This window comes from Phalangium opilio, unplaced genomic scaffold (assembly GCF_054372755.1).
Source record: "Phalangium opilio isolate 3A_F unplaced genomic scaffold, DU_Popi_V2 ptg000246l_1, whole genome shotgun sequence".
In the NCBI taxonomy this organism is placed as follows: Eukaryota; Metazoa; Arthropoda; class Arachnida; order Opiliones; family Phalangiidae; genus Phalangium; species Phalangium opilio.
The window spans coordinates 5,875,327-5,947,415 of NW_028324225.1; the positions used below are offsets into that span (position 1 = coordinate 5,875,327).

Sequence of the window (72,089 nt, forward strand, 5' to 3'; positions counted from 1 at the left end):
CGAAACTCCTCAGAAAAGACGAAAAATGGGTCTGGACCCCAGACCAAGAAGCCGCTTTCCGAACCTTACAGCTCAGGCTCCTAACCAGCCCAATACTTGGACACTTCGACGATGACGATGTGATAGAGCTCCATACCGATGCGAGTGGTGTAGGGCTTGGCGCGGTACTTGTACAAAAGAAGGACGGAAAAGAGAGAGTGATCTGTTATGCCAGCCATCGCTTAGATCGTTCGGAAGAAAAGGCCCACTCTAGCGAGCTAGAGTGCGTGGCTGTCGTTTTTGCGTTACGCGAATTTCGACCTTACATATACGGCCGTCCTTTTACCGTAATCTCCGACAACAATGCTCTACAATGGCTCCAGACAAAGAAGAATCCCAGCCATAAACTTACTCGGTGGGCCCTAACTCTCCAGGAATACGGTAGCTTCATGACCACGCTACATAGGAGGGGCAAGAGTCATCAAAACGCTGACGCCCTTTCAAGGGCACCCGTGTCACCACGCGAGGGTTGTATGGGCTTTGACGACCTCCCTCTATGCTCTACCCAGCCGATGAGCGCCAAGGAAGTCTTTCTTGCCCAAAAAACACTCCCCCAGTTTCGTCACATTATCGATTCGCTCGAAAGAGAAGATGACATTCCGTTGGCCCAACTCCGAAAAACGTGCCACCAAGTGAACGATTACGTGTTAAAAGATGGCTTACTATACCGTCGAAACCCTTTCAAAGCCCGTGGACGTCGACTGTTACTCGCAATTTCACCATCGCTACGTCGAGACGTGCTTTTCGCGGCCCACGACTCTCCAACTTCCGGCCATTTCGGTATTGAGAAAACGCAAGACAAGATACTGGAGAGGTATTGGTGGCCAGGACTAAGAGAAACAGTAAAACGCTACGTCTCATCGTGCATGAAATGTCAGTTACGCAAAATACCACCGCGCAAACCCGCCGGGCTCATGCAGCCGATCTCACCTCCTGACGCCCCCTTTGCAACGGTGGGTGTGGTCCACCTCGGTCCTTTCCCAACTTCTCGAAAAGGTAACAAACACCTATTGGTTGCTGTAGACCATCTGACCAAATGGGTCGAGACTAAAGCTGTTCCCACCACCGAGTCACGACACGTCGTGGACTTCATTTTGGAAGACCTGGTACTGCGCCACGGAACCCCCAAACGCCTCATTAGTGATCGCGGAACCGCTTTCCTATCCCATCAAACCGAACAAGCTCTCAACGAACTGAAAGTTCGACACGGTGTGACAGCTAGCTACCATCCCCAAGCTAATGGTCTCGTGGAGCGTGCGAACCGAACTTTGGCGGACGTAATCTCTGCATACGTGAGTCCCGACCATCGCGATTGGGACGAAACTGTTCCCTATGCAACGTTTGCCATCAACACCTCGAAGCAAGAGACCACCCAAGCGACTCCGTTTGAATTGGTCCACGGGCGGCTACCAGTCCTTCCGGAAGAGACCCTTCTGCCTTCCCCGCCTAACCCAGGCTCCTCCACGCCATCGGACATGAAAGACCGCCTAGAAAAGATTCGTTCCCTTACACGTACTGCGATAATTCGCGAACAGGCCCGCCAGAAACGAGTCTACGACAGTCACCGCGTTCTCGGTCCTTTGTACCGTCCCGGGGACCTTGTCTTAGTCCGGAACTTTACCCGACAGGTCGGAAAGTCCGAAAAACCTTTGGCCAAATACAAAGGCCCGTACCAGGTAGTGCGACTAGTTGGCTCCACCACGCTACAAGTAGAAGACCCGCCAGCATTCCGGACGCGGCGGACACACCGCATCTTTCCCGTTCACCTGTCCAACGTGAAACCTTTCGCCGGCCGTCATTACGACGACCTTGAAGACCTTGCCAATATTAGTGACGACGACGAACCTGCCAAGACTAGCGATGACGCATGAGGACATGCTTTTTCCTAGGGGGCCGGAATTGCAGGCATCTTCCTAGCCGCATCCCCTCCCCACACACACTCACCTTTACACTACCTTGCTACCTTTCTAACCCTAAGAAGACCACCGGGCCTCCGTTATTTTTCCATCACGTCACTCCCTTCGACAAACACGTTTTATCCACAATAACAACCCTTTTCCTCTCCCTCTTTTTTTGTGGACTCTCGACGGGCAGTTCGCCCTCGACTAGGATTTCCTCCAGTCCTTTCTCGCGCCTACTAAGTTCACCGTATATTTTTTCACTCTTATTTTTATTTTGTGTATCAATTATGTATTCCGTTATACAACAACATTAAAATTAGTTATTAATCGAAACTCTCCCCGTCTCGTACATACTTCCAACCGTTACGCGTTGCAATATATAGGCGCTAGCCCACTTGCGAGAAGGTTCAAGGTAGTTTGACCATAAAGGATAGATTTGACTAAATTGACTCTGCGAGACATCAAAATTCCAATCGTGCCGAGACTGCCGACTGCCGCGTAGTTTTAAATCTAACTTAATACCACTACCAAAACCTGGTTCCCCTAGGCAAGCCCTTCATTTGGGTCTAAACTCTAGAGTGATGCGGTTTATTGTGTTTGAAAGAGAAAAGTTAAGAGTAGAAATTGGAAGAAAGCTTGAATTTTTAAACTGGTCCCGCCTCAATTCCCATCAAAAAACTTAATTTTAATTTTTTCAATTAAAAAAACTGGTCCAAGCAATTAATAAACTGGTTTTGGACCAGTGGACGTGTGCTATTTCTAAGTCTGGTAATGTTAAAATTGTAACAATACTGTTAAAAAGGCACAAATACTGTAACATCCCCCCCCCCAAACTCTAAGTTTCGCTCCTTTTCAATGGCTCTCTTTCAATATGGGAAAAATACTTTTAAATGACAATTTATTTAAGTGTAAGAATTAAACAGGAAAGTGGAGGCTGAGTGTAAGATAAGTGTAGTTTTAATTATAATTTGTTAGTTTAATTATAAGGTATCCATGAATTTCCCAATAACATTCGTGTTTTGGGTTGATTTCACATTAATTATACTTGATTAAGTTTAATTTAACGGTTTATCTAGTGTGGATACAAGTTTCGATAAAATATTAAATTTAATTGCAATTACCCTAAAATATGTAAGAGCTTTCGATGTATTTTAATGATGAATTAAATTAATTTGAAAGTGAAATAGGAAACATCTGTGGTTGTGCGAAAAACTTGTGATGTTTTAATATTAATTTGAGCGCGGTTCGGGAGAGTGGATTAAGCTTAAAAGTATAATTTATTGGATTTTTTTACCCTAATTGCAAACGTTTAGTGAAGTTTAACATTTTTGTCAGTCATTATTTTACCCAAAACTTTGGAATTTTACGCCAATTTATGTACTTTAAGATAGTTTGAATTTCGCGCCAATTAATGTACTTTAAAGATAGTTAAAATTAACTTAAGTGTTAAACAGAAAACATTGGGATTTACCAATGGCTTGGGTAGTTTTAAGTAAGATTAAAGGTCATTTGAGTTTTTATCCAAAAAATTAATATACTTAGTTTAATTTCACGTTAATTATATTTAATTTAGTGACAATTAACGTAGGATTGTGTTTTGGCAGTGTACATTTAGGTTATAAAATGACTTTCAATATATACTTCACGTTAATAGCAATTTTTAGTGTAGTTTTTGAATCTTATTTTACCCTACACTTTCGAGATTCGCGCCTATTAATGTACTTCAAAGATAATTTAAATTAACTTAAGTGTAAAATAGAAAACATGGGCTATACCAACAGCTTGTCCAGTTTTAATCTTAGGTAATTTATTTAAAATTTACTCGAGTTCTCATCCAAAATATGTGCATTTCATCTTTAAATTCACGCTAATTATACTTAAATAAGTTTAAATTTATGAAGGATTGAGGTTTGGCAGTGTTAATTTAGCTTATAAAATGAGTTTCAAATTACCTTAATAGTAAAGTTCAGAAGAGTTTTTCATTCTTACCAACACATTAAGTTCAATTTTTTATCACACTCCGTGCTAAATTTGCGGTAACATAAAGATCATCTATAACATATGTTAATGAATGATGTGATTCTATAAAATGTGGCTTAACCAATATAATGTTTCGTTCAGATAAAGTCCAAGGTATTTGTAAGCTGTCACTCTCGCGATACCAACACCAGAGAGTTCAGCCACATTTTGTGCTTCAAGTCTTTTTAATTTGTTTGGAGCGAAGATCACGAGTGCTGACTTTTTAATATTAAGTGCAAGCCCTTTAGAGTCCAGTGCTGCCATCAAGGACCTGATATATATATTCAGATTGTTTAGGAGTGAGCTAAGATTTTCATGTGCAGTCAGGAGAGCGACGTCATCGGCGTATTCCATTCAGGGTTGGCACGCTGGTATCCAGTCCGGTTTTATCCATCTGGATTAAACCGGTTTAAAACAACCACGTTCAAAAATCCAGTGGATTTTTCCAAAAAAAATGATAATATAGGCACCATAAAGTGAGATGGAAGAAACGGTTTGACCCACACCTCTTTAGTTCATCGAAATGGTCGATTCCCATATATTGTGGGTTAGTTTGACGCGCCCTCCTCTCACTGCCCCACCCGAAACTCGTGAGACTGAGTTGAATTTTTCGCAACGCTAAATTGTTGTGTCGGACCGCGCATTTAGAAAAATATTTATCAGACCCTGCCCTATTGAAGATCATAAAAAAGCCTAAACGGGCCCGACCCTGCCCTATTGAAGATAATAAAAGTGTATACCCGGGCCCAACCCTGCCCTATTGAAGGTATTAAAATGTATACCCGGACCCGACCCTGCCCTATTGAAGGTAATAAAAATGTCTACCTTGGCCCAACCCTGCCCTATCGAAGGTAATAAAAATGTCTACCCGGGCCCGACCCTGCCCTATTGAAGGTAATAAAAATGTCTACCCGGGCCCGACCCTGCCCTATTGAAGGTAATAAAAATATCTACCCGGGCCAAACCCTGCCCTATCGAAGGTAATAAAAATGTCTACCCGGGCCCGACCCTGCCCTATTGAAGGTAATAAAAATGTCTACCCGGGCCCGACCCTGCCCTATTGAAGGTAATAAAAATGTCTACCCGGGCCCGACCCTGCCATATTGAAGGTAATAAAAATGTCTACCCGGGCCCGACCCTGCCATATTGAAGATAATAAAAATGTCTACGCGGGCCTGACCCTGCCCTATTGAAGGTAATAAAAATGTCTACCCGGGCCCGACCCTGCCCTATTGAAGGTAATAAAAATGTCTACCCGGGCCCGACCCTCCCCTATTGAAGGTAATAAAAATATCTACCCGGGCAAGACCCTGCCCTATTGAAGGTAATAAAAAATGTCTACCCGGGCAAAACCCTGCCCTATTGAAGGTAATAAAAAATGTCTACCCGGGCCCGACCCTGCTCTATTGAAGATAATAAAGATGTCTACCCGGGTAGATGAATGATAACCCTGCCCGACCCGACCAGCAAAACGTTTTAAATAGTTTCGACCCGATATGGGTCGGGTTGGATTGAAAAATCCCGATTAAATCAGGGGCCCTACTCATCTCTAAGGGAAATGTCTATAGTTTTATCAACTTTATCAGACGGCCTAGCAAAAGACAACTAGAGCACTAAATGTAAATAGAAGTGCTAAAATTAGGCACTAGAGAGTAGTTTAAAAAAAGCTGGATAAATCCAATAAAATCCGGTTTAAACCAGCAAAAAACCATACCAGTGGATTTTTCAAGAAAAATCCGGATTTTTGCCAACCCTGCTTCAAAGAGGTTTCCCCGATGTTGAATTGTTCGAGTATACATAGAAGGATATCGTGATTTACGCTGTCAAATGCCTTAGACATATCTTGAAAGGCTACTTCCACAAACTTGCCAGTTTCTAGATGGTTTATTATTCTCTCATGTAGATTCAAGATACACGAAATAGTCGAGTGGCCTGGGAGGAACCCAGATTGCATGGCGTAGAAGAGATTGTTATCAAGCGCAAATTCTAGTACTTGCTTATGCGCACATCTTTCCAGAGTCTTTGAGAATGTTTGCAGAATAGAGATTCCTCTATAGTTGACCAATATACTCTAGTTTTTTTGGAGCTATTATCTAGTGACTCTAGCCTATCATGATGTTCTAAGTTATTTCGCAAAGCAAAATCTACTTGGGTGCATTGTCTTATATTAGGTCTAGTTATTTCGCAGCTTCGGCAAAACTTGAAAGCGCTTTCAACACCTTCTTTATAGCCAACAATTTCTTGGGCCGCTAGGGTGTCTCCTAGCACTTATGCTAATTTACCCTTTACTATCTTCTCACTTAATAACCCAATTTAAATTCGCACATCTCTTTCAGAAAATCATGGAGCACACCATCCAGTCCAAATTCTTTAAGGTCTTTTTGTTTCCCAACAGCAAGCAGCTGTATAGAAGTTAATTTTGATCTTAAATGAGGAGGTAAATTTAGTATTTGCCAGTAAAAAACAGTAACTTTATGTTTCTTTGCATGAGTACCAATCGGATTAGCTATTTCCAAATCATCTAAGTATAATGTAATTTAAAAGTTTATGATATTAAGTTCAGGTCTACCGCTATTCTTAATAGGACACTTAATTTTTATTTCTTCCCCACTAAATATATCTGACATCATGTCACTTTCCTGTTCTAGCGGAACATTGGATAAATATTCCTCAAGTTCTGGCATTTGCAGAAGATTTTTTAGTGTTTTAAGAAATGGAACATAATAAGACAAGTTGGGAAAACCAAAATATTACCTCTCCGTGTCGAGAAGATTATATAACCTTAAGTATCCAATGAAAACGTCGACCTTTTTGCCCTCATCCTTTCCCGCGCTTTGCGCTTCCGCATTTCATCTTTACTCTCAACATTATCTTCCTCCATTTTACATACAAAAATCAAATACTCACAAAAAGAAGCGGAAAAAACCTGCTGGCTGTTTACAACCACTTAATTTGACTTAATATCCAACTTCCAAACACAAATATTTACTGGTAGATAAATTGACAACCTACAAGCAAAGAAAAATTCTCAAGAATAGTTCCCGCAAATTTAAAAGGTCTATTTTCAACTAGGTCGGCGTATCTGATTAGATTTAAAAAAATATATATTTTTAGAATTTTTGGTCTAACTGTTATCTACACCTAGGTGGTTTTCAGTCAAACAAACAAGGAGCATAAACACAATAGTGGAAGCTTCAGTCTAATTTAAAACATGTAAAACAATTATCATCTCTGCAAATAGCTTACACATGTCTTTTTTACCAATGCCTAACCGTTTGGATTTTTCTAAAGCACTCTTATCACCAAAAAATATTTTTTGATACAAAATATTCATGTTTTTCTTATTAAGAATAAAACAAGAGGATAAAAAAGGTTTGTCTTCTCGTAATTTTTAAGCTTTTATCATGATTACTCTATACAACAGTAACAAGGAGTATTAACCCATTAGTGGAAGCAGTATTTTTTTACGAAACAATCTCGCTTATGTTGATCCTCTCTAGACTTATTACTCCTACGAACAATATTAATAGACAGGCAAGGATTCATACCATTAAAGAAGGAGCGCGATATTATCAATATTTTCATTTCATATAGGGAGCTAACAGTTCTGACCCTGAAACGTCACACCCTTCTATCTCTTACTGGAGTTTCATCACCCCTAACGGCTGGAAACGGTATTCTACGCGCAAAAATGCCAACCAGAGGGGGGCTGGGTGACGTCAGACTATCTCTTCCCCCTACCCAGTTGTTAGCTCCCTATACAGAGAAAAAAATTATTATGTTTCTGAGAGCAGATTCCCATTTTGGTTGTTGCTTTGAAAAATATATCGCAATGCACGGGCCTTGATAGATATAGGAGGCAATGAAGGAAATATCTCACAATGCACGGGCCTTGATATAGGAGGCAATGAAGGAAATATATAGCATGCACGGGCCTTGGTTGATATAGGAGGCAATGATAATCTCTCTCTTTGCACGAGAGGTTTATCTTTAATATTTGAATAAATATAATTATTTTTAATTATTTTAATCTTCAATAATTAACATTAATAATAGTTAAATCGTTTAAAATAAAGTTATACCTATTATCATCTCAAACTTTGCTAATATTGACGTTTAAAGTGAAGGGTACCCCTCTTGCCCGCTTTCTTCAAAATTTGGGGTATATATACGATTCGTTTCAATTGTTATAGTAAGGAAAAAGCGCAATTGCGAAAACCTTTGGTGGCCGATCCCACCTTAGGGAGGCTAGACGTTTCTCGTAACCCTAACTGATCGCCGCGTATATCCTAAAACCAAACGATGATAATGGAGTAGAAGCCAATGATACAGATTGGTGTCTATGTGGAATAGTCGGTCGACCAGTGGATGGTGGTGTTAGAAGCCAGTGTAGGTGCAGACTGGAGTCAATGTGGGATTGACAAAGAACAGTAGATGGTGGTGTTGGAAGCCAGAAAAGTACCAGACTGGTGTTCATGTGGGATGGACGAAGACCAAACATGGTGGTGTGAGAACTCTAATATAGAGTAGCCAACGGAGAGAAATACAATTTTCCAAATTTCTGTGAACTGTCAATGCGGTCCGGAAATTGGGAACACGTTTTCTCCGATACGCAAACTGCGAACGCGGTCACGTGGGTTTAACAACGGACAGACAGACAGACACACACCCAGACACACCCATACGTCCAGTGTAATACCTCTCCGTGACATACGTCACTCGGAGAGGTAAAAACAGTAACAGTTGACAAAAAAATGCACAGCTTGGCAACCCTGTTAATGCACGGCGTTTCGGTTATCGGTTTCGCGGCTAGGGTCCGGCTGCTTTTATGATTCTCGGTTGATTCGGCAAGCTTCGTTTTGAATCTTATTGTATTGGAAATTCAAATAATTGAACGAATTGCGTTCAGTGCACAAACGACATACATTGGTTTTGTACAGCTATTAGCTTGAACTTGTAATTTGCAGCACAGGGTCAACGCTTGGACCACGTAGAGCTCCCACAAAAATCTCAAAAATAAATAGGGGAAAAAGGGACTTTTCACGATAAAATTAGGGTAAAATAGGGACCTAAATTTTAAAAGTAGGAACCAAAAAGGGACCACTGGTAAAACAGAATGATATCTTTATTATATGAAAACTGCCCGCTTCCTCTGGTCCAAAACCAGTTAATTGCTTGGACTAGTTTTCAAATTCAAGAAGTGCATGGGGTTACTGGTCCTTTAGACCAGTTTATTAATTGCAAATCTATAGGAGAAAAAAGGTGGGGACCACTCCGGACACCAGTTTATTATTTAGGACACTAGGGGGGTCACTGGTCCCAAGGACTAGTTGAAAAAAAATATTTTTATTTCCCAGCGTAGGCAACGTTCCCAGACTGGTATTAAAGTTTTTCTCTCTCTGGTCATCCCTCCACCCCCTCACGATCGCTAAGGGAAAGATTGTATGGAATCAGTCAAATTCGCAGTGAATCAGGAGTATAACCAGGATAAGTCTGTAAAGTAACAAAAATCCTAAGAATAAATGGGAATCTTAGTACCGCGTGAACAGTTTTTCTTGGTATCTCTATTTTCCTGACTACTTAATATATACTTTTCTGAGGTTTATGAAAATAGGGCGATTTAAGGACCGAATACCAATTTTAGGGTAGATTAAGGACCTTGCAGGAAAATAGGGACTTTTAGGGACCACGTCGAACTAACCTGAATGGCACGACTCTATCCAGCCTTACTTTCGGGCCAAAAAATTTTGGAGTAAATAAATCCTTTATTGAATGAATTTTTGATGTGTCAGAGGTTTTTGGTCCGTTTCCGATCCGAGCCCGTTCGTTACATTCGGGTGGTGGTTCGTTGCTGCTACACCCTACCAATACGACCATTCCATCCACTCTATCGTAGACGACACAAATATCGACAACCATTATCATGGGTCAAGAGACTTCAATTTACACCACCTCACGCTACACTGTCACATAACGATGGTCCATGTTGACACAACGGAAGAATGGTACGAAACGATTTTCTTTGAGAATATACCAGTCCGGATGACGATTGATACTGGCTCTCAAGTCAATATCCTCCCCCAACACATATACGACGCCTTATCACGACCACCTCAGCAGGAACCACCAGTACACGTCGTACGTTCATACTCTAGACACCTGGTGGATATTAGGGGAGTCGTCTCTATTTCATGTGCCTCGGGCTTCAACTCCACCACCCTACGGTTCTTCATAACTCCACGCCAGACCATCCCTATCCTCGGTGCAGAGTCCTGAATGCGCCAAAGGACCCTCTCCAGAATGCCTCTGAGGCTTCTGAAGAAGAAGGCAATACTGCAGCCAGCGTGAGTGGGGAGCTGGCAGAAAATATTGCTGGCATTAATTTAGAGCCATCCTTTCCAGATGGCTCAGACATAGACCTCGGGACAGAGTCCGACTTTTTGAAAGACTCTGATACCGAGAGGACCTACGCTCCTGTTACTTGGATGGAGTTGGGGGCCGAGGGTGCTGCTGGTGGAGGCGAAGGAGATACCGGTCCTGGATCGGGACTCCGCGCTACCACCAAGCAAGTAGCCGGGACCGCCTCTCTTCCTAAGACATGAGCACCAAGGTGATCCAGATCAACCTACATCACTGCAAAGCAGCCTCGGCAGTTCTATGCCGGAGGTTTGCCTTAGAGGGCCTGGATGTGGCCCTCATTCGGGAACCTTGGATTCATAATGGTAAAATCCTTGGTTTAAAGAATGCAGGTAATATCTCTTATGACTTTACCTCACCCAACCCCAGGGCGTGTGTTCTGACCAGGAAGGGTCTTGACATCCTTCCGCTTCCGAACTACCTCACTAGGGATACTGCTGTGATTAAGTTAATGCCCTCCTCTTCTGGAGTGGAAACTGGCCATATCATGGCGTCTGCTTACTTTCCCCATGATGCCACGGGTTCCCCTCCACCACAGGAGGTTGCTGTTCTTGTCGACCGATGTGAGAGGCAGGGGGACAGGCTCATTTTGGGCTTCGTCCTTTTCCCATCCGGCCATCATAAGGTGAGATTTTTTGGTCGCGGGTCCGTAATTTGAGACAGTTTCGAAAAAAGACGTGAAGGCGTAGTTTTGAGCGGCTGAAGAAACTCGGGTATTGTTCAAGAAAACATCGCAAGTTCTCCACAATGCATGGCCAGCGTTGTTCACGAAAGCTACCACGGCGGCATCAGGAAGATCACTTCCATCTTCGTTGGTGATTTTGAGTTTGTTGTAATGCATGTTGTGGGCTACATCGATGTAGCTATCTCCATTGCCCGATATGAGGTATTCGAGAGCTATCACCAATGGCCGCCAAGGGTTTGGCCCATACACCTTGAGCATGTTCGACACTAGTTTGAATCGGCACAGGGGCAAAAATGTCCAATTCACTCTTAAGAGCTTGGAGAGAAAACATGATTTTTTCAGGAGCTAAATATATCGCGTGGCGTCTGCTTTGAATGACGGTGATAAACTGACAGGCGTTTAACTTTGCGTCTCTTTATCTTTAATCCTGAACCTTGCTGAGCAGCAGTCATGTTCTCATAAGTTTCCTGCAATCTCTTTTTCGCGGCACTTTTCACATTCTGACCTTGCATTACGGCACCAAGAATCTTTTGTCCCGTACCAATGGCTCTAGGTGCCAGATACTTTGCACCTCTAATTAATAAGGGGCGTGCCCATCTAAATAACCCTTTCAGGGCGCTCCCAATCCCGTGACCTTTTTGGTGGGGGGTCCCGACTAATACTTTTGACAACCCTCCACCCCCTACCTGATCTAAATAATACCTCCTATACTCGCAACGAGACTCTAATGTTTGGGGTTTTGGCATGGTCTAAAGTGTAGTTTACAGGTCGACGTTCCAAACTCGAATGACGCGGCTTGGCCTAAACTATTCCTTATATCAATGTCTATAGTATCAAAGTAGCGTTTAGCAACTTTAACGTAATGGGGAGAGTTAATTGATTAAGTTATAGTCGAACCGTGAGGTTTTTCGCTGTCTACGCCTACTATACGAAGTAGCGGGGCTACCGTATCGCCTATAAATTCATTACCTACTATATCTAAATAAATAAACAATTGGTCGGGAATATAATAATTTAATTTAGCGGGAACAGAGCTTCTGTATCCTTGTAATTGGGAATTTCGAAATTCGGTACCTTTATCCGTCTGTAGTTTTCTAGGAACCCTTTCTCTAAAGACAGACTTAAAAGCCTCAACCGTTTCAACACCGCTTTTTGATTTTAAAGGTACGGACCAAGCTCTTCTGCTAAAGCAATCTATTACGGTTAATATGTATTTGTACCCGTCGTTGTACTGACTCAAAGAACGCATGTCGTTCAAATCCGCCTGATATTGATCCCCTATGTTAGTTACAACCACCTTGTTTCTTTTAAACTTTCTAAAAACTCTTATGTAAAGTGTACGCGTCTTTTCCCTTTAACCAATCTAGTACCTGTTTCTTACTAATCCCCTTTAATTTTACTGCTAAATATAATTTTTTAGCACCCCCGAAACTGGCGGGGTGGGAAGGGTTAAAGTAGATACCTTCTATAATTTTGGAGATTTTACGTACGCTGCCCATTTCGGAGACTCGGTTTTAAGTTTTTTAGCTGCTGACTTGACACTAACTTTAGGAGCTCTAGTTCTTTTGATTTTAATTTGTTGGGGTATTGTATACGAGGTTAGAGGGGAAAAACTAGAAAGTAGGTTTGTAAATGCGTAAAAACCTCTAGGTTTTGGGTCATTGTTAGAGGAAGGCTTGACAAATTCTAAAGCTATATCTCTAATATTCGAGCCGGGTATTATTGCATCATTAACTATAACTTCCCCACTATCTGTCCACCTAAGCTTTTCAGGGGTAGTGGACAACTGATCAACGATACTTTGTACATGCCCTATATATTTAAGGGGGATATCGTCTAACCAAGCCAAGTTATAATAGTCGGATGTCGGTTGGGGGACCGTGGGTATAGGTTGCCTAGCGATAATGTGTAAATTATTATATCTTTGTAGAGTCTGTTCGTATAAGCCCCATTTTGAAGCTTCGTCTAAATCTTTACGAGCTAAAATAACATTCATTTCATTGTCCAATTCCGAAACTACTTGTTGTTGGGGGTGGGGAAAGGGGTCGTTTTTAAAGGTAGAGCTAGGGACAAGGACCATTTTCTGAGCGTACTGCATTTTTTTACTGAATACCTCCTGTTATGGCGCCGATGATGGAGGAAACGAGAGGGAAAAGGAAAGAAAAGAAACTACCGCCCTCCTGAACTAGTATATCACGTTTTGTTTTCCAAGATATTCTCTTATTAGCAATTTTTCTAAGTTTTGCGGAATGCCTAGCTAATCTAGCTTTTTGACTTTTATTTTATTTAACGTTACCGTGTAAAGTATTTTCAACACACTCTGAGATTGCGTCAATTAAGGGTTTCTTGGCGTTACGCAATATGATTCTGCGTTGTTAACGAGGGGATTTGGCAATAACGGAGAGCAAATTTCTTTGCGACCGAACGGCATAAGGCATAGTGACTAAATGAAGAGATGGCTATACACCCGTCTATTATTATTACAATTATTTGGGGAATGTAAACTTCACAAGGGTTGTCGGGAAATATTCCAGTCCTAAGTCTATGATTCTCGGGACATCTTTGGTGTAGATCGAATAATAAATATCCGAAAGGTAAACTAGTAGCGTCACGGTAGGCGTCGACAGCGAAACGCCATTTATCAGCAAACATTTAACTAGCTATTATTGAACTTTGCAATTTGTCTCTAGGAGATTTCATAAGAATAAGATAATGAGCGTTCAAAGAAACATCTCTAGAGTCTTTGGATCGATGGAATACGTTTTGGACGATATAAATTACACTCAAGTTGCGATGATGCGTTCCCTTGGTAAAAAGAGAACCAACTTCTCCTTGGTTCTCGGTCATCAAGTCATCAATGATTAAAAGGCAGGGCTTACCGCCTGTATATTCTGATAAATCTGGCATACCGTGTTTGAAAACCACAAATTTTCTCAAACTTTCGAAAAAAGGCTGCCATTCACCGTAGAACCAATGTATTTCGCTTATATTAGGGGAAAACATGGCTTCCCTGTTCTCTAATATTTTTAAAACTAATTGAGTTTTCCCGCTTTGAGACGGGCCTGCTATCACCATGTTAAAAGGATGGTAGAAATGATACATGACCTTACCCTTTGGCTTTCAACGAACGAATGAGATAATGATTGTAAAGTGTTTGTATATATATATATATATAGATGAGATCGACACGTAAAATGAACAATTGCAATTTCGAAAATACATGGGGTATTTAAGGAAGCATTGACGAAAAAGTTAGTTAATCACAGCCGCCGTATTCTGCAGGCTTAGCCTTCCGCGCCCACTTGGATTCTCATCGCTCATTGGTCCATAGAGAACTGGATTCTGGCTGTTGATTGGCGGCTTAGGTTTCGAGGCGAAATTGGATTCTGGGCTGAGATTGGATGTTCATGCAAGGCAAGCAAGGAAAGATAGTGGTTCAGTTCAGTTAACTTTTCAATTGACACTGAACGTACGGTGTAATGTCAGCATTTTGTGTCGGTTATCGTCAAAGGTCAGTGCAATAACCTTTAACCTCTATGTTTAGGTTCTTTACGCCATCTATTTCGTGAACCTTCAAATAGCAGACTATTTTCCCCAATTCCCACATGTTAAGGGTTAGTGTACAGTATCTCGGTAACATGACTCTGGAATGGAAGTTTATTCAAGTATTTAATGTGTAACGATAGTTTACTTTATGGTAGACGAAGTATAATTTTACATTTTAATAATATAACTTCACAATCTTTACTAAAATATAGCATTGTAACAGGGGTTAATTCTGGTCGTCAAAAACCTTGTAGCAGAGGTGTTTTATCATTGAAAGGGGCGTGTGTAGCTGAACCATGCAAGGCTATCTAAAATATATTGTGCGCAATACACTGGTTAGGCTTTGGAGAGCCTATTTGTCTTTATGAAAGAGAGATTCCAATGCACTGAAATTGAAGACGTAACTGTTCTGATATACCACTCCAGTTCACGGGTAGAATGTATCATGTCACCAAGTAATAAGCTGAGAAAAACGAGCATAAAAACGCTGCTGTAGGTTGAAGAAGCCTAAAACAATAGATTTTAGTTATAATTCCCTGGTTTCATTTTGGCATTTGTAATTTCTGTTAGTCCTGGATGAGTACTAATTGTTGGTATCGAGTACCTCGATCGAATATCAATACAAGTACTTGTACCAATAATAAGTGATACATATCGTGAAGATTATCAATTACAGGAATGACATTCGACATATAAATGCTCGAACGAAAGGACACCATTAAGACTTCACCCTGTTTCGATAGTGTCGCACACTCTATGGTATAATCTTGAATTAAACGTATCTTATTGATTGCGTTCAACTTATTTTGGCTTTTCAACTAACGATTTAACTGACGTTGTAGCTTCTCTAGTTTCACATATAAAGACGACACACTTCTATATTAGGCAAACTTACACTCTACTATCACTTAAATCTAAGATTTGCCTAAATGGTCAATTAGGCAAACGAAAAAGTCGAAACAGGAAGCTTCTTGTAATATGTCGGCTTCAATCAGTTTTATTCATACTTTCTACCAAAAATTTAATTTAAAATTATAATAAATTTATACAGAACGATATTTCAGAACATATAGCTTTATTTTGAACAGTTTATGAAGAAACGTTGTCGCTACTCTCATGACAAGAGAGCAAATTTTTGCCGTTGTCATATAATTGCTTATTTATAACATTTTACATCCAAATGTACTTTCAAACATTGTCTCTTATCTTTTACACAAGCAGGCTGATGTTACTTCATTTGAGGTGACATTAAGTAGCAGCAAATCCTGTATATAGATAGTTTACACAAATGGAGCATTAATGAAACTTACACCTGAAGGCCGGGCTGCATGGAGGACAAAAAGAGACGGGTTTCTGTCCTCCTGGTGTAAATGATATGATTCCTCCAGATGTGCAAATCCTGTATATTAAGATCAAACTTTTGTGAAGCCTTAAAACATTATTAAATTTTTGTAATATTTTCTAAATAAAGTGGTAAATACATGGTATTTGATGTTAATTATAACAATTTCAAGTTTGTATTATAGATTGAAGCGTGGACGTCATCAATATTGACTGTAGTAGCCCATTCGTGTGACACTGTCAATTAAACCACTGTTTTATTCCAAATCTTTAGCACAACAAAAACTCATTCACATTTATATTGTTAGACACTTCAGTAACCATATTTACCAGTTCAACGTACTGCAACATTTACTTTTAAACCCATCTATCATAATGTCTTTCTTTGATTTTATCACACGTACAGTCAATGGTACCCCATAGGGGTAGGATTGCATATGGGGCTGTGATACTTTGAATGTTTATACGGAATGACGTTTTTGTCTCATTACCCTTGAGTGAACCCACTTCAGCATATCAGTAGGATGTTATTATATACCATAATTAATATTCTATATTGCATTAATTATATAATTATTATGAGAATTGAATGGCTTTAATAATGGTCAGTTGGCTCATTCGATGCTCATGTTATCTACTAACGACGCAGGACGATAAATGAAGTCACATTAATGATTAAACTTACATAACACCTAAGCCTTGGTTGAAATAATTTTTGATCACGAGCTGAAACGTCTTACACTATAAATGAACGTTTACTTTTATTCAACTATATTGTCAAAGATAATTTGCAATTGATAAAATAAAAGCATACCCGTCCAATGCGACGATTCAAGTAAATAGCTCTTCTTCAAATAGGCATCCGTACTTAGCAAAATATTAACCGTACCGGTGTACCCAAGTCGCCTCTAACAATGATGAAGTGTAGTCTGCTTCGTTCAGCATCAGAAACTAAAGCAAAAGCACCGGTGAGTTAACCGGTTGATGACGCTGAACGATTTACCCATCGAAAAACCGTATTTCAAATTTGGTGGACATCCGCAATTCAATTTCGTCTTGAAAGTCGAAACCTAAGCCGCCAATAAGAAGCCAGAATCCAGTTCCTTTACGGACCATTGAGCGACGAGAATCCAAGTGGGCGCGGAAGGCTAAGCCTGCAGAATACGGCGGCAGGACATTTAACCGAGACGAAAATGACTAATTGACAATATTGATCAAAAAATAATATGGCTAGACTTTCTATAACGACTAAATACATGTTGACTAGATAAATATATAAATAAATAAATATCACCGGGACTGACTAGATAAATAAATAAATAAATAAATAAATAAATAAATAAATAAATAAATAAATAAAAAAGAAGAGACCCCTCACAGAAATAGATACTGTCGAATGTACTCAAACTCGGTAACCGTAAGGTAGCGTGCGGAAATCTTCAATTAACCTTACCTTATCCACCACAGTTCTATAAACCTTGGACTGGTCGACACTTATTACAGTGTGATCAGCCTTTGGCCTATTTGCTTGGGGATTGGTACTTGGATTGGTTCCGCCGGCGGTTCATATATGCCTATAAGCCCCATTAACCTATCCATGTTAACCAAATCTCTGGTGGTATGGTTAAGTCGGAACCCCTTAACCTTCATCTCGACGGCTGTCGATCCAGTATCAGGGTTCACAACTCGGTATGCGTAGTTCTTACATCCACCACTCGCATATTCTTCGATGTAGGCCTGGGGTCCGTACTTTTCAAGCTCATTGGTCATTTCACCTAGGAAATTCCCAGTTTCGATTTCGACGCCCCTGGTGTGTAAACGTACAGTATCGAATCAGTGTCTATATATAAAACAGACTCACCCAAGCGTTCTAAGTAGGAATAAAGCTTAATCCTAGCCATGGCAGTGGTGTACGCTGCGATCGGAACACTGACATTTTTATTAATTGGGTCAATCTCATTGATATAACACCACTTAGCAACGCAAATGTCGTCGCTAACTGGTATCAACGTCTTGACCTCAATTGCTGGGTCATAGAACAAGTTAAAGAACTTCTGTGGATCATCGAAGACTTCAACCTTGTCCAGCCGAGTCCTCTCACCAAATTTGCCCCAAAACGAATTCAAACACAGTTTGGCGATGGTACGCTTGCCAGCGTTCTTCTCGATACAGCTAGGATCAAGTTTTACCCCTTCCTTTTCGTAGTACTCGGCTACGTATTGATCTTTCTGCGCTTGGGTTACTACGTCAGAAGGCCAACCGCTACTTTCCTGTTTTAGCTTCAGAAAGCAGTTGACGTAATTGTTAAAAAGCCCGCCTGATTTAGTTACGGGGTCGTACTGAGATATTTTGTACGACCAGGCTTCGTGGATTTTAACAACCACGTAACCCTTTCTAACCGCTAAATGGACTTCATCCGCCACAAACGTCCCCCTAATAACTCTTTCCTCGTCGGAATGTGTTCAATCCCCTTGATATTTGTTTTCAGCGCGCAGCTGACACAGGGCAAAGCACAATTTCCCCCCCGATCTTTTGGGGCAAAACGGGGTGGAAGAGGTAAAGAGGGGGCAGGATATCCAGTTTAATAAAACCTTCAATCTCGTTAATGGGTGGGAAGTTGTCTGTCAAGATCGTAGGGTGGCCGTAAGGTAGTTTGCCGTATTTGTTACACCATGGATATAGACTAGTGACGTCGACATATCGAATCTCCTCTCCCGGCTTAACCCTGTGATGAAGACAAAGAGCGGAAGTACGTCCCCCGAAAAATGCGTTACGGGGATTAAGTGGTTCCCACGCATCGATTTGGACATTAATGGAAGAGAGAAAGGTGTTAATTTCGGGCTTTTGCTCCCTCAATTTGTGGAATACGCATTCCCACATTTCGATTACCTTATACCCCAGCTCCCTAAGCCTCTTATTACAGTTCAAAGTATCAGTATAGCGGGAGTGTAAAGTTTGGGTGACGTCACCATGCAAAACCAGGTCTCTGTTTACCGGGAAACAGGTTCTACACCCGTGCCAAAAACAACCTTGGAATTGGTAGACGACCTTTTGATCTGCGCCAAGATCGTCTACTAGAAGCCCGTCGACTTTAATGTTCAAAATTTTAGGTTCCGAGCCATTAAAAGCCGACTTAATAATGACCCCGCGCTTATGGGCTTCCCACCTCAACCACTCTATGGCTACTTTAGACTGAGGGTCTTTCATTCTATAGCCGTGAGGTGGAACAATTCCAATTGAATTTGGCGCTAGGTGGTCCTTCCTGAAAACGGCATTGCAGAGCCCGGCAATTGTCACGGCAGTGGTAAAAGGGTTAACGCCCGCAATCTTCTCCAAAATCTCCCTGTACTTTAAGCACCCCTCTCTTAAAATCCTAACGTCCAAACGGCAATAATGGATCAACTCTTCAACATAGTTGAAACCTTTTTTGGCTTCAACTTGTTCGTTGTACCAAGAAATTAAAACCGAACGTTGCTTTTCGGTTAGCCTGTCTGGCGCGTAAGATTCTAAAAGAGGCATGCTTTCCCTCAAGACATAATTTGTACTCGTAGGATCTTTTGGATCAAACACGTGTTCGGGAACAAAGTTGAAGAGCAAGTGCGGGAAATGTCCCTTATTTAAATTAGGGTCTAAGCCAAAAGTGGAAACAAAGCTAGATAAGGGGGATGGGATGAAATTTAAACTATCTATAAAAGTCAAATTCTCATATCGAATTTGCACAATCTTCGTTCCCGTCATTATCACTTGAGGGTGCCACGCTTTGATGGCTAACATGGCTTTGTACAGAAATTGTAAATCGTATCCCTTCGCATTATGGTCGATAACTGTTATTTTGGGAGAATTGTGGAATTGTTGAAGATAATTTAAAAAATCCAGAACAGGATCATTCCCGAGAAACACCCGTTCTCGAGGGCCGCAGGTGGCGCAAGTAAATTGATCTGATTTCTCGAGAATGCATTGATCACAGATTTTTTGAGAAATACATAAGATATGAGTGTGTAGGAAAGCACTAGGGTTTGAAGGGTCTGGGGTATTTTGAACACATTCGAGATCATAAAAGATAGTAACTGAAGGATGGGTCTTAGCTTTTTTAGCCGCAAGGTGGGCTTTGGAGTCGGTAACCTGCATGAAACAATAGTGGGGGTGTGGGTTGAATTTATTACAGATGACGCAATAGACTTCCCCGCAGTTGTGAGGTGACTTGCGTTTTCCCATATCTATTGTTTTTGCGCAACGGGGGCAATTAAAAACCCTTTGGCAGACTGATAGGGTTTTGCTTCCACTAGCCTTATGGGCGTCAAAGCATTCTTGCCCCCTAAAATCGCGATGACAGGTCCCGCATCTAATTTCTTCCCCCTCGCAATCTTTGGCCCTTTGACAGGAATAGCAAAACTTATTGCAGGCGTGCAAGTTTAAATGGTTATAGCCCACAAGGCACCTCTCGCAGAAATAATGAAAATTGAAGAGAGGTTTAGGTTTGGTGATGACGTCAAAATGGTTTTGATAGTTAAAAAGGTATAGCCTCGGCTTTGGATTACCTTCGGCACCGATAATGAAATCAGGGTTGCCGAAAATACGGTAGGGGACGTTTGCTCTAACCGTAAAAACTATTAATTGGTAATCAACCAGGTATGATTGAAATCTAGGTAGAGCACCCGCCCCCGAGCATTCGTCCAAAGGTATTTCCGCCGCCAAGGCTAATTCCTCCGCCATCTTCCTAAGCCTCTCCCCTGCCTTTTTCCTAATAGTGGGACGGCATAGGGTATTGAAATCTGCCTCGAGGCTTTTGTCAAGGGGATGCATTGTATGATCCCTATGTATTCTAGCAAAAATCAGAGCATGAGGGAGGCATAGCCGATCGTTGTTCTTGATCTGAACAATGCATTTCTTCTCCCTGGAAAAAGTCTCGAAACTACAGATTCGAATAGCCTTGCATCGGTAGGCGCCTTGGGGCAATATCACGCGCTGAATGGTTATTCCTATAGGACTGAGAAAAAACTTTGAACCCCCTTCGGAATTTTAAGCCTTATCCGCGACTACTTCTAATATAAATCCAATATCTATTTGGTCTCTTCTTCTAAAACTAAAGTCCGCGGTTTGAATGCCTGGATTACTAATGCTTGTCATTGAAATTGCAATCATGTCATCGGGTAAACAGTCGTCCAAAACGTATTCAAGGAAGTCGCTTACAGATTCGACGATGTTGTTGTCGAATTGTACCTCCATTTCCCATCCATCAAGATTAAAATTGGGGAAGGACACTACCCCGCTAGAAAGTACGTTTACACCTGGTGGTGCAACTAGCGGTGATGGAGGTGGAGGAGTAAGAGCCCCACCCCCTAACTGTCCTTCCCCTTCATCCATTGACTCATTTTGAGATGGAGATATGGGGGAGTACAATAACAGTCTAAGAAAGAAACATCGTCGTTTTGAAACGCCTCTTCCAGAAGCGATAAAGGAGGAGAAGAGCTATTGTTAGCCCTAGACTGCGGGGTAATGTTAAACATAGACGGGGGTGTAGAATAGTTTGCCATAAACGTGTCATCGGCATTTAAAAAGACTATTTCTAACGAGTCTGGAAAGTCGACTAAAAAACTATCAACTTCAATAGGGAGTTCAATTTCTACATTAGAGTTGGCCATTGCGATAACTTAAAAATACAAATACCACAAAATACTAATAATAAATCTGAATAGGCCTAAATAATAATACCAAAACACAAAAATATACTAAAATACTAAAACAGTAATGTACTTATAAAAGTCAAATACTAGGTTAAAATGAAAGTACTTATAAAAAATTGAAGTTATTTATAAAAAAATTGAAAGTACTTATAAAAAATTTAAAGTACTTAAAAAAACCAAGTTAAAATGAAAATAGTTGTAAAAAATACTAAAACACTTGTAAAAAATTTAAAATACTAAGAGTCAAATACCAATACTAACAGTCAAAAGTACTAAAGCACTAAGATATGGGCACGGAAAAACTCACAAGTTTTGTTTGGGAGCAGAAGATTTCTTGGCTTGCATCGACAGCGGTCAGAATTAAACTGATGAGTAGACTAGAGTGATCCGCCCATTTATACTTTCGTGATACAATTAGAAAAAATAGATCCCCCTTAATGTCATAAACATGTCTTAACACGTTTGGGGTAGTCATAAAACACTCTAAATATAAATTCCATTGATAACAAAACAACGTTTTCGACCACGCCCCCTTTTAAGGTCCTAAATTACCTGGTGGGTGGTCCAATTAAAGAATTGACAAAATAAATTCTTTTGTTCAAGTTCAGCCCTCTTTTATGGCCATAGAAGTCTTGGAATGCCACAAAAGGACAAAGGGAATAGATGCTTTTGTTCAAGTTCAGCCCCCCTTTTCAAGGTCATAAACCAACTTGTGGGGTGTTTCAATTAAAGAAAATAAATTCCAATGCATCTAAGGGGCCCGAGGTCATTCACCCCTCCCTAAAGCCATAAATCATTCTGAGGAACCAAATTGAAAATAGGAATGATTTTGATAAATTTAGTTAGAATTTATTTCAACGCTTTAAACATTTGAAATGTTTTTTTCAAATGACGCGTTTCGTGTTGTTAAAATGTAATGTATATGACTGTTTTCGTTCCAATGGATTATTCAATTCCCCATATATTCCTATGGGATTTTAGGAATTTTAAATGACGCGTTTCGTGTGGGTACAATACAATGTAAATGTTCAAAAACGTTTTACTTTTAACACGAAATGTGTTGATAAAAGCTAAGTAACACCCCACACTATCACCACTGAAAAGGTTTTGTCAAGACTGTAGTAGGTATAATAGTATTACAAAGAACAAGTTAAGGAAAACATTATATTTATTTCAAGTTCTTTGACTGGTTCTAAAACTTTTTATAATTTAGAAACGTAATAAGGTATGGAATATATTACAATAATAGGATCTAACTTTCATGTCGCAAAAGTTCTTGAATAAACATTTCAATTATAGCTTTCTTGAGATTAACGCGTTTCATTATTAGTACAATATCGTCATTCGGAGTAAGTGTTGTTGGTATGGGTTGGGTTGGCGGAATGACTTTTTCTTTCTCCCACTCTTCTTGAGGGACATCTCTGTACTTTCTGTTTGGTGGCATGTCTTTAGTCAATGGGTTTTGGATGAATATAGGCATGTTATTTGTTGGTAATCCTTGAAGTAATGGACAGTCTGCCTTGAATTTCTGATGCTCTTCCAAAACATTATCGTTAGGTTCCCATCCTCGTAACGTTAAGTCACAAAAATGGCATTTAACAGCGTCGGTCCCCGATCTTAAATAGTAAAACCCATGACGGGCTATTTCTGACGGTTTTACAAACGTACTCGCAAATGCACCAAACGTTTCTAGACGGGTAATTTCTCGATTCATCTTATCCTGGCGGTGTCTAACAATCAAATGAGGTCCGTACCAAATCAGACGCTATTTATACCCCAAATAAGGGGATGAAAGGTTTGATTGTAATGGATGCTGTTACTAAGCAGACGTTAATTCGCGAAGCTCTTTCAAAGCCAGGGTAAATAGTGGCCGTTACTTTCATCCTAGTAATTGTATTTTTAGTTGAATTTGCATTTTGGTATTTTAAAAATATTACTTTAATTTCGGGTAACGCAACTTGTCAGGATAATACCTTCGGGGCAAACACCTGGAAACAATAAAATGTTTCGTGGTAGGAAGAGTCACCAACTAACAAAGCAATAAATCCGAAAATAGATTCCATTCATAACAATACAACTGATTCGACCATGCCTCTAAACCCATTAAGACACGTCTTTATAGTAAAAAAAAACGGATGGAGATAAATTCTTTTGTTCAAGTTCTGTCCCTTTTTATGGCCATAGACCCGTCTGACCGTGGTTACGTATAAATAAAAAGCCGATGGAATGTCTTAACACGTTTGTGTGAGTCATAAATCACTCTAAATACAGATTCCATTGATAACAATACAACTGGTTTAGCCACGCCCCCTTTTAAGGTCCTAAAGCATCGCGATTTTAGGGGGTGGTATGTAGCCCATAAAGGGCAATAAAAAAAGCACCAGTCAATATACCCTCAGGCTAATTATTAACCCCGCACTCAAGAAAATCACACGATAAAGATCATTCAGTTGCCACCTTTGAAGCCGTAAAGACCTGTCGTAAGAATGTCCACCAAAGTAGGAGCTTACCGCGTGAACGCCCGTGTTAGACTAGGGGCTGAATGCTCTGCCGTGTTCGGGGTCAATGGTTACGAGACAAGCCTACTTTTGACAAAAAAAGGACGGAACTATTCTCACCATCTCGGAAGACGTTTTGAAGGAATTTATGGAGGAATGGACGGAGGTCTATTCAGCTAGGGAAACTGGCGACTGGGGTAATTATCGTTACTTGAACTTGAAAATAAAAATAACCGTTATGGAGGGGAATATAGTAGTCAACTATGGTAGCGTCTTCGCTCTAACAAAGACCGAAGCAGGGAAACTGAACGAGAAATTTAGATTTATGAGATTTCACTTCAAGCTTTTAAATGATCAAGCCGAAGTTATTAAATGCATGTACGAAGCTATTGTAAAACGCATGAATGATATATATCAAAAATATTATGTAAGTCGCGGTACTATGTCACACAATGATTATGACCGTGTAAAAAATTTCCTAGCAGCGTGTATAGTTCCTTCGAGCATTTTCGAAGATTTTTGTAACTTAGTTCATGACAAAAACTTGACGCTTAAGCTACAATTATATAGTTTATTTTACATTTGCTTAAATAACGACGCGTACATTCGCGAATTAATTGGAATTGATTGTGTTCATTAAAGGTTTTTGACTAAAATTCTGATTCATAATTACAATAAGCCTAGAATAACCAACCAACCATAAGCCTATCCTTGTCAGGATCTACAATATTACCGCAAATCGAAAAATTAACGATATGAAAACTGCTAAACAGTATCAAAATCATATACGGCGACTAAAAAAGTGTAAAAGGAGCTTATTAACAAACCGTGTGGTTGCCTGGTGGTAAATTTGTAATGCGTCCAGCTGTGTTGTTTCAACAACATTTGAGTTTCCATTCCAGGGTTCGACTTCCTACCAACGGCGCTTTATTAGTCCGGTATAGAAAAAACATCTTCAGATACGGCTTGAATCAAGTTTAAGGAGGTTTTCTTTAAATATTTAACAAATTTATTATTAATTTAACTTAATTATGTATGTTCTTATCACGCTAATTAAATGTTTTTTGATTTAAAATCTGATTGTAATAATAATAAGCCTAGCATAAGCATATCTTTCAGGATCAACCATAGGATAAGCCTACCAGGATCTACCATAGCATAAGCCTACAATAGCATAAGCCTATCCCTAAAGGTACCAGCCACGTGACGTCATAAAAAAATTAGCCGTGACGTCATCAAGAAAACCACCGCCAGATGGCTCAACAATTCAAATTTCCCGCCAACAACATCACGTGACGTCATCAATTCCCCCCTCTATCCCCCTCCCAACACCATCACGTGACGTCATCAATCTGGAAAATGACGTGTTTCGCAGCGGTCATGCGCAGTTACAACTAACGTGGAAAAATACGTGACCTGCAACGTTGCGCAGACTCTATACTGAATAAACTTCTAATAATGGAACACGCCAAATTCCCCTTATCTGTCCAGTGGAGCTGAAAATGCGCAACTACAGTAGACCCCGCCCCTAAAGAACGTCCACATGCAAGAACACGTTACATCCAATGCATTTATTTGAAGTTTTATTTATTAAGGCATATTATTAGATATAATTATAAATCGATTAATGACGGCTCCCTGCCTTAACGCTACGGATATGGTGTTGCTACTATATACTCGTATTCACATTTATTGCTAATTATTAATTAAAGTGTTCAGGGAAAAGCTTCGGACCGGACTTGTAACTTGAACGGTAACAATTCTGAAAATAACGATATATTAATACTTCAATATAGCGGTATAATATTTTATGAAAGGGATATTCATTTACCGTAAGAACACTAATGGTGTAATCCTCGAAATATAGCGGGTAAATATCTGGGTTTTCTTCTTTCCCAACGTGACGTAGAAAACACTTCGCCAATTTCGGAATATCCTGAAATTAAATATCTCTTGTATTTAAATTAGTTTCAAGTTTGAGTAAATCTATTAATGCCACTCGAGCGTCAGACGCCAAGAAATTCCCACGGCTAATACAGGCACTAGTTCGACGATGGCATTTCAAATAATGGGGATAAGCTCAATTTAAGGTATTGCAACCACCTATTTAATTTCTTTACGCATTGTTTTCAGACTTGGTGGATTGATACCATTTACACCAAGAGACGAGGCTACTTTGTACTGCACTTTGTCCGCAAAGTAGCCTTGGTCTCCTGGTGTAATTAAAGTATCAACCCTCCTAGTCTGAAAACAATGTAAAGGCAAGACAGAATATAGAGCTCTCATTTGTGCTAGTGGTACAACGCGGTTTTTCTCAGCCATATTGTTGGTACTCAGCTTTTCCAGCGCAGTTAACCCACCAATAAGGTCGCGTATAAATTACGTCACGAATCTTAGCTCCTCTCCTAACTGAAAACTCTATTGCACTTGCTATTATGTTTCGTTATGAAAAAGTTCAGATTTGCTTTAAGTGACACTGAAAATCACTTGAGATATGGGGTTCAAGTATATATTTTAATACGTTTTTTATGGTTATTGCACATGAATTGCCAAACTGCAATCTCGTTGTCTCTGCCGGAATCGCCAATGTTCTCGCTGCCCGGCGCAAATTCCTTGCATTTCGAGAAGGGTTTAGCCAGTTACAATATAATTAGTTAAATTTGTCTCTAATTTACACTTAATAGGAAATCTTCATTGGCAAAATACTCTTAGCTTACCGAATAGGGGTAGTTTTCTAATTCATAGTTAGAAAAAGCTTCATTTTGCGATCCAGCATAACCCTCTGAAAATATATATACACCAAGAATGTATTGATTTCTTCTACTTGGAATGTTTAACAGGTCATTTTCTGCATGGGCCTTTCTGCTTCAATTAAAGGGGAGAAGTTATAGAAATCGTCACTCTTGACGCCATGCATAATGTATTTGTAACCGTTTCTCTCTCGTGATATTGACTTAGCTGACGACCTGTGCCTCGACTTACGCGACCTTTGAGTGCTGAACCCGAATGTAAACCCAGTCGTGTTCTGAACTAGTAGACCTAGGGTCGACGGTTGTCTTATATGGTTGAATATGAGCCAATGAAACGCCAGGAAGGAGAAGTGGGTGATTTGGCAAAGTTTTAAGCACTTTCCCTTACCTTCAGTCAGGTATTAGTATGGGGTCTACAGCCTCATAAAGATTGCTAGTAGACTAAGTCTATACAGTTTTGTTTCAACAACTCTTTTGCGAAGAAGTCTTAGTCCGGATAATGTAGTGCGAGAACTTAAGAGACATTTAAGGCCTTTTCAGACGATACAACTTTTTAACCGATTTAGAAGAGTCAACTTGTGTTGAGTGAACTAGTTGGGTCGTGTGAACTGAAGTTGGACAAGAACCAAATTAAAAATTGATCACTCTACCAATTTTTGCTGACTAAACATTTTTGACCCATCTAGTTGAGTCAAATGTTGTATCGTCTGAAAACTACTTAAGGCTACGAAATGGTGTTAAGTAACGCGTAGATTAAGCCAATGAGGACTCGTCTTCACTTACGGCAGCAGTAATAGAGCATCCGCATCATTTTCTCGGTTATATTTCCACATTTTCCCGATAACATCATAAACTTGCAGGCTCCGACTTCGGGCGAAAGCCAAACGATGCTCAAAGACACGGAGACAATGCTAAAATACGTGAACCCACTCATAGGCGGGTTGTTTTTTATTTTTCAAACCACAGCCAGATTTACTATTTATACCTTCGACTAAGTGTATTATTGTAGTGCTGCTTCTGTCAGTGTATTTCTGAAGTTCTAGTTATAGCTTAATCTGAAAGTTAAGAAGATTAGTTTTTCGAATAAACGTAAAGATTATCTTGCAAAAACAATTTCACAATAGAGAATATGCATCCAGTATACCGATCCAAGATGGTAGCCACTCAAGGGGGAGGAGTCGGGTTTTTCCGATCTCCTCTCTTTACCTGTCAATATTTGATTGATTGATTGATTGTATAGGCTTGTAAATTAAGAAAAGACATTATTTCACAAGAATGGCAAATTTTATTCTAATTGCAATAAAACTAATCACAATTAACATATAAAGGAAACATTAAAAATTAAAAAAAAACATATTTGGAAAACAAAATGTCTGCAGACGAAAACCCCAGTTAATTATATATATACAAATTTTAGTTTGATCAGTTGTTATTAAAGTGTGATTAGGTAATCGTCGAATTTGGGGGCCAATAGGAACTTGTACAGAGTTCATTCTGGTTTCCCCTGGTTGTTTACGCCTAACAACTTTTTCATAATATCAAAGTTTACGTGGTTTTCTGTTGATGAATTTAAATAGAAAGCTTTAACTTTAATTATGTTAGTGATCTTTTCTGTTGCGGGATCATAAATGTTCATGGAGTAATTTTTTGCTCCTGCGCTTCCAAACTCGCAAATATAAGCGTCTTTGCCGTATGGCTCTAACTCGTTCATTAACTCACCAAGATAATCTCCTGTGGGGAGTATAGGGACTCCATCTGGTGAGAGGTAGATCAGGCTATCGGTATCATATAAAAACATAGGTCTCCCACCTATTCGAGATGTTTTTAGAGGTGAAGGCGTGCCATAGTTGTAGTATAGCACGCTATAACTACGTTTGTATGCTTGTGAGCTATCTAGTTTTCTGCAATATCATCTGATTTGACTAAGATGGTATTGTCATTTAATGTCAATAGAGTTTTGACCTCTTTGTCTGGGTTAAGAAGTAACTCGTATAGGGTTTTTATGTCTTTTATTATATCTGTTGAGACGTGTCGGGTGTTTTGCCCAAACTTCACCTAAAAGAATTTCAGCACGAGTTTACTCAGGCATCTTAAGCCTTCATTCTTTTCTATTTTTTTATGCCTAAATCGATACCCTCGACTTCTTTGTATTTTTTGACGTAGTTTTCTTTGTCTTCCTGAGTGACACATTCGGCAGGGCAGCCGCTAGCCAGAGTTTTATACTCGAGGAACGCGTTTACATAGTCTTTAAAAAGCCCACCTTGTTTGGTCTTGGGATCGTATTGGGTTATTTTGTACGACCAGGCTTCATACATCCGCGTGCTTTTGTATCCGCGTTTTACGGTGTATCTTAGTTCATCGGTAACCCAAGTCCCCCTCAGTTCTCTCTGATCAGGTGTGTGTGTGTGCAGTCACCTTGAAATTGAGTTTTACACCAGGTGTAACAGAGGGGAAAGGTTATCTTACCGTTTATACGAGCTAACAAAACCGGATGAATTAGATTTTGAGCCGGAAGTATATCACACTTGAGGAGCCCATCTAAAGAGAAGATGTCGGGGAAATTTTCCAGAATAGTTTTGGGGTGTCCGATGGAATTTTTTCCCGTTTTGTTGACGAAAGGGTACAAGCTATTGAAATCCACGTAATGAACTTTTTCCGTCCCCGTCGTTTTATGGTATAGCTTGTTAGCACAGCAGCGTCCCCCGAAGAAAGCGTCGCGAGGATTTAACCTTTTCGATGTTCTAATGAGAATATAATTCCTTTTTAAAAAATCGTTTATGGCGGCGTTATTTGTTTTGTCCTTTTGCCATTCGCATTCCCATTTGACGTTTGCTTTATATATTAGTGCCCCTATTTTACTTATTTTCTTCTCAGTTCTCGAATAACGCGTGTTTAGTGTTTGAGTGGGATCCCCGTGCAAAATCATATTTCTATTTATGGGGAAGTGTACTTTACAACCATGGTAATAGCAGCCCATATATTCGTACACTTCTTTGTTGATTGAAACACAGGGTTGGCAACTACCTATCCAGTCCGGTTTAAACCACCTGGTTTAATCCGGATTAATCCACTTAAAAAAATCCACCTAAAATATCCGGCTTAATTATGAATGGGGAAAAATCAATTTTGTGCCATAAAAATAATTAAAATACAACCAGAAACAAGGCAAAAGTATAGGAAGCGACAACTAAAGATTATTTATTATAAATGATAAAACTAATAGTTATGTTACCAGTTACTATCCAGTTACAGCTTACAATATTTTACCAGTATTACTCGAACTTAAAACAGAGCGTGGTTCCTGTGGATCCCCTACATGTTGACTTTCCTTACGAACTCCAGTAGTCCAGTTTTAGCTTGGGAAAGCTAGAGGCATTTGTGGGCGAGATTTATACGTGCATGTATAAATCCCGCCCACTAGCCTTTACCAAGCCAAACCCGGAGTTTAGAAGGAAAGTCCCCTTTCAAGGGATCCACTGGAGCCGCGCTAATGTTAGGCTCGTGCACTCGGGAAAGAAATAGATTTCGTGAAAACATTTTAGCAGTTAAACTTGCAGACGATTTTATATTGGAACCGGTGCTAGCGGTTGGGGACTCAGCAGGGCGGGAAATAAGGATTTTTTTAAAACTGGACATTAGGCCAGCGACCCCCCTGGCCTGGAATAAATAAACTGGTCCATGACCACTGGCCAGGGCACGTCGTCTGCTAAACCAAAGGAACGGGTAATGAAAATATTTGAATTAATGTCCCTTGAATTTTCTTAGTGGTCCCGTGGACCACTGACCTCCGATTTAATTTTTAAACTGGTCCATGCAATTTTTAAACTGGTCATTTGCCCTGTGCCACCGCCTTATTTCCCACGCTGGGACTCAGTGCCCCACAGCTTAAATAAGAGCTAAACAGAAGTACTTTGCCTTCAAAAAAACCTAAAATGACTCGTGTTTTTAAAAAATCCGGATAAATCCAATAAAATCCGGTTTAATCCAATAAAAACCACTGGTCTGGATTTTATTCAAATTATCCGGATTTTTGCCAACCCTGTTGAAACATAACCTAGGGTTTGGATTTTAACTTCCTTACCTCTAAAATAGGGTTGAATGGGGATTTTTCTGTCATGCGAAGTCCATTCAAGCCATTCAATGGCGCCTAAAGATTGGTTCTCGCAAAGTCTGTAATAGTTTGATGGGATGATGTTGCTGTTCGATTTAAGATAATTTTTCCGGAAAACGTAAGAACAAACCATAGGGAGAGTAACAGAACCGCAGTTAAATGGGTCTACAGTAGTAACTTTAAGCAGGAGGGACCGAAAGGTTATACACCCCAGAAAGAAAAGTAAAGTATCGTTTTCGCAATAATAATAAAGCTCATATAAAAAATTAAAGCCTTTACCCTTACTGACTTCGGAGTTGTGCCATTTCATAAAGGCGTCCAAGTTTTTCCTAGTGAATAACTGGCACCCGTAAGCCTCTGTGGGGGGTAAAGTATTTTCTAACACGTCGTTTGTCTCTTCCTGTCTATCAATATCGAACTCATGTTCGACTACGTTGAAAAGAAAATGGGGAAAGTACCCCTTGGCGGCATTAGGTAAACCAAAACTGGCGGGAAACTTAGATAAAGCTACAGGGATAAAATTGTACGAGTTGAAGAATAATAGATTGGAGAGCTTCATCTCTAAAATGCGCGTACCGTTAATTTTCAGAGTTTCGGGGACAAATTTCACGTCACGATTGATAATTTCCCTAATTAATAATTGATTGTCATAGTTGCTCCCAAAATGCGATAACACAATATCTTTCTTCACGTCAAATAAACTGACTAAATAGCCCATGAGTAAAACTATGGGTTTGCCGCCTTTCGTTGTTTTCGCGGTCCAAATTAAAATCTAGGGATTTTTCGTCTATACAAACTTCGCAAACTGAGGTGCTAACGCATAAGATGCACAAAGCATAGATTATCGGTACTCGAAATCCGACGTATTCCTCGTCTGTCTTTAGAGAAAATATTGAAGGGCTTAAGTTGACGACGATTAGATCGACCTTATCCTTCAGGAATTCTAACTATATGGAAAATCATTTTTACAGGACCTTGAAAAAAATGCTCAAGTTCGTCGTCATAAAGTAATTCGGCTAGTTGTTCTAAGAAGTACAATGGGTCTACTTGGTCTAATCGTTTAAATGATAACTCCAATTCTGCTTATGAGACAGTCCCCCGGCTTGACTATATTAAGTCTCGCATTTTCAGTTTTAGTCTGATTATGAGACAGTCCGTCGGCTTGACTATATTAAGTCTCGCATTTTCAATTTTAGTGTGGTTAAGAGGCAATCCCCCGGCATGACTATATGAAGTCTCTCATTCTCAGTTTTAGTCTGCTTATGAGACAGTCCCCCGGCTTGACTATATTAAGTCTCGCATTTTCAGTTTTAGTCTGGTTATGAGACAGTCCGTCGGCCTGACTATATTAAGTCTCTCATTCTAAGTTTTAGTCTGCTTATGAGACAGTCCCCCGGCTTGACTATATTAAGTCTCGCATTTTCAGTTTTAGTCTGGTTATGAGACAGTCCGTCGGCTAGACTATATTAAGTCTCTCATTCTCAGTTTTAGTCTGCTTATGAGACAGTCCCCCGGCTTCACTATATTAAGTCTCGCATTTTCAGTTTTAGTCTGGTTATGAGACAGTCCGTCGGCCTGACTATATTAAGTCTCTCATTCTAAGTTTTAGTCTGCTTATGAGACAGTCCCCCGGCTTGACTATATTAAGTCTCGCATTTTCAGTTTTAGTCTGGTTATGAGACAGTCCGTCGGCTAGACTATATTAAGTCTCTCATTCTCAGTTTTAGTCTGCTTATGAGACAGTCCCCCGGCTTCACTATATTAAGTTTCGCATTTTCAGGTTTAGTCTGGTTAAGAGGCAATCCCCCGGCATGACTATATGAAGTCTCGCATTCTTAGTTTTAGTCTGGTTATGAGACAGTCCGTCGGCTAGACTATATTAAGTCTCTCATTCTCGGTTTTAGTCTGTTTATGAGACAGTCGCCCGGCTTGACTATATTAAGTCTCGCATTCTCAGTTTTAGTCTGGTTATGAGACAGTCCGTCGGCTAGACTATATTAAGTCTCTCATTCTCAGTTTTAGTCTGCTTATGAGACAGTCCCCCGGCTTCACTATATTAAGTCTCTCATTCTCGGTTTTAGTCTGCTTATGAGACAGTCCCCCGGCTTGACTATATTAAGTCTCGCATTTTCAGTTTTAGTCTGGTTATGAGACAGTCCGTCGGCTAGACTATATTAAGTCTCTCATTCTCAGTTTTAGTCTGCTTATGAGACAGTCCCCCGGCTTCACTATATTAAGTTTCGCATTTTCAGTTTTAGTCTGGTTAAGAGGCAATCCCCCGGCATGACTATATGAAGTCTCGCATTCTTAGTTTTAGTCTGGTTATGAGACAGTCCGTCGGCTAGACTATATTAAGTCTCTCATTCTCGGTTTTAGTCTGGTTATGAGACAGTCCGTCGGCTTGACTATATTAAGTCTCGACTTTTCAGTTTTAGTCTGGTTATGAGGCAATCCGCCGGCTTCTCTATATTAAGTCTCGCACATTTTAGTCTCGTTATGAGACAGTCCGCTGCCTTCTCTATACTTAGTCTCGCATTTTCAGTTTAAGTCTGCTTATGAGACAGTCCGCTGCCTTCTATATTTAAAGTCTCGGACGTTCAAATTTTTACTCGTTATGAGACAGTCCGCTGGGCCAGCGGACTATATTAAGTCTCGCATTTTCAGTTTTAGTCTCGTTATGAGATGTTCCGCTGGCTTCTCTATATTATGTCTAGCACGATCAAGTTTTAGTCTTGTTATGTGACAGTCCACCGGCTTCTCTATTTTAAGTCTGGCACGATCAAGTTTTAGTCTTGTTATGTGACAGTTCGCCGGCTTGACTATATTAAGTCTCGCGTTTTCAGTTTTAGTCTGCTTATGAGACAGTTCGCCGGCTTCTCTACTATTCGGTATCTGATATCCTTTATTTAGTATTGTTATTTGATATTGTAGGTCTCATGCGTTTTTATTTTATTCTTTATTTCAGTCTCTGACGTCGTTGGTTTTATCTTGTAATGAGACATTCCCCTGGCTTTCCCATAATAAGCCTACGACTTCCTTAGTTTAGTACTCTATTCAGACAGTTCACCAATCACGCTATATCAGGGTTGGCAACTACCTATCCAGTCCGGTTTAAACCACCTGGTTTAATCCGGATTAATCCACTTAAAAAAATCCACCTAAAATATCCGGCTTAATTATGAATGGGGAAAAATCAATTTTGTGCCATAAAAATAATTAAAATACAACCAGAAACAAGGCAAAAGTATAGGAAGCGACAACTAAAGATTATTTATTATAAATGATAAAACTAATAGTTATGTTACCAGTTACTATCCAGTTACAGCTTACAATATTTTACCAGTATTACTCGAACTTAAAACAGAGCGTGGTTCCTGTGGATCCCCTACAAGTTGACTTTCCTTACGAACTCCAGTAGTCCAGTTTTAGCTTGGGAAAGCTAGAGGCATTTGTGGGCGAGATTTATACGTGCATGTATAAATCCCGCCCACTAGCCTTTACCAAGCCAAACCCGGAGTTTAGAAGGAAAGTCCCCTTTCAAGGGATCCACTGGAGCCGCGCTAATGTTAGGCTCGTGCACTCGGGAAAGAAATAGATTTCGTGAAAACATTTTAGCAGTTAAACTTGCAGACGATTTTATATTGGAACCGGTGCTAGCGGTTGGGGACTCAGCAGGGCGGGAAATAAGGATTTTTTTAAAACTGGACATTAGGCCAGCGACCCCCCTGGCCTGGAATAAATAAACTGGTCCATGACCACTGGCCAGGGCACGTCGTCTGCTAAACCAAAGGAACGGGTAATGAAAATATTTGAATTAATGTCCCTTGAATTTTCTTAGTGGTCCCGTGGACCACTGACCTCCGATTTAATTTTTAAACTGGTCCATGCAATTTTTAAACTGGTCATTTGCCCTGTGCCACCGCCTTATTTCCCACGCTGGGACTCAGTGCCCCACAGCTTAAATAAGAGCTAAACAGAAGTACTTTGCCTTCAAAAAAACCTAAAATGACTCGTGTTTTTAAAAAATCCGGATAAATCCAATAAAATCCGGTTTAATCCAATAAAAACCACTGGTCTGGATTTTATTCAAATTATCCGGATTTTTGCCAACCCTGCGCTATATTAAGTATCGCGCGTGCTAAATTTAGATTTTTTGATGGGACAATCTACCGGATGCTCTATTTTTGATTTTCCAACGTAGTCGAGTTTGTTAAAATTGTATGTTTATCATATCTACGTTTAACATTTTCAATTTGTTCCGTTTTTCATTGGAAAATTCTGTTTTTTTCTTTATTTTAATGATAAGAGGTTATTGAATTGTGTGGTTTCCAATAATAATACTCCATGGTGGCAGATTTCTAGCAGCCGATGGATAGCGGCATGCTTCTGTGACGTTCTGTCTCACCTTAGCCCTTTCGATTCGGGCTCACGGACATTGGAAGACCGCTGAGTCACGTGGGTGAGTTAACTTCTGAATATTGAACGCGCCCCATAGTTCCCTTCTTATTCCTAAGGCTCATTTGTCATAGCGCAGTTCGCTTTGCTCTTTTGAAACAAAAGTTTAACGTTAGCACTTGGCAGCGTTAAGCATTCTTGGAACGCTTCCCTTCTTTTTTCTTCAAGAGCTTTTGTGCTCTGGTACCATAATTTTTCTTATTTCTTTAGTCAGACTTTTAGGAAATAATAGTAAGGAAATTGAGTCCGGAATGACTGTAGTTTGAAATGGAAATGTAGTGCGTAAATTTGTTGGTTCGGCAAATATTTTAAGCCTTGGTTCTATGAAAAGTTCTAGGTTATAGGTGATTCGATTCGATCACCATACATGGTTCGTGTCTTCGTGATAAGCTTCTACTATCTCTACGGTGGGATTGTTTTTGGAAGCCTGTACTCTAATTGCATCGTAGACTATAGTTCACGCGTATGTTGTTCTTGACTATTGCCATGATGTGCAAGTGTGAAAAGCCGTAAGCATTTCTGAGCCTTTTACACGTGTTGCTCGATTTCTTTCAATCACAGTTAATTTTACATTTAATTGGATTTAATGTTACATTAATTATAGACACTGGGAAAGGGGGTTGCAGCTCTCCTCCACTGTCTACTAGGCATAAACGTATAAAAAGAAATTCGTATATAAACAGGGTATTGGAAAAAATGCTGACAAAGACTTAAGTGTTTCAAATTATGAAACGTCAGAAATAAATATTCAAGGGCAGAAACCAGTTGAATTTATTTTAACTGAACATATTACTGACGAAGAAACTCTACCACTGGATCAACCTATCGAGTTTGAAAACCTTGCAAGTAGCGATAGGGATTCAGATAGACCTGAAAGGGTAATTGGTATTCAGGCATCTTTGTTTCCATCGGGCACTGATAGCTCAACTAGTGACGAGGATCAAATGCCATTAGATATAAATTCTGATATCAGAGACTGGGCAGTTAACCATAAAGTTCCAAATTCTACAACTAATGATTTACTTGAGATCCTCAGAAAACACGGACTTAATTTGCCCAAAGATGCTAGGACTCTCCTTAAAACTCCCAGAGAAAGTCTAACAATCCCAATTAAAAATGGTGAATATTGTCATATAGGATTTGAATCAGGTATAACCAATTTTTTATCATACAGGCCAGATTATTTGCATGAACTCTCTTTTGCGATAGGCATTGATGGGATTCCAATATACAAAAGTTCCGCGATTAACTTTTGGCCAATTTTTGCTTCAGTGTACAATTTTTCAGAGGGAATGATAGGAACACCTTTTCTAGTGGGAGTATTTTGCGGTATTTCAAAACCTGGGGATTTACGGGAGTATTTGGGATATTTAATAAGAGATCTTAAAGAATTACAAGCGAATGGCTTTTCTTATCAGAACCAGATTTATCGTTGCAATTTAAAAGGACCTTTCATTCTTGATACTCCTGCACGTTCATTTGTGAAAAACACCAAGGGTCACGTTGGCTACCATTCTTGTGACAAATGTACTATAGAGGGGATTAGGTTAAATCACCGCACTTTATTTTGGCAAGAGGAGAATGTATCTCTTCGCACCAATCAAAGTTTTAGAGACCAAAAGGATGAGGGTCACCATTTAGGGGGTAGTCCTTCACCTCTGACCGATCTTGACATAGACATGGTTAAGCAATTTCCACTTGACTATATGCACCTTATGTGCTTGGGAGTAACTAAAAAAATTTTACATGCATATTTGTCAGGATGTTTTACAATAAGGCTTGGAAGTTACTTGGTATCTGTCCTTAATGAAAAATTAGAGAGCTCTCGTCGGTATATTCCCAAAGAGTTTGCACGTAAGCCCCGAAGCACAAAATACTTGGACCGTTGGAAAGCCACTGAACTGCGTCAGTTCATGCTATACACAGGACCCGTGATTTTAAACGGTGTTTTAAGAGAGGATGTCATGAATCATTTCCGATTATTTCATTGCGCTGCCTATATATTAGCTCACCCTATTATGCATAAAACTCATTGCGATTATGCTAACACGCTTCTAGAAATGTTTGTCACTTCTTGCCCTGATTTTTTCGGTACACACTTTATGGTGATGAATGTTCATGCGCTAAAGCACATTGCAAATGATGTAAAAGCATTCGGTAATTTCGACTCCTTCAGTGCCTTCTCATTTGAAAATTATTTGCAATTTTTGAAAAAATCCATTCGGACCCCACACCGTCCATTGCAGCAAGTTCTAAAAAGAATGGGTGAATGTGAACGTTTTTATCACAAAATGGCTGCACCAGAACTTGCTCTAAAATTACCATTTCATTGCAATGAAGCATTTTTACCAGAAAATGTTAGAACCTACAAAACGTTACAGACTAAATTTGTAATATCATTACGCAAGGATGATAACTGCTTTAGGTTGATTTCAGAAGCGGTAATCGTGGTTAAAACAATTTTCCAAAATACAAATAATGAAATTTATGTCTGCGGAAGTATTTGCAAGTTTGAAAAGGATTTCTTTGAATATCCTGTACAATCTTCCAAACTAGGAATGTTCATAGGAAAAACAGATGATGAAACAAAAATATATCCGTATACATCTCTTTCTCAGAAATGCTTACTTCTACCGCATAAGAGGAATACTGTGGTCATTATACCATTGTTACATGATTCGTAATTTTATTATGCCCTTAAATGCAACAAAGAAATTAATTTATATGTAACAAAGCCCTATTTCTTTTTCACTTCTTATTTAATTCGTCTTTCATGCTGGTGACATTTAAAAACCCTCAACCATGGAAGGAAAAATTAATTATAGTAGAAAACTGGTTTTTCTATGGTTAACTCTATTACTTCAACTTTAAAGGCATATGACCTTTACTACTATAAAAATTGGAGCTTCAGAAACGCTGTGAAAAATATGCCATAGATTTTTAATAGAAATAATTCATTAAATTTTAATAACAAACTCACATGCATTTGGTGCTGTTCTAGTAATTCGTTAACCTACATCTATTTTGTCTTGTTATTAAAGTTACCAATGATTTGTGCATAAAACGGTTAAAAGTCCCTTGAGCTCATAATCAACGTTAGTGATGTTTTCGGTGGTAAAATTTATCGATGATGGCACTGTCGAAGTCATCCCGGATAGTTGGTGTGAAACTGACAAAGTATGTCAATGGCCTCCGAAAACTTCAGCAGTAGGAAGAATTCTCAAGCATTTCGAACCTCCAAAGGCCGATTGGCAAAAATATGAAATTAAAACGTACCAGAAAGGATGTAAGTTCGAATGTTTCACTTTCAATTAATTGTATATTATTATTAACTTATGTTCTGTTCAATGATTTCAAATCCTTTAACAGACCATATCTTTGATAAATCAATAGTATCAAACGAGACGTACTGGACAATATTACTGAATACGTGGATAAGCAATGCAATGGTTGTAAAATTGATCATCCTTCACAAAAATAACACGATTGTCTGATGATTGATTGGAACACGCGATTAGATACGTATTTTGTAGATGGTAGGATACTATTAGTTATTCCGAAATTACCCATAAACTTGACACCTTTTTAAATGAGGATATTCGCGATGCGATTATGTCTTTCATTGTATGTAACGCTAAAAAGATGTTGTATAAAACTGAAGATTTTTAAACAATAAATAATTGGTATTAAAGTCTCAATTCTCTATATCGTAGCTCATTTAAAATCATGGAGCCAGTTATGATGCATCCATTCACTGGACTTGTCTCAGGTCCCACGCAATGTGGAAAGTCACATTTTATAGCGAAATTAATTAAGCATAATGCGTCCTGCATTTCCCCACCTCCCCAAAGAATAGTTTGGTGTTATACAGAGCACCAAGAGAAATTATTTAATTCCGCGTTGGAAAATAATCCTAACGTTGAGTTTCACGAGGGTTTATTAGACCCGAGCAATTTGAATCCCGAGGCTAGAAATTTTATTATCCTCGACGATCTATTATGCGAAATAGCTAATAACAAAGACGTCACTAACTTATTTATTCGAGGTTCCCATCATCGTAACACTTCGGTGCTCATGTTAATGCAAAATTTGTTTTATCACGGGAAAGAAGTTAGAACCCTGAATCTGAATTCTCAATACCTCGTAATTTTTCGTTCGGCTAGAGACGTCTCCAGTGTCTTAAACATCGCTAAACAAATTTCCCCTTCTAATACCAAGTATGTTGTCGACGCATTTCGTCAAGCCGTGGCGAAACCATACGGCTATTTATTCATCGACCTGAAACCAAACACTGCAGATGAATATCGACTGCGAACGGGAATAATACCAGGGGAAGAAGCGGCTATATTTGTACCAAAATAAAATGACTATATCAACGTCAAAACGGGTGTGTAAAAACTTGAATTTTTTAAAATTTTTGACGCACTTGTAACGCGAAACAGAGGAAAGCTATCATCAAACTATCGAATCGTGACGCTATATTAGCGTTAGTCGAATGTTGTACAAATGTACTACGTGGGAACATTCAACTAACAGATGGGCAAAAGAGTCAGTTGAAGAAACACCGTAAAGTGTTGCATAAACTTTGTACAAAACTCCCTCTCGCTAAGAGAAAACCGATTCTAGTTCAGAAAGGGGGTTTTTTACCTCTTTTACTTGCACCGTTACTTTCAATCGTTAGTTCAGTCGCTGGCTCTGCCATAAACCGTGCCATAATAATAAATAATGGCTCGGAAAATGGTATTGCTGTCCGAAGACGCTTTACGTCGAATGAAGAATGCTACCACCGAAGATGTTGCTCTCGAATCGGAAATACCATCCTTGGATAAAGAAATGAAAACTATCCTCGACAACCCTCATATATCCGAATCGGAGAAATTAACTTTATACAATCAAACTTTACAGCGACATATAGCATCTAATCGTAAACCAGTTGAAAAACAACAGACATCGGTTAAAAAAACCTGGTACGAAGAAATTGCAAGGTCTATTCCACCGTGCATGCTCACTGACGCGATATCGTTGTACACTTGGACATTAAAATTCATTTTGTGGAATGAACTTGGAGAAATGGAAATTGGGGGAAGGGTCGTTCCCGGATCAAACGTGATCGATTGAATTTACGATGCGGTTAGAAAAACAAAACCAAATACGGACCCAGCCGGTTGCAATAGCTTCTACGAAATATTGCAAAACAACAATGTACCGAAAAAATTTATCAAAAACCCTACCAGAGCGCGTGTATTGAAATTAACGCGACATCACCCAAACTTAATCAATGGGTGACAATTTGATTTTAATTACAAATAAAACGTTTATCACGAGTTATGAGCGTTTATTTCCGTTTCATATCTCAAAATGGATGGTTGTACAGCAGTTGTAGCGGAAGGTATCATGTCCAGATTATTTGAATCCTTTTCAAAAAATCCAAAAATATTAACCGGCGTCTTAATAATATTATGTTTCGTAATAATCGAAGTTTTCGATTTCTTAATCTTGTACTATGCGACACGCACATCCGGAAATAGTACCATTTATGGATAAGCTAGAAAATATTTATTACGACGTATCTGACTCTGGTGGGTACGTTGGTATTTGCGGATTGTATCGTTCAGCTAAAGAGAAGGGTCTCAAAGTGACGCAAAAAAACGTCAAGTAATTTTTACAGAAGCAAGATACCTATACTCTACATAAAAATACCAGGTGGCGATATAATCGAAATAAGACCATCGCGTACGGTATAGACGATCAATGGCAAGCCGACCTCATTGACCTCCAGAAACTTTCCAAACAAAACAAAGGCTATCGATATATACTTGCTTGTATAGATATTTTTAGCAAACACGCTTTCGTTGAACCGGTGAAAGATAAGAAAGGAGACACTATAGTAAAGGCGTTGAAAAAGACACTGGATGGAGAAAGGAAACCAAGGCGTTTACAGAGTGACCATGGGAATGAGTTTGTGTGTAAAGCCGTTCAAGCTGAGTTAAAATCACGAGGAATTTGAGTTTTTCGCGAAAAAATCGGAAGTGAAAGCCAGCATTGTCGAGCGATTTATCAGATCGTTTAAATCAAGGATGTATCGATACTTTACTGCGAAAAATACTTATACGTTAGTCGATGTATTTCCCAAATTAGTTAGTGCTTATAATAACAGTTACCATCGTTCAATTAAATGTAAGCCTATCGAAGTAACACCTCAAAATTCCAAAATAATTTGGAAGAACTTATACGGCGATATTGACTTCAGTCCCCCGGTAAAGTACGATTTTGAAATCGGAGACATTGTCAGAATAAGCAAAAACAAAGGGCTTTTCGAGAAAGGATACGTCCCTAATTTTTCGGAAGAGTTATTTCGAGTGATTAAGCAAATACCGAGACAACGGCCGGTATATAAACTGAAGGCGTTAAATTTGGAACCCAATTTGGGTGTTTTTTACAAAGAGGAAGTACAAAAGGTAGGAAAGGATCTCGAGACTTGCGCGTTCAAAATTGAAAAAGTGGTAAAAAAGCGAAAGAAAGCTGATAATACCGTAGAATTGCTGGTGCGTTGGAGTGGATACGGACCTCAATTTGAGAGTTGGGTGCAGGAAATAGACTTACAATGAGTTTCTATATCACTTTACCATCCGATTCATCGACAAAATACTTTCCCAACAATACTACTAGTAAATTTAGGACGTATCTTCCAGAAGTATTAAAACTTAACGGCCCTTACGAAGTTGGATTGACGGAAATAACTTATCCAAGAACCTGGAATAATGTGAGGGGAGAAAGATCTATAAGAGTTTGGTCCACTGACGCTAAAACTATGGGAACGGTAGTTGTTATTCCTAAAGGCAGTTTCTTATCAATTCGAGATTTACTCGGAATGTTGTTGTTCAATAATAGCACAATCAAATTCACGTACACTGCTAGTTTAAAACGCGTATCCGTTTTCATGGACCATAATTAAACTATAAATATACCTGGTGATATCGCGGTTATGATGGGATTTACTCTTGACTCAAATGAAGATTACGTAATTACGGAATCCATGATGGCGCCTTATATCTTGGATTTGGATGCTGGATTACATTCTCTGTTTGTTTACTCTAACGCAGTTACAAATACGATCGTAGGGGATAGTAAAGTCCCCCTTTTGAGAATAATCAGCGTGAAAGGAAAAGACGGAGAAACTGTCGATGTGGAATTTGCTCGACCTCATTATCTGCCTGTAGCTTCTTCGGACATACAAACTATAGAAATTAACGTTATGGATGAACTGGGAAACCCTATACAATTCGAACGAGGGAAGGTGAACGTTACTCTACACTTCAGACCGCGAAGGACCTGGTTCACCTTATAATAATACAAGCTGGAACGGGTAACTTTCAGTTCAGTGAATAGCGGCGAGTGACAAACATCATGGGACGACCCCATTACATTTCCGCCCTAAGCGATTATGAGAACTACTATTTAAACCAGGCTGGTTTCGGGTCCATGCCTGTATATCGGGGTGTTCCTGTGCAAAGAGGGTATGGATTAGGGAACATACTGGCTTCGGACTTTCGGAGCGCCATGCCCCTTTTTAAACGTGGTGCTCAGTTTCTTGGAAGAAAATTTCTCGATACCGGAGCGAAAGTCGTGACGGACGTTGCTAGTGGTATTCCAATCAAAAAGTCTCTAGTGACTAGATCAAAGAGCGCCGGCAGAGAAACCTTTTTGTCAGCTGCGGATGTGGTTAGGGAGATGACAGGATCCGGAATTAAAAAGAGGCGTAGGGTGCATCGCAAAGTCACTCGGGTTAAAGCTAAGAAGAGGAAAACATCGTGTCGTTCTTATTCTGATATATTTTCCTAAAGCCCAAGAATATGGCGTTGAAGCATCCTAACTCTAGTGGCTGCGTCAATTCCGAATTGGATATTTTCCAAGTCCCGTTAACGCAAACGGGAATTATCAGTGGTGAATGGGTCGAATACTTTCCCATTTCCAGCATCAGCAACAATTCAAACTTAGTTTTCTGTATTAGTGGAAATTCCGAATCGTACACGGATTTGTCCCAAACTCTGCTCCATGTTCAAGCGGATGTGAAAATGGATGATGGATCTTCCCCGAAAGCTGCCGTGATTGCCGCCGATGGTACAGTTACTACGCCGGCGGATAATGTAGCCCCCGTTAATTTGTTTTTGCATAGTCTCTTTCCCGAAGTGCATTTATTTTTAAACGAGAAATTGGTTACCCCTTCCGCTCAAAATTACCCGTACAAAAGTATGATTCAAACTATGTTAACGTTTGGAGACTCTGCTAAAAATAGTCATCTGACAAGCTCATTGTTTAATCGCGACACTCCGTGCAAGTTCATCGATTTTGCGAATAACAAGGGTTTCTTGAAGAGAGCTAAATTCGCCCAAAAAGGAACTATAGAAATGATTGTTGCTCTTCATTTAGACATTTGCCAACAACCCCAATACCTTTTGAACTTGGCGGATTTAAAATTTGTTTTTGGAAAGCCGAATACAGAATTTTGTTTGCATTCTGACGTAAAATGTCATTTGAACATTAAAGCGGCATCATTATATTTGAGGAAAGTCAGGTTGATACCTGAAATTCCGCTTTCACACGCGAAGGTGCTACAAATGTCGAGAGCGAAATACCCAATAACCCGCACGGAAGTTACTTCGTTTTCGATCCCAAAAGGCAACATGAGCGTCGTACAGGATTATTTATTTAATGGACAGAAACCGAATAGAGTCGTCATAGGGATGGTCGAGCAAAGTGCATTTTTGGGTGATCTAAAATTGTCACCATATAATTTCCAACCCTTTGATGTGAATCACTTTGGTTTGTTCGCCGACGGCAGTAGCGTAGCACATAAACCTCTAACGCCACAATAGGATCTTGATTCGAATTATTTTTTCTTAAAATCATATATAAATAACTTGGGTTAAGCCACCCAACGACTGCTTTATCTTCCCAATGTTTGAGTGGTAACAAAGCGATATTTTGATAGTGCAAGATTCGGGAAAAAGATTAAATATAAACCACAATCCATTATGATACTTCCGAACAATAACCTCGAAGGTTCAGAATGACAGTGCAGGCAGATCTGGGCTGTATAATTTAGTATGGTAACAATCATACTTTTATCGAGGGATGTCATGGTAGACTTTAGAAACGGATGTGAATATTATTTTCTCGACTTGGTCTTTTATATTAGCCGAAAAATTGGAATTTGTATATTTTAAAATCACACACGAGCTTTGAACGTTAACTTATTAATATGTTTGTAATGGTAATTAGAACTGATTAATTACGTTAATGAACTAAAGATCAATTGGTCTAGACATTTTCACGGTATTTAAAAAATATATTATTAGAAACCAAATGAATTTTAAGTGGTGTTGGGGTTAGGACAAGAAACTTTAAATGATTTAAATTGTTGTCATAGGTGTTTTATAAAAATATTTTCTTTCATCATGTACGTCATAGTGACAAATTTTAAATTGAGTTTCGGCATATTGAAATTAAAGAATAAGAATCAGAATTAAATTGTTGAGGCACTTTGTAATAAAACCCGTACTTCCATTCCGACAATAGGTTTACGTATTAATTCCTATCTAGAAAGTCCATGTTGTGATATATGAAAAACGTATCTGGTTTAAATCAAAATACTTTAATTCGCAAGATAAATATTACACATTCCATAGTTTTATTTGGTGCGCTTTGAATAATGCGCAATTTTTATTATCAGAGTGATATTTACACTCTATTGAACAGAGATTAGACAAGTCTTTGTACTTGGGGCACCCTAATTCTTCGACGTTTATTATTGTTTTTCCAAAAAGTTCAGAAAGATGTACTGGTTTTTCTAGCCCCTTTGTGTAAAGGATTGGTGCTTTCTTCGATATGGACACGACGATTCCAGAGAATTCGTCCAATTCGTATTCACCCTCCGCAAATATGTCTGGAGATCCAGGAATTTATAGCCTTGTCTTTCACGTTTAACTCGTTGTAGGGGAAAGGTGATCTTAATGTCCAAACATCACTTTCACCCGTTTTAATAACGAGAAACGCCAATTCTTTAGGGACGTATTGGTTGTTGGCTCTCATAAAGTTCGCTTCAACTATGCAGGAGTTTCCTTCCAACCTTTATTTTATAACATACATTTGTAACGACTCACTCAGAAAAACTTTAATCCGATAATCGCTTACATTTTTAGTTGTTTTCCGAGATGTGTTCGAAACCAGATACGGATTAGGAATGAAATTAAATGAGTAGCATCACCTATTATATAATAATTCGTTATTAAAAAATATAACTTATAGATCTTCCTTGAAAACTGTAACTAAATAACTAACCGTAATATTTAGTCGGCCTCTCCCGTACCCTTGGATCGGTGAAATTAAAAACAATTCCCTTTTTCCCTTGTTCAGAAAAATTATATATCCTATAGTCAATGTTGTATGTACAATTCCTATGGAGAATTTATAATTCATGCTCTTTCATACTATAAGCACACTGAAAACGTTCTCCTCTCTCTCGGAAGGGAAATTTGAGAACTCTTAGTTCTTTCTCGACACCAGACTCCCGTAATATACCAGGGAAAGCACCGATGATTAGGCAAATAATTTTCGTACAATTTATTCGGTCTTCCCCCGTACTCTGAAACGGTAAGGATCCAATCCCCCTCGTCGATTTATGTACGGACCCTCCGTACTACCTTTGTCAGCCTCTACCGCGGCAAAATTTATACACCCAGTGTTAGTTCTATGGTCCATACACGTCCCGCTCTTTTCTCATTTTACCGTGAAACTTACGTACTCTCCGTGCCGTCCAAGGTGCACAAAACAGCCGCTTCGGATAATTCGAGACCGTCGAATTTTTATACCCAAAGTTAATTTTCTCATAGGGTATCATACTCCATGTTATCTCTATGGCAAATTCACACCCATCCCGTTCTCTTATTTATATACTACTTCCGACCCCTCTCTTTTTATACAAACCCCACCGGCTATTAAAGCTCTATGAGCAAGATCGCCCCTTTAACTAACAGCTGAAGAAATTCTCCCCACTAAAATAAAATACCCTGACCTTTTTAGGCCTATTTTATAAAACCCCCTTGACCTTTCCATGTATTATAGTGATCAGTAGTAACCCTTTGTTATTCCGCGACACGAACTCATTTGAAATAAAAAGACGATATTTGCAAAAGCATTAAAATTTTTATTTGAAATTAATGTAAAAAGTAACAAGAAACAAGTGAGGTTTATCTGAAACCAATGGGGGGAAAGAATCCATTGTCCCCTTTTGTCCTATTAATGTTTGGACAGGAATGGGTGTGACCGTTGGTCCAATAGGGAAGCCAAGGTCAAGCGGACTTCTACACCAATGAACATCGGATGATTTCAACATTTTACAACCGAATTTGTTGTTTTTTTTATTCAACCTTACCTTTTTGCTTTCGCTGTCTATAGACTGCGGAAGCATTGTAATTACCCCTTACGGCTGGGCATCTTCTCCCCCCTTTCTGCCCCCAATGTCTACTCGACTTGCGTCTTGGTCAGAAAAATCGTTGTGAGTAGAATATTGAAAATGGCCCATGCCCCTGGGTCCAACATGTAGTATGAAAACCTCTAACCTTTGCACGGATTTTCAAAAAATCACAATAGAACTTCAAACAGTTAGTATGAATTGTAGGATTAAAAACCATACATCTATGAATCACTGGTTTCAATCGGGATTCCCCCAAAAAAAACCCCAAAAGCCGCGAAGAAATCAAGCCTGATTACTGGGTGGTCGGGTACCAGTTCGAAATATACTGATAACTCAAAAGATATAGTGTATAGAATAAGATGTATCCGACCCCTCGTTTCGAGATATCTAGAAGGCGAAAACACGTGCGTCTTAACCTAACATGTCATCTTGACGTCTCGACCGAGGTGATACCCATCCTCTATTCTGGGTGGTCAAACGCTATAACATATACATTCGGAACTCGGGTGACAAACCCCTCGTGTACGAATGTACCTGTTACTATAGTGTAAGATACAGTTTGGGTTTTTCATCAGAGGAGTAAATTTCTTAGACTCGAGGGAATCTTCACATCAAAGCGTCATTGTTGACTTTACAATACCTACAATATTAACCGAATTCGGTTGAACAATGAAGTGTCGGTCATCTGGAACCATCTAGAATATTCTTTCCGATTCCAGAACATTCTATTGTTTCTAGAAGGTTCTATTTGGGTCTTCCATATTACACCATCTTAAACCAGACGCAATTGGATTTCTGTACGTTGATGGGGAAACCCCGGAAAATCCAAGGAAAAAGACACTGTTTAAGGCTGACAATATTTTTATCCAATGGCAATCACGGGAAAGGGTGAAACAATATATACGTGAGCTTAAAAATTGTATAAAAGGGAAGGAAAATGGGTGCTATGGTCACATTCGATTTCAAGATGTACTCCTGCTCTACTTGCGCCGATGTCTTTACCAACCAGCCGAACCTTAGTCGTCATATGCGGACCAAACACGGTAATATTTCTTTTGCGTGTCCAGTTTGTAATAAGAGTTATGCGCGGAAAGATAATTTAAACCGCCATCAACGGCAAATGAACCACGTTTGAGCCGCCGTAAATAAAGTCGTGGAAAATAATACGCGTCCAGCGTCTCCTCAACCCGGGCCATCTCACCGCGTCACCCCTCCCAATTCCCCTGTTAAGAGGAAAGTGGCACCGATTCAAACAAACGGAGGAAAGAAAAGAAAAGTTGAAAATGGTAAATATTTGGTTTATTGATTTCCCCTGTAAAGTGTCTTACCCGTCGCAAATTGATGTACAGGGTGTAGGTACCCACCAGGGGTTTAGTTGCGCTAATCGTATAACTCGACATTTGAATTGGTGTAGGAATTAATTCCTAATTTATATGTAGAAAGTGCGCCAATACCAGATGAGACGTTATCTAGCCAAGATATCGAAGGACTTGATGCTTTTATAAAGATGTGGGAGGATAGACAAAATCTAGATGGGAGGGGTAGGGAAAATGAAGATGGTGATGTTTTGCTCTCGCAAGATGATGCGGGTTTAAGCAACTTTATGGAGAATTGGGAGGCCGAACAAAACGCGATAGAACAACCCGGAAGTCAACAACCTGACATTGAGGATATTAACGCGCTCGATAACGCGATTTTCTCGGCCAGAATTACCGCCCCAGAAGAAGTGACGGACCCCGTTTTGTTCATAAACAAACACCGGGAAAAACTAGAAACTTACCTCAGAAACAAACTAAGCGTGAAAAAGGGGATTAAATGGTACTTGGTGGTACAAGCGCGGTACACTCGGGAGTTGCCTAATACTGCCACTGAGGCAGAAACTTTACCATTCTTTCGAGGATTTATGCATGTAACAATGACACCGGAAGTTATTCCGGGGCAAATTAACTCGAGTCGGGATAAGATCGCCGAAAGTATGAGCACTTTCGAAGCTATAGGGAGCGGCTGGGTGTTGGATCGAATTATATATTTACAAATTAATATAATTAAATATTTACCCCTCCTTGGAGGTACATACTTCGAATTGCCGCGTGTGATTGCGAATAAACGGGCTACAATAAAGTGCACCAGTCTAGGGATGTTGACCTACTCTTGGTGTCTAATGGACAGTCAAAACATTTTGTGTTAATTCGTCACCTAAGTCGACTGTTTAGTGGTTTCAACAAGCACGATCATCAATCATTTTACTGTCGGTATTGTTTAAAAAGAAGCGCGTCAATTCGTACCCACGAAGAACACTAGCGTGAGTGTAACGTGCATGACCCGCAGCGAGTTATAATGCCGCACGATGAGCCTATTCTGAAATTCAAAAATTTCGGATGGAATCAAATGGTAATTTGTTAACAATATGATAGTTTTGATAGAACTCTATAATAGCTTCTCTTTTGTTTCTAGGTTCCATACATAATAGTTGCGGATTTCGAATCGTTGTTGACAAAGGTGGCAATATGTCTTCCCGGCAATTTTTAAGAATAGCCCCTGCTCGGAAATTTTTTTTTCTGATGTAGTTTGATAAGAGAAAAAATATGGTGCTAAAATTTTTCGGCGCAAATAAAGAGAAGTTTGAACCAAACCTAACCTAACATAATCGAACGTAGACAACGAAATAAATGAGATTTATAGCAATTTGAACAAAATTTTATTTAGAAAAACGAAAAAATTGTCAGGAAAAAAGTTTTTTTTAATTTTTTTTTAAATCTTTTTTTTTTGAATTTTTTTTTATATTTAATTTTAAAGAAAAGGTTTAAAACTTAGTCTTTTGGGGCTGGCCCTGCAGCTTCTAAATCTTCTTCGGATGGCTTTGAGGGATCATATAGTAGGGCGGCTGCCTCCAAAAACGCCAAATAGGCAATTTTGTTTTCCCTACGGGCCCACATCCGGAAAATGTACATGGCGAAGTATCCAAAGTAAAAATGCTTCCTTCGCCCTCCTCTTGGCATTGCGGCTTTAGCGTGTGCCCAAGCGCCTTCAATTTTATTGGTGTGAACGCCGGACACTGGATCTTTAAAATTTTTTGAGTGGTTCACTGTGTAGTGCTGGAATCCTTCCTGGTCTAATTTATCATAAGATTTCCAACAATCCGTATGGATTGTAGTACCAGGAAGGATCCAGTTCTTCAGTATCGGAACCAGTGTCGCGGCGTCCCTTTTCTCTACTGGCACCATAAAAAATCTGCCCGACTTCCTCTCTACTCCTCCTAGGACCCACTGTCCCTCCACTCTTTTTCCACGATTGTACTTTCTCTTCCCAAATTTGGATTCATCCACCTCCACTGTTTTTCCTATGCCACCAATCACTTCATTTCGGCGAAAGACCGCGTCATAAGCCACTTCTCGACAAATATTTTGCCAGTCGACAAGAGTCGTTGCCGAGACGTAGATTTCTCGCGAGACATGCGTCTGCGGGTTCACATTGTACACATAATAGTGGGCAATGAGAAGAATTTCTCTAAAACTCAATTTTGATCTTTCAAAGAACGAGTTTTACCTTATGGAAATTTCGGTGGAACACACCTTTCTCTCCTTCTTTTTGGGCACTTTTCTCTTTCTTTGGCATCGCCAAAACATGCTCATCAATGGTATTTTCCCTAACGGATAATACCATTGGTTCATTGCAAACGCTGCAAATTCTAGAAGTGGCGATTAACTTCTTTTCTATTAACCACTCGATAACATCAATTTTTTTTACACATATCGTGTATTTCGAAAGAGGTTATTAGCTCAGCTTCTGATACTAAAACTTCTTCCTCCGAAGATGAAGATGTCTCCGAAGAAGTCGACATTTTTATTTTTAAAATGAAATACTTTTGGAAATTTTTGGATGACCGTGCAAACGAAATTTTGAGGAGAAATGAATGTTTCCGAAATTTTCTTAACATTTTAGAGAAGTAAAATTACACCAATGTGTGAAAAATAGACAGGTAACAGGCAATAAGATAAGGCAAAAAAAAAACTAAAAACACCTGAAAATTTCTGGAAAAGGAGGGTAGCTATGGTTTTTGTTTCCTAACCATTTTCACACCAATGTGTGAAAAAAAGACGGGAAACAGTCAAAAAGATAAGGCTAAAGAAAAAGAGAAACTAAAAACACCTGAAAATTTCTGGAAAAGGAGGTAGCATATGATTATCTTGGTTCAAAACCATTTTCACATGTATTTTTTATTTCCTTTTCCAAGAAAACCATTGAAAATGAGCAAAAAACGAAATAAATTTCACTTAATTTTTTTTATTTATACAATTACTCGAACAATTTCATTTTATTTTAACTGAAATGCATATAAATTCACCAAATTAGTATAATTTCGTTTTGATAACAAAATAACATTATGACATATTCTCGACTGGGTTCGAACCCACAATCATCGGTTCTACAATACAACCGCCGTAACCACAGGGCCACCGGATCGCTGAAAACCTAGCTTGTTTGAAGCTATATTTATCTCTAGGTTTTTTAAAACGCTTGCGCATGCGCTTATCAACCTTTAAAGGTCCCGGCTACCCTCCAAGAGGAATCCATTGTATTATTAATTATATCGATTAATTATCGTTTGCGCTCATTTTAACGGTGTGCAATGAATAGAGGAAGACGTAAGCTTTCTTTTGGTATATGATTTATTACATTTGGGTGAGCAGGGGCTATTCTTAAAAATAGCCGTCTTCCCGAAACCTCGCTATCTTCAACCACAACTTTGGCGGTACACATAGCGTGTGGGTTCTCATACACGATTATTGGTCCAACTGGTAATTTCAAATCTGTGAAACAATACGATAGTCATCTAACTAAATATTTTATTCAGGAAATCTCGTTAAGCACAAGACGTATAGGGGTCGTGACGGTGGCATTAAATTTTTAAAAATGCTCTTCGATGAATCAAAAATGATAACTGGAAAATTGAAGGAAAATATACCAATGCAACTGACGGAAGAGGAGGAGGCCGCGTTTCAATCTTCTCGTTGCTGTTACGTATGTAAAGAGCCTTTCTTGGAAACGTCGGTCAAAACACGTGACCATGATCACTACACATGAGCGTATAGGGGAAGCGCCTGTCAGAGTTGTAATTTAAAATTAAAAGCACCAAAATTCAACCCAGTTGTGATGCACAATTTAAGCAGGTTATTATTACGAAGAAAAAAATTAATAATTCATAGTTTGAGAGAGATGTTAACCGAAAATTTATATTTCACAGATATGATGCTCATCTCATCATGCAACATATAGCAAAAATAAAAAATACAAAAATAGATTGTATTGCGCCTAATAGCGAGACGTATATTTCTTTCTCGCTGGGTAATCTTCGCTTCGTAGATAGCGTTCGTTTTCTCCCCGCATCGTTAGAAACACTAGTTTCAAATTTAGCTAAGGAGGGAGCCCAAAAATTCCCTTTATTAAGCTCGGTTTTTAAACCGGAGGAAGTAAAATTACTTCTACGGAAGGGTATTTACCCATATACATACATGGATTCAGAAGAGCGTTTTAGGGAGGCACAGCTACCACCAATCGAATGCTTCCATAACGACTTAACCGACGAGCCGCTGAGTGCCGATGATTACACCCATGCCCAATATGTGTGGGAATCGTTTAATATTAAAAACTTGGGTAAATATACACACATATACACATATTGTAATAGATAAGACAATTTATTTTATTTATTTTTTTTCTCCCTCGCTCAAATAGGTGGCTACCACGATTTGTACGTGTTGTCGGACACACTCCTCCTGGCTGATGTGTTTCAGAATTTTTGTCGAATGTGTGTGAGATATTACCGTCTAGACCCAGCCCACGCCTATACACTAACCGGTTTCGCCTGGAATGCCGCTTTGTGTATGACAAAGGTGTCGTTGGACCTATTCCTGGATGAGGATATGCACCTTTTTATCGAAAAGGGGATTCGAGGAGGGGTGTCGATGATTAGCCACCGCTTTGCAGAGGCTAACAACAAATATCTAGAAACGTATGACAACACGAAATCAGATAGCTATATATGTTATCTAGGTATAAAATTCGAGAAAACAATTTCGTACAACGTTTTACTAACGAATATTAACAATAGATTGCAACAACCTCTACGGGACCGTAATGTGTGACGCCCTACCGATGAAACAATTTCGATGGGTTGAACCCGCCCAGAACTCCGAACGCGAGATTTTGGACTGTCCTGACGTTGCACCGGAGGGATTTATTGTCGAGGTTGATCTAGAGTACCCTGAGAACCTTCACGATACTCACAACTGCTATCCTCTTGCGCCGGAATCAATGAGGATAAAACCGGAATTCCTCTCCGAATACTCAGAAGAGCAGATGACTTCACTTAAAATCCCCATCAAGGAGTCATTACCCAAACTCGTCCCCAACTTCTTCAAAAAGGAGCGATATGTTGTACACTATCGTAATTTGAAATATTACGTAGCAAAAGGGTTGAAAATAACCAATATTCACCGAATATTGAAATTTGAGCAAGGGGCGTGGTTGAAACCCTACATTGAATTCAACACAGAGAAGAGAACCAAGGCGACGGACGATTTTGAAAAGGATCTCTTTTAACTCATGAACAACGCGGTATTCGGTACGTAGTAAAATTAATCACTATTAAATTAAGCTCTCTTATAATATTTCCTCTCTCTCTTTTCCAGGCAAAACCATGGAGAACCTTAGAAATCGTCGAGATTTCAAATTGGTGACCACCCCCGAAAAGGCGGTTAAAAAAGCCAGTTCACCGGCCTTTGAAAAATTTACAATTTTTCATAATGAACTAGTCTGTATTCATTCGGCCAAGAAGAAGTTGGTGTTAAACCGACCCATATACACCGGGTTTGCCATTTTGGACCTGTCAAAATTATTGATGTACCAGTTCCACTATGATGTAATTAGAAAGGAGTATGATGATAGGGCGAAACACCTCTTTACCGATACCGGTATGTTTTAGGTCGATATGCAAGGCTTACGTGTACTAACCTATTGTAAAATTACAGACAGTCTCACCTATAACATTGAGACGGGGATCTATACGCTGACTTCGCCGCTCAAGCGGACAAGTATGATTTCTCGGGGTACCCACGTGACCATCCACTTCACAGTGATGCTAACAAGAAAAGACTGGGGAAGTTTAAAGATGAGCTGGACGGCACCCGAATTCAAGAGTTCTGCGGGTTGAGACCCAAAATGTATAGCATCCTATCATCTAAGGGAGAGAAAAAGACGTGCAAGGGGGTATGTAAGCGCGTCGTAAAGAAACGCGTGCGGCACGCACATTATCGCGAATGCTTGCTGAACCGCGAGCTGACCACCGCGGAGATGGTCCGAATAGTGAGTGACAAGCAGATTTTAAAAACTGTTAAACAAACCAAACTGTGTTTAAACTTTTGCGATGATAAAATACATATTTTTAATGATGGTATTACCACACTAGCCCACGGGCATAAAAATGCAAAATAAAAACAAAAATTATGACAAATTTATTGAGTAATTCTTATACATTTAACCCTCAATCATACGATCATTAACATTTTTATTTTTAGAAAATCGTTTTATTATATCAAACATTTAACTCCCCTACACCGATACAATGAAAAGTAAACGCAATAACCGCCGCAGGTTTGACTTAATTCACCCTGCAGTTGACGCGAATTAAACGTAATAGTTAGGCTGTTTCGCTCTACAAAATCATTAAATTTAAATAAATCCGGAGGATTTCCATAGCTTTCAAAGAATTCGGTGTTCTTTTTCCTCGAAATGTATATAACCGTCCAATGTTTGCCTTTCCCTTTAGACGTATCAGTGTTCACAATAAATAGCGATGGAAATGTTTTAACAGTTAGTGGTAGTTTATCCGCCGGAATTATTCCCCGGAACAAATTCCTAGTGTATGGGTCACGCCTTAATATTCTATCAAGTTGTCGAGAGTCCATTATGAGCTTTGATCGAATAAAACGGCTCAGTTTTTGTCAATTTCAATCAAAGATTGGAATTCGGAAGAGTAAACGACGGCAATTGTAGCCGATAGCGCTTCGGCAAATATTAACTCCAATCGGACACTACCGTTCTTTACAAAGTTGAAACTTTCAGTCGAACTACCATTCAGGTCGGGGGTCAAGTCGAATACGAAAAGAGCATTACCATTAGCGAACTCGTCACGGTCAATGAAATTACCCTCATCGATATTCCATTGTCCGGTTTGAAGAAAGAGATTGGCGTACGATCTCATACATAGGTTATCCTTAAAGTGGGGGTTTAAGGGTTTATGGGGTACGCTAACCCCATCAACGGATAAGGTGATTTGACTCAGCGCTTCATTTTTAAAATTAAAAGGCTACATTTTATAATCACCCAAAAACGCGTTCTGGTCTACAAATCCAATTACAACTTTATTCGGTTGTTGACCGCTAAATAAATTGTCTTTGACTGTTATCTTACTTCCTTGAGATATGGAAAACGTATTATGGGGTATTTCATCGTGGCCAATTCCAGGGTTTTGGCGTGTGATATCATAATCTCGAGGGTTAGTTTAACTCTTCTTATGAATAACGAAGCGTGGGTAAATATAACTTTCGCTTTAATTCCATCCGCATGTAAGCAGAATTCGTTGGGACTTTTGATAAATTAAAAATTCACATCGACCAGATTGGGGATGAAGCGATTTTGCTGACATATATCGGCGTGTACGACACCAATCAAGTCTATAACCCCATTTTGGGCGTATTTACTCCGTTTCTCAAACCCTTCATTTTCGAAAAAGTCGTCAAAATGTCCCGCCGTATCTTTGTAGAATAGTGCCCCGGTCAAAAAACTCTTTTTCGCTGGACCACCAAATGTCAATAGCGTTTGAATCACGCTCTTGAATGCATATTGTTGAGGACATGATGTAACTGATCTATCATTCAATGATACGTGTAGTTCACTAAAAAGAACGGAGAGTAATAGGTTTTCCGGGCCAACTTTATCCGCCTGAGTAGTTATATCACCACTCGCATCGTACACAGCGGCTTTAGGTAGAGACCCATCCGCTTTAACCAATTTTACTTGTACTTGTAGGAGCGTGTTTTTCAAGTCCATGTATGTCTCGGAGTTTCCGGTGACGGGAAATATAATAGCCTGATTTTCATCTACGTTGGAGGTAGAGTTATACTCCACCCATTGACTTCCTATTATCCCAGTTGTGTATAGGGTACGTGAAATACATTTAGTTCCGAGCTGACGCTATTCATAGAGTTTGGGTGTGCCAGCGACATTATGAAAATATATCCGGGTGTAAAGATGACGACCTTCTCTTCTTCTTAGTTCGAACAGAACTGATGATGGGTGACACTTTGCGTTTCCTTTTACGTCCGTTTCCAGTTAGCTTGGTCACTTCTTCGACCGCCCTTCTCAATGTTGACTTACCCGCTTTCTTTACCCCTAGTTCTCAATGATTGTTTAATGGGTACACCGCTTGTATAATCCGTCGCAATTTTCGCACCAGTGTTTAAAAACTTCCGACCTAGGAACGTGACACCCCTTTTAAGTAATGGCATGGCTGATCTGAACGCCGAGGAGATAATACTCCCCAGACCATAACCACGTTGCACGGCCAAACCTCTATATACTGGGATGGATCCATGTCCAATTTGATTTAGATAATAGTCCTCATAATCCTTAACAGAAACGTGACCCGTATTATATGGAGACATCTTTACACTTTGACAATCACGTCATAAATGGGGCGGAGATTGGATTCAACGTAGTCCTTATAGCAAGTGCCAAGTTCTTCTGGGTGTGAAATGTAGAGTGACGTGAACTTTCCCACGTTCGAACTTAACCGGTTAACTCATAATGTTTATTTCAAATGTCTGGAACTTGTTTTTCGCTATGGGCATATAATGAGGTTTAGCAAACTCTTTTTCCACCGTGTCTCCATCCTTCCCGTTGATACTTATAATTCTTAAGAGAGGGACGTCAGAGTCTCCTACTGATCGAGACTGAATTATATCAGAGTATACGAATAAGGAGTGCATTCCAGCATCCATATCGCAACTGAATGGGGCTGTCATGGAAATGACCACGGTAACGTCTTTCTTCGGTTTCCTAGTGAACCCCAATATAACGGCAATTTCGCTTGGGATATAAAGTTGGTTCGTCCCTTTCAATTCAACCATCACCCGGCGATTTGGTTTGTATGAAAACTCAACCCTAGATTTTATTTTTTCAGTAGCACCGGCATCGTCGATTGACAATATTTCTAGTAATTCCTCTACGGAACCGTAATATCCGGGAGGTATAACTATGGCTATATCCCGGTTTTCATTCACTCCGTTAATTATCTCTTCGGATTCACCTAAGCCGAAACCTTCCTCTGGGAATTCATCCATTGCATCCGAAGCAACACCTTCAAACGAATTATCCCAAATGCAAGCTATGCACTCCCTTTTACACTATTCCATGTTCTGGGATAGCTTATTTCAGCCAGAACAACCTCGTGAGATCCCTCTAGTATTATAGATTCTGAACTTGCTTATAGTATTTCCTTTGAAATATTACTTTGACGAATCGGAGGTTAGTGTGATGTAGAAACTCATTTTACGTCGATTTCTTTCACACAGGAATCAAATTCGGAACTATATAACTTATGAAGATTGAGTGGTTAGCTAAAATGAGCATTAATTCCATGTACTTTGTAAAATATTAAGCAAAATTTCTTGTTTTCAAGATCTAAATATTTCTTAATCGAAGAAATCTACTTTTACAAAGCGATTTGCTAATATTTATTTTTTATTCATACGGATTAGGTAACACTGTATTGAAGTTTGAACATAGAATGAGTACCCAGAAGAAATTTTCTAATGTATAGTGCCTATAAAAAACGACATTAGCAAATATTTTCTTTTTAAACGCTGTCAGCGATAAAAGTATGTAATTATTGAATATATGAATACATGCAGACGTCTACTATTAAAAGGTACAATGCTTATAATTTGGAACCGTAGGTCTCAAAGACACCTAAACTAACCTAAGCCTTTCCTAACCCTAACCTAACCTGACCTATAAAACATACATTATTCTAAAAAAGGCATGTGTTTATTGTTTATAAACCTTAATAAATAAAGCCTTTATTGTTCAAGGACCTTGAAAAAATACAGCATTTATTGAAAAAGGCCCCGGGTTTATTATTCAATGACTAAATATTAATCTCGGTTCGTACAATAAAAATAACAAATCTTATGCTATGGAATATTTGCAAATGAGCAATAATGTATTGGTAAATTTTTTAAAAATTGTGCAAACAGGCTTCAGAAAGGTTTTAAAGTGGTTCGTTGAAAAGTAAAACATGCTCTTTGTTAACACAATCTGAATCGACCAATAGAGTTATTTTGGATAATTTGAACAGCATTAACTTGTAGTCGTATTCATTCGGGTTTGATATAATCGGAAAGCCTTTAAGGTGTACATACATAACAGGAAAGGTAGTGAAGTTCCACTGAACACGACTATAATATTCATGTAAATCAGGCAATATGGTCCTGAAATAGGATGAATAGCTAGAAACAGTGGTAAATATGGGTTTGATATGAGATGAAATGGTAAATAGTAACTTGAAATGGCGTAAATACGAACTTGAAATGAGGGTAAACAGGCACTTCAAATGGGTAAATTAGGTTTGAAAAATGATAATTAGGAGTTTCAAATTGAGCAAATAGGAAGTTTAATTGGGGTAAATAAGGATTTGAAATGGAGTAAATAAGGATATAATATGGAGTAAATAAGGATTTAATATGGAGTAAATAAGGATTTTAAATGGGGTAAATAAGGATTTTAAATGGGGTAAATAAAGGTTTGCAATAGTGTATATATTTGTAAACGGCGTGAACCGATGCACTATTAAAATTTCATATAACAATTGGTGGCTTCTTTCCACCTTTTATTTAATCTAATGGCATTTAAAAATACAGCTTCATTTTCAAGTTAGTTTAGCACTTTTTATTGTGGTATTCGAAGGTGTTATTTTATTTAGATTTCATTTGCCCACCTTCTAACAAATAGAGTTTTTTGAGTCATTGTTCCACCTTATATGGAAGTGTATGGTTTTTTAAAAATTAAACACCATTTAAGGGTATAATCAACGGCGTTATTTTAAGACATTTAGGTATAATTTTAGCACCTTTTATCGAATGATGTTTGTGGAACCCTTTTTTAAAAAAATCATTTTAGCTAAAGGTGTTAATAAAATATCGCTCTATTTTCACTTCATTTCAACTCTCTGTCAAGGTGTACAAACAGTGAAGACTAAATTTTACACCACTACAACACCATTTTTGGTACCATAATGTTTTAGAGTGCATGTTAATTACCATCAACAATGTGCTAGTTCCATGTTATTATAAACACAGTTAAAAGTAGGATTTATATTTTGCTCCATGAGTAAGTGCAATTACCCCAGATATATGGATTGCAAAAGCTGCTATGGCCGCTGAAACACAACGTAAAATACATTTTAGAAAGTCGGTCTCTCAATATTCCTTGTATTTTATCTTTAACATGAATGCCTTGTTTTCGAGATTTTCAAAAGCGATTTATATTTTTGCAATTATTCCCACCACGAAAAATATGCATCATAACATTGTGAAATTAAACTATATCGACCGTTGTAACACAATTTAAACTGCTTTGAGGCAAAGGACAAGCGAACGCGTTCGATATTTCCTCCATCTTACTGACAACGGACGCAAGCTCATAGTTCAGCTCTACGAAAACTTCGAAAAACTTCCTCCGTCATTAAGGTAACATTAGAAGTAGTCTAATGCACAGTCACAGATTTTGAAGTTAACGTTTATTTTTCCAATATTTTGATAAAGAGTACCGTACCGCTAATCGCGAAAGTATATTAAGCTGATTCAAAGATTTAAATGTTAGTTAAACCGTTTCAAAACATCCATTTTGACGAAGCCAAAAAATTTCGTTCGCCAATACGATAAGTTAAAAGACATCTTCAACTAAAACTTACTTTATTTGTCAATAATTTAAAATCGAAACATACTTCAAAAATTGCTATGCATTTTTTCCTTTGCCATACGTTATCAAACGAAAGTTTTCACAATAATTGGGGGAAAACTCTTTAAGCACTAGCGTCGCATACCTGCTATTGATAAGTGGAATGTGAATTCGTAAAATAACGGTTCTTAAATGACAACTACAGCTATATTTTTCCCTGCGTTTTCAGGCTCTATTATTTCTCTTATTAGACGCTGGCTGTCATATATAGCTTTTAGTGCTGATATGAAGTTATATTCAAATAGAATGTTCTTAAATTTACATTATACAATTAACAATGTCGATTAAAGATTAATACACTTGATAACCAATTAAAAATTAATAAACTAGATTACAGATTAACAAGTTGGGAAACCCAAAATATCTCTCCGAGTGCAAGCAACTATATATATTACCCTATCCTTGCATTTCTAACTTGTAACAGAATTCCTTTTTCATTTCCTCTATTCCTACATTCAGGACTTCAGAAAGTGAGTTAGAATTAGATATTCCGATTTTAAGGGCTGTTTAACTAGACGCCTCAAGGAGATAAGCCGAACGATGGCGAGGTAGAGGAAAAGTTGAAGGAAACGTGTTTTAACAGACGACGACCGTTAAACCATTTGCATCACCCTTCTAGATTTCATCTTCACTTAAAACCAGAACGCTTTGCAAAAGCCCTTCTATTAAGTTAGAAGAGTAACTGTTTAGAAGGTTTTAGGGTCTTTCTAAAGAGGATGTAGAAAAATTACCAACCCGTTAAAAAACCCCTAAAAATAAAAATAAAATTGTAAAGAAAACGGGTCAAAGGGTGAGCAAGACAAAATTCAATCTTATCTAAATAAAAAATCACCCCTTTCTACCTTGCTCGACCCCCCAAAAATCACCGAAAGAAAACTCTACCCATGCGTCATGGAAAAATTTAGAATCCCAGTAATGATGGACATTGAAAAAGCCCCAAAACTTAAAAATACTCCCCTTCATTGGTCTCACAAAAGGATTGAAAAATTCATAAGAAGTTTCTTGTACAATAAATTGCCTGTAAGAAGGCGCTTGCTTTCGGATCTCAGAGGAGAAAACACCCAAAACTCGTCTTAAAAATAAAATTTAAACTTTCTAATAACTTAGAAGAATTAAGTCTTCATTTTAAAAAACTTAGAAGAATTTAAAACGTAATCTAAGAATTAGCTTAGGACTTTAACAATTAAATAGAAATCGATCAACTGAAAAACAAATTCTTTAAATACTTTCAAAAACGACAGTTTTTTTCAGTCGGTTTCGCGTTTATAAAAAACAAACTGCACTACTATTCCGCTTTTGAGGATTAACGTCAGCAAAACTCTCCGATAAAAGTTTGATTCAAAAACATTCACTGATTCTATCTTTACATTAATATCCATTTTAGTACAAGTATTCCCCACATCCTCCATTTTCTATCACTGCCTCGGTCAAAACAAAGATGACACCCCTTTAAATTAGTTGTTTTTTCTTAGGACAGGAGTGACCGTCACGCGCTGTGTAACAATTTAAATATCTTAATGAAAATTTAAGAGCATCAATCACGCAAAATTCTCAAAAACCCTTAAAATCATTGTCGCATTTACTTTAAATTTATTTCCCTTTTATATATTTCAATATTTCCCTAGAAAATGCCCAAAGATATTTCGCTAGAAAATGCCCAAAGTTATTTCCAAAGATATTTCCCAAGAAAATTCTTAAGATATTTCCCAAGAAAATTCTTAAGATATTTCCCAAGAAAATTCTTAAGATATTTCCCAAGAAAATTCTTAAGATATTTCCCAAGAAAATTCTTAAGATATTTCCCAAGAAAATTCTTAAGATATTTCCCAAGAAAATTCTTAAGATATTTCCCAAGAAAATACCAAAGATATTTCCCAAGAAAATACCAAAGATATTTCCCTAGAAAATTCCAGAGATTATTTCCCTAGAAATTTCCCAAGATATTTCCCAAGAGAATTCCAAAAGATTTTTCCCTAGAAAATTCCAAATATGTTTCCAGGGAAAATTCCAAAGATATTTCGCGAGGAAATTCCAAAGATATTGCCACTATTGAGAGACACTAGAGTTTTGCTCAAATCCTTGCAGAATTAGCTATCCATTAGAAAAACTTTAGAACTCTTTAAAAAATTCCTTGGGAAATTGGGGAATATTGGCATCTTTTTCTTTTAAATTTCTTTGGAAATATCTTTGTAATATCCTTGTAAAATAACTTTGGAGCTTTCTTGGGAAATATATAGGGAAAATTATGGGACGAATTAATTTAGCCCTCTAGCAACGAGGGTGAGACTACTTATTAGGTCAGACATTTAATCGACTTACAAACATCCGAAAACGGCAGAAAGTTTTAAAATGAGCAAATGTATGGGGTACTAAGTGGGTTATGGAGGCTTCAATGGCCAAGCCGTAGATATAGACGTTGTTGTTAAATTTAATTATGTATTTTCACTTTGAGTTTTACGAGTCCCGTAGAAGTGTTTTACCTAACGTAATCTACAATATTTTTTAAAAAATATTCTCTAATTGCGCTTGAAATAAGGATAAAACATGCCACAAGGGAATAACTTTTATGTTAATTTTACTTTTCAAAAGTGAAAGTTAGTATAAGCAAAAGTTGCGACTGCCAGCTTATATTCCCTGTAAATCTAAACATTACGATTTTAATTACGCATATTTTACATTTAATCTATTTTATTCTTTGAATAAACCCCTAACGGATTGTTATAGGCAAAAAAGGTAAATATAATAAACCATTTCAGCACTTGCTGAACCCTAGCTACGGGACCCTTTGTGAAACGTTTTTAATTTTTTAACCATCAAGTCAATGTCGGTGTAGGAAATCTTTAGCTAAACCATTTGGGTAAAAATAATTTAAGATAATTATTTTGAAAGCATATAATTGCAAATATATCTGGCCTTTTGAAATTCATCTCTAGAATTCCTAACGAATTTCATTGGAAGAAATGGATGAGAAGATTCTTTTGGCCAAAAATATTTTTCAAGTATCTAATAATGTTTTTTTTAGCGCCGACTGTCAAAACCGAAAAGCCGCCCAATGAAATAGAGTGGACTCCTCTAACAAATTTCACCGCTTTACGTACCGTTGCAACGAATTGGAATTGATTATTTCGTGGTATCAGAAGGTGGAAACCGTTATATTATTTTTGGGATAGATTATTGTAGTAAATGGGTGGGATTCCTGGCAAACACCAGACGTCACTACCCTATCGGCAGGAAAAGCCCCAATAAAAGAGGTAGTTTTACGACTCGAATCCCATTGGACGCTGAAATTAAACGAATATGTCCCAGTGAACAGGAATTCACTCCCATTGAACAGAGCTACAAAAGTGAAATTTTACCAATAAAAACTAGCAGAATGTTGTCGAATGAGTACATAACTATTGGCAGAAGTGGATCATATTACAACTCCCTACAAGGACTGGACGATATAACATCGCTGTGCATCAGCATTGTTTTCCAGCACTGAAGGGAAAAGGGTATATGCGAAACGCAACGTCGAATTTGTGAACTAAACCAGAGGAATGATTTTGACGCGAAAGAAATTTTTAAAAAGTGGGGCAAGCAAACGGAAGTGGTAGCCAATGAGGAAATGTTTGAGAGAGAAGAGTGCGGAAGGAAACAAGTTGTTCCATTCATAGTGTTGGGTTGAGAATATAATAGTAGAAGTCCACTTCAGTTTTCCAATTTTAAAAAATAATTGGCGGTCTATAGGTATTTTTAAACGCTTGTGTTGAAAAGGAAATTAATATGAATTCAAATGATCAAAATAGCCTTCATCATGCTAGAACATTTTAATGCATCCCTAATACAGCTCTGAGCTTCCACCGATTTAAAGGTTTTTAGCGGAGATAGTTGGACCGATTTATTACTAATTAAAGGTTATGTGCGTCGACAAAGAAACTTGTTTTCCTTTTTTAAGTCTGAAATTTTTTTCAATGCTTTAACGTTTTCCGTTTGCGAAAGATGCTGGTCAATATTTTTTTAGTTTTACAAAATGTTTTAGGCGCTTACGGTTAAGTGCTTTTAATGTCACATAAATCGTGTTTAGATTGGACTTTCATTTGGGCATGCGGCGATTGTAATTAGTTACATTGATCCTAGGTGTTTTTCGTAATTAGCAAAGAAACATAAGCCATTCTAAATAAAATTATAACGCAATAACAAGTCTCACACTAATCCTGACACTGACGGTGGTCTGACAGCCATAACCATCCACCGGAACCTCCGCAGGTCATAGTAACTCCAGATCAGGGTTAATGGGAAAACTATACTTGCAAAACTGAGCTATAGATGGCTGGCTTGGATGTCTTGGAAGAAAACGCTGTTTACAAAAGCATAACCTACGTCCAGTACTTATAGGGAGCGGTAATATGATCCACTTATGCTATAGGATTACATTCTGCTAGTTTTTCACAACCTTCACTCATGACGATGTATCCCAGTCAATTCTGAATCGAACCAAACTACTATTGTAATACAGATTATTGCTCCATCAATTTAAAAATCGTGGTAGAATTCAAGACTTCTTTAAACGTCTGTCGAAAGCCTGGATTACATAACCATCAAAGGTTTAAAATCGTGTCTCGCTTTTGCAGCAATCTAAAGATTTCGTGATCGAAAATTGAGAGTCTTGCCATATGTTTCTTTCGAAATAGCGCAAAGTTGGAACGTGATTCCTCATTTGCTACGTCCGTGTCAGTCGAGGGACCTCGGAGCACACCATGAACGAGTCCTTGAGATTTGTGGTTCAGAGTGTGAGTATCGCGTTTGCTTGCATGCAAAACTATGATATATTATGTTAGGTGCCGTGTTGCTGTAAAGAAAACCGTATTTTAAAAATGTACTATTCGAACAAATTAGTTTAGGGACGGGGGAGTTTTAGAAAACAGTCCGCATCCAAGGCATGCTGGCAGACTGGAGCGGATTCATTTTGAATAGCCATAAGCGGATAATAATAATAAGTGGGGCATTTTTCGGAAAATGCTGAATAATATTCTGTTTCAGAGGGATTTTTCAATCGCGAAAACCGGAAGCGGAATTACGGCATTCCGGAACCGGAATACTTAATAGCTCTACGCACTCAACGCGCCTATAGTTGTTAAAACAACGTCGAGAGGGTTATCGGTATAGTAACAGATTTTGCTTCACTGCATTTTGAAGCTTCACTTTTACAGTTTTTACTAACAGATTCTTGAATTTCAAGGCTCAAAAATTATTTTGATTAATTTTTTGGGTAAACTAATTATGTTTTATTCGTCTTCAATCCAACATAAACGCGATAGCGTACGCAAATCGAGTTGGCCGGTCATAGTAAACAACCCTGCAATTTTAGTGGTGTACTATTTCCATAAGGGTCCAAGGCCGTCGAGAGACTTTGTGGGCCCCGGGAATGGTTATGAGTCTGGCCCCTAGAAAAATTCACCAACTCATCGGGACTGAAAATATCTGGATGCACAGCAGTGGGTCCAACAAATTAAGCACTCCGTGCACTCTAAAAAAGCACTCCAAACACTCTTTTCTCGTAGCAAAACTCGTAAAACTCATTGGGCCTGCCTCTATCGCCAAATTTAAAGTTTGTACCAGAAGTAATATAAGAAATCTCCCTACGGTTACGATATTAAGTCAAATTTTACTTGTTTCACTCACGGACCGATCATGAAAATTCTAAGAGGTTGAATCCTAAAATTTGGGATTTATTAAATATTTTATACAGGGTGTTACAAAAAGATGTGTCACAAATTCAGGGGCGTATTCTACGGGTCAAAACAAGACTCAGTCACCAAAGAACTATGGTCCAAAACTGAACACCCGCGGAGATACGGGCCATCAAAGTATCACGTAAAATGGGTTGAATTTTCCTTTCAAGTTAAGCGACGAATAGGGCTTGACCCTATTGTTTTCAATTAATTGGTCATAATTGAAAAAGACTCGATATTTAAGAAACGATCGATTCTGGGGGCAGAGCTAAAAGCATTTTAGACCAAAAAATTAAACATTTAATTTGGTAAAGTGTTTTAATGTGGCCTAAAGTTACAACGGCGCTTTCAGATAGCTGTAGTTGCTGAGTGGCTTGGTTTTTCATTCATTAAAACGATGGCCCATTCAACTTCTTTGTCAAGCCAACGAGTAAAGCGCTTTTACTTGTAAGCAAGAGCGCCGAGTTATTGGAAAGATGTCGTGACAACGGCATGAACCTAGTGAAATCGGCGTTTTTAACCAGATCGTGGTACTATTACCCAATCTCGCATGTCTGTTATCGAACCCCTGTGGAAGTTACGTTTGCCATCGAACATTCGTGGATTTCTGTGTCGTGGGACATTCTTCTATGACAGATTCACTATCGGCCACGTATGCAATAAATGACGCATACGGCGACAAACGACCAATGATATTTCTCACGTGATTGTAATACTGTTTGACGCGTAATCCTTCGAAAAGAAGTCGCTTCAGTACATTGCTGCTAGTAATGATTGATAACTACACCTGCTAGATCAAATGTCAACTAGTACATTACAATGTTTTTTAAAGGGTGCAATTAGCATCGAGATAGTATTTTATTATTTAAATTTTACAAAATTGGTTCAAAATGTTGTCCTTGAGCTCTTACGCAAGCTTCGGCCCTTTTGACGGAAGACCCACGAACTCGTTCAAAGATTCCTGGTGTATTTTTGATGGTTTCGCATGCCTCAATGATCCTTCGACGTAACTCTTCGATGTTTGGAACTTCCGTTTGGTAAACCATGTTCTTCAAATGACCCCAAAGAAAGAAATCCAAAGGGTTGAGGTCGGGCGAACGAGCTGGCCCAGCAACAGGTCCTCCACAACCGATCCACCTTCCAGGATAGGTGGCGTCCAAATGTGCCCGAACGTCGCGCCTGAAATGAGCGGGAGCGCCATCGTGCATAAACCACATGTCGCGCCACTGAGCCAAGGGCACATCTTCTAAGAGCACCGGTAGCGTTTCAGTTAGAAATTGGACATAATATTCACCGTTAAGTCTTTGTGGGAGGAAGTGCGGTCCGATTAAAAGATTACCAACAATACCGCACCAAACATTTAAACCAAATTTGACTTGATGTCTTGCTACCACGATGGCGTGCGGATTCTCTTGGCTCCATTGATGCATGTTGTGAGAGTTGATGATTCCGTCCTGGGCAAACGTGGCCTCGTCGGTCACTAAGACCATGCCTGGAAATTGGGGGTACGCAACACATTGGTGGATAAACCAGTTTGAAAACTGTATAGTCCGTGAGCCAGGCAAGTTGTCGGTACCAAACGAGGGCACCAAGCTTTGATGGTATTTTCGAGTAGGCCTATCCCCAAGGGTTATTGGAAAAATTGGTGGACACTCGAGGGAGGTAGCTTTCCCCCCCAAAAAGGGGGGGGAAATCTGAAAGTGTGCCCAAAACGGGTTTTTTTGATCGCGTGTATTTCCTTAACTAATTGTCATATATTATTAAATCTTACACCAATAGATGGAAAATTTTACATAGAATAATTCGTTATTGGTACTTAATGGCCGTATTATGTACGGTTTGGAAGTTATTTGTTAAAAATTATATTCAAAAATAGCGGTTTCATAAGGAAATGAGCTCATCCTGGCGACTAAGCAGCAAAGTCAGATTTTATTTATTTATTCCCCAAAGACAAACGAGAACCAAAACTATAAATACAATATGTATACAAACGCTGAGCTTTTCCCGTTCCCTCAAATGCGACTGAAACCAAGTATAGGAGTATGAAGATATTTTTACTGTCACATATCTGATTTCAAAACAATTATACTTTTACTCCTGCTTCAATGAAAATATTGAAAGTTAGGCCTAAGTGAACTCTGATTTAATCGTCGAAATCAGTTTCACACATTATATCACCCATTTCTGTAATGGTGTTTTCGCACCCTTCTAAAAAGCAGGCGGGTGAACAGCGAATTTCATTAGCCATACACTTGCAAGTTGGAAGTTTGCATTGCTTTTTGCACTTGCAAGCCATTAGTTCTAACACTGCGATAGGAGCGGGGGGAACTGTCATCCACCGTATTTTGATGTCGTCTCCTGTTATAAGCCAACCATGGCCTGCTGGATTTGGTATTTTTGGGCAATTTTCCAAGCATCGACGCCATACTGCTGCTTGGTAATTAGCGCGCAGACAATGCTGATATAATGAGTCTCGGCATGGCGGAAGTTGACTCGAGTCCAATTCTCCTTTTTTTATTCTAAAGAGGTCGTACCTCAGATCATTCACCAATCTCGACGTGGAGCTGGCTGCATACAACTTACAAGTAAATGCTTGTAATGCATCGAATAGATCGTCTTTCAGTTCCCAACTGACTCCAAGCTCGCACATTGCTCTCTGTAAATCGCCTTCCTTGGTAATCCACTTTAAACCGGCGATCTTCCCTCGTCCACCAAATGCACTAACTGTATCGCACCCAGTGAAAGCGTGCAAACCTAATAGTGCTGCGCATGCCTCTTTACCCAGAGAATTTGCCAGTTGGCTAATGCACATGTGTCGTGTTCTTTGTTTGGTTCCGCATCGTACAAAAACGTTTCCAATATCTTGACTGAAAGCTATGCTCATAATGAGCACGTCTGTATCTTCAGAAACAATAATGACTGATTTGAAATGAGGCGATGCTTGTTTTGAGTGAAGGATTAAGCGTGTATCTGCTTCCTCATGATTCGACGATAAATCATCAAAAACGGTGCTTCTATCAATTGTTAATTTATAACACTTCTCTTCACATAATACAAACATTTGTTTGTGACCAAGTCTGGCGAGATAAACTGGTGTCTTCCACTGATGAACGAAAAATTTGACAAGCGAAGTTTTACTCCCAGAACAAGCCAGGAGACGTTTCCAACTTTTGATTTTGTGCCCACGAACAATATTTTTGTATAGGACACCGCTACTGTTTTCTCTACTTTGTCTCTCAGCATTTTTAATGGATACATCCTTGTATACATCAAAAACAATGTCGATTCTCTCGCTGATAGTTCCAGTTATGAGAATTGACGTGAAAATGGTTTCAGAGAGCTCTTCAAACGTCTTGTTATCACCATTTACTTTATGAAGTAGGGCCATTCCATCTATTTAGTCCGTGAGCCAGGCAAGTTGTCGGTACCAAACGAGGGCACCAAGCTTTGATGGTATTTTCGAGTAGGCCTATCCCCAAGGGTTATTGGAAAAATTGGTGGACACTCGAGGGAGGTAGCTTTCCCCCCCCAAAAGGGGGGGGGGAAATCTGAAAGTGTGCCCAAAACGGGTTTTTTTGATCGCGTGTATTTCCTTAACTAATTGTCATATATTATTAAATCTTACACCAATAGATGGAAAATTTTACATAGAATAATTCGTTATTGGTACTTAATGGCCGTATTATGTACGGTTTGGAAGTTATTTGTTAAAAATTATATTCAAAAATAGCGGTTTCATAAGGAAATGAGCTCATCCTGGCGACTAAGCAGCAAAGTCAGATTTTATTTATTTATTCCCCAAAGACAAACGAGAACCAAAACTATAAATACAATATGTATACAAACGCTGAGCTTTTCCCGTTCCCTCAAATGCGACTGAAACCAAGTATAGGAGTATGAAGATATTTTTACTGTCACATATCTGATTTCAAAACAATTATACTTTTACTCCTGCTTCAATGAAAATATTGAAAGTTAGGCCTAAGTGAACTCTGATTTAATCGTCGAAATCAGTTTCACACATTATATCACCCATTTCTGTAATGGTGTTTTCGCACCCTTCTAAAAAGCAGGCGGGTGAACAGCGAATTTCATTAGCCATACACTTGCAAGTTGGAAGTTTGCATTGCTTTTTGCACTTGCAAGCCATTAGTTCTAACACTGCGATAGGAGCGGGGGGAACTGTCATCCACCGTATTTTGATGTCGTCTCCTGTTATAAGCCAACCATGGCCTGCTGGATTTGGTATTTTTGGGCAATTTTCCAAGCATCGACGCCATACTGCTGCTTGGTAATTAGCGCGCAGACAATGCTGATATAATGAGTCTCGGCATGGCGGAAGTTGACTCGAGTCCAATTCTCCTTTTTTTATTCTAAAGAGGTCGTACCTCAGATCATTCACCAATCTCGACGTGGAGCTGGCTGCATACAACTTACAAGTAAATGCTTGTAATGCATCGAATAGATCGTCTTTCAGTTCCCAACTGACTCCAAGCTCGCACATTGCTCTCTGTAAATCGCCTTCCTTGGTAATCCACTTTAAACCGGCGATCTTCCCTCGTCCACCAAATGCACTAACTGTATCGCACCCAGTGAAAGCGTGCAAACCTAATAGTGCTGCGCATGCCTCTTTACCCAGAGAATTTGCCAGTTGGCTAATGCACATGTGTCGTGTTCTTTGTTTGGTTCCGCATCGTACAAAAACGTTTCCAATATCTTGACTGAAAGCTATGCTCATAATGAGCACGTCTGTATCTTCAGAAACAATAATGACTGATTTGAAATGAGGCGATGCTTGTTTTGAGTGAAGGATTAAGCGTGTATCTGCTTCCTCATGATTCGACGATAAATCATCAAAAACGGTGCTTCTATCAATTGTTAATTTATAACACTTCTCTTCACATAATACAAACATTTGTTTGTGACCAAGTCTGGCGAGATAAACTGGTGTCTTCCACTGATGAACGAAAAATTTGACAAGCGAAGTTTTACTCCCAGAACAAGCCAGGAGACGTTTCCAACTTTTGATTTTGTGCCCACGAACAATATTTTTGTATAGGACACCGCTACTGTTTTCTCTACTTTGTCTCTCAGCATTTTTAATGGATACATCCTTGTATACATCAAAAACAATGTCGATTCTCTCGCTGATAGTTCCAGTTATGAGAATTGACGTGAAAATGGTTTCAGAGAGCTCTTCAAACGTCTTGTTATCACCATTTACTTTATGAAGTAGGGCCATTCCATCTATTTAGTCCGTGAGCCAGGCAAGTTGTCGGTACCAAACGAGGGCACCAAGCTTTGATGGTATTTTCGAGTAGGCCTATCCCCAAGGGTTATTGGAAAAATTGGTGGACACTCGAGGGAGGTAGCTTTCCCCCCCCAAAAGGGGGGGGGGAAATCTGAAAGTGTGCCCAAAACGGGTTTTTTTGATCGCGTGTATTTCCTTAACTAATTGTCATATATTATTAAATCTTACACCAATAGATGGAAAATTTTACATAGAATAATTCGTTATTGGTACTTAATGGCCGTATTATGTACGGTTTGGAAGTTATTTGTTAAAAATTATATTCAAAAATAGCGGTTTCATAAGGAAATGAGCTCATCCTGGCGACTAAGCAGCAAAGTCAGATTTTATTTATTTATTCCCCAAAGACAAACGAGAACCAAAACTATAAATACAATATGTATACAAACGCTGAGCTTTTCCCGTTCCCTCAAATGCGACTGAAACCAAGTATAGGAGTATGAAGATATTTTTACTGTCACATATCTGATTTCAAAACAATTATACTTTTACTCCTGCTTCAATGAAAATATTGAAAGTTAGGCCTAAGTGAACTCTGATTTAATCGTCGAAATCAGTTTCACACATTATATCACCCATTTCTGTAATGGTGTTTTCGCACCCTTCTAAAAAGCAGGCGGGTGAACAGCGAATTTCATTAGCCATACACTTGCAAGTTGGAAGTTTGCATTGCTTTTTGCACTTGCAAGCCATTAGTTCTAACACTGCGATAGGAGCGGGGGGAACTGTCATCCACCGTATTTTGATGTCGTCTCCTGTTATAAGCCAACCATGGCCTGCTGGATTTGGTATTTTTGGGCAATTTTCCAAGCATCGACGCCATACTGCTGCTTGGTAATTAGCGCGCAGACAATGCTGATATAATGAGTCTCGGCATGGCGGAAGTTGACTCGAGTCCAATTCTCCTTTTTTTATTCTAAAGAGGTCGTACCTCAGATCATTCACCAATCTCGACGTGGAGCTGGCTGCATACAACTTACAAGTAAATGCTTGTAATGCATCGAATAGATCGTCTTTCAGTTCCCAACTGACTCCAAGCTCGCACATTGCTCTCTGTAAATC

General features: G+C 39.0%; 2 protein-coding genes and 1 long non-coding RNA gene across 3 annotated transcripts; 2 read left to right on the forward strand and 1 right to left on the reverse strand.

Annotated features, from left to right (window-relative positions):
• Nucleotides 1-15,588: 15,588 nt before the first annotated feature.
• Nucleotides 15,589-16,237, reverse strand: LOC149612281 (uncharacterized). Its single transcript, XR_016376424.1, has 2 exons — nucleotides 16,089-16,237; nucleotides 15,589-16,006 (listed from the first exon to the last, which is right to left on the reverse strand). It is a non-coding gene; the product is annotated as an uncharacterized LOC149612281 (long non-coding RNA).
• A 25,286-nt stretch (nucleotides 16,238-41,523) lies between these two features.
• Nucleotides 41,524-42,054, forward strand: LOC149612282 (uncharacterized). The gene has a single exon (XM_089858561.1). It carries the CDS (start codon nucleotides 41,524-41,526, stop codon nucleotides 42,052-42,054), a length of 531 nt encoding a protein of 176 aa, XP_089714687.1.
• A 1,245-nt stretch (nucleotides 42,055-43,299) lies between these two features.
• On the forward strand, nucleotides 43,300-44,322 carry LOC149612283 (uncharacterized). Its single transcript, XM_089858562.1, has one exon. The coding sequence runs from the start codon at nucleotides 43,300-43,302 to the stop codon at nucleotides 44,320-44,322; it is 1,023 nt and encodes a 340-aa protein (XP_089714688.1).
• Nucleotides 44,323-72,089: the final 27,767 nt, after the last annotated feature.

Coding starts and splice junctions, on each gene's coding strand:
- LOC149612282 (XM_089858561.1), top strand. CDS start 41,524: ATGTATCGATACTTTACTGCGAAAAATACTTATACGTTAGTCGATGTA.
- LOC149612283 (XM_089858562.1), top strand. CDS start 43,300: ATGGCGTTGAAGCATCCTAACTCTAGTGGCTGCGTCAATTCCGAATTG.